Consider the following 72,089-nt stretch of genomic DNA (forward strand, 5'->3'; position numbering starts at 1 on the left):
TTGTGAGTTAAATATAGCCAGACCTACAATAGATCTGAACTGATGGAATTAACTGTAATCATGTATTCCTAACACTGCCGTAAGTGAGTTCATGAATGTAGTTTTTATCATCGGGGTTTCACACATTAAACTGAGGTCTAGGGGTAGAGGAAAGTATGAGCATCAAACACTTCATTTCCTGCACCATCCAGTGAATTTTTATTCACTCATTTGTGTCTTCCTCTCTCACTTAATGTCTTTATTTAGGTAAAGAAGGCTCCAATTTTTGGCCTCAAGTGAAATACAAGTTTTTAACATAGAGGTTTTCTTTCACGTTTTGAATTAAGGGATGAGGACAAATCCACATCTTCTAAATTCTGAGGAAATCCACACCTATGAGTAAGCTTGTTAGTTTTTTGTGCTTACAATGTTATTCTATTTTTTTAAAAAATTGCTATCAGTATTAGAGGAACCTCCTAAATCTGCAGTTGGAAACCATAATAATGCTAAAATCATCACAAAAGGCTTCAAAATCACAACAAAAAGATGTAAAACCAAAACAAAAATTGGCAAAATTACCACAAAAAGATGCAAATTTACCACAAGAAGATGCTAAACTACCACAAAACAAGTAAAATCACCACAAAAAGACACAAAACTATGCCAAAAAGATATAAAATCACAACAAATAGGCCAAATGTCCACAAAAACACAACAAAATCTGGAAAAGGCATCAAAAATAAACACAAAATTAACATAAAAGATTTAAAATCACTACAAAAAGATGTAAAATCCCAACAAAAACAGGCTAAATCACCACAAAAAGACACTAAATTACTGCTAAAAGATGCAAAATCACCACAAGGACATGCTAAACTACCACAAAAAGATGTAGAATGACAACAAAAAAAATGTAAAATTACCACAAAAAAACAAAAAATTATCACAAGAAGATGCAAAACTATGAAAAACAAAATGCTAAATGGCTACAAAAAGATGCAAAATCACCACAAGGAGATGCTAAACTACCACAAAGATACAAAATTACCACAAAAGATGCAAAATTACTCCAAGAAGATACTAACTAAAACAAAAAGATGGAAAATCACCACAAAAAGACACAAAACTAAAACAAATAGATGTAAAATCACAAAAAAGAGACCAAATGACCATAAAAAAATCATAACAAAATCTGGAAAAACCATCAAAAATACACACAAATTACCATAAGAGATGTAAAATCACCACAAGGAGATGCTAAACTACCACAAAAAGATGGATAATGAACACAAAAGGTAGAAAATTTCCATAAAAACATGCAAAAATGCGACAAAACGACACAAAACTGCCATAAAAAGATGCAAAATCACAACAAAGAGGAAAAATGACCACAAAAAATCACAACAAAATCTGAAAAAATCCTCAAAAACACCCAAAATTACAAAAAAGATGACAAATCACCACAAAAAGATGTAAAATCCCAACAAAAACAGGCTAAATAACAGAGACAAAAACTGTAAATGAAAACTGGTTCTCAATTGACATACCCAGATAAATAAAGGTTAAATATAAATAGAAGAAAAAAATGCAAAAAAACCCAACTAAAATCACCGCAAATAGATGCAAAAAAGAGGTCAAATAACCACAATAAATACAAAAGTTACAACAAAAACGCTAAATGACCACAAAAAGATGCAAAATCCATATAACAACAGGCAAAGTCACCACAAAAAGATGCAGAATTATCACACACAAACACACACATCTACAGACTGAGCTTTAACACCATCACAGCACACACTCGTGGATTTTAGCTGTTAAAATCTGAGGCACAACACACGCTGCACACACACACACACACACACACACACACACACACATAGAGAGAGAGAGACTAAGAGCGATCCAGTCATGCAGAAAAGCGCCTCTCTCTCTCTCTCTCTCTCTCTCTCTCTCTCTCTCTCTCTCTCTCTCTCTCTCTCTCAGCCTCAGTCTGCCGGCTGTTGTCGCTCTGCTCACACTGTTCTACGCTCCGACACTTTCTCTCTCTTTCACTCGTTTTTTTCACGGAGGTTCAATGAAATCTACTGACTTTTTTTTTCTTTTTTGCTCTGGATACGCATAAATCTGGGAAGTGAACGCAAGAATCCGGGATTCCGAATGTGAGTAAACTGTGTCTTTTACTACTGTTTCCTTTAACTGAGAGAGAAACTGTCACCTGCTGCTGCAGAAAACCAGAATGTAGATCTGCAGGCTGCATCTATCTATCTATCTATCTATCTATCTATCTATCTATCTATCTATCTATCTATCTATCTATCTATCTATCTATCTATCTATCTATCTATCTATCTATCTATCTATCTATCTATCATACTCATCACCTCCTAAAAACTCGAGGTATCAAGTTGTATAATTAAGAAAAACGAGAAAACCAGTGCGCTACAAACGTGCAATTAACTTGCTTTTTGAAGAAGTAAATTGTAAAAAAAAATGCTGATATTGACAATAAAGGTGCAACATTGCTGGGATATACAATAAAAATAGTATTAAAAAGTCTAAATGCACTACAAAAATCTATCTATCCACCTACTATCTAGATACTTTATTCATCACCTCTGAAAAATTCAAGATATCCAGTTGTATAATTAAGAAAAATAAGGAAGCCAGTGTGCAAAAGAATGGGCAAATTGTGCTTTTTGAAGAAATAAGTTGCAAAAATTGCTGATATTTACAATAAAGGTGCAACATTGCTGGAACATACAAATATATAAAAACAGAATTAAACAGTCTAAGTACACTATAAAAATCTATCTATCTATCTATCTATCTATCTATCTATCTATCTATCTATCTATCTATCTATCTAGCTATCTATCTATCTATCTATCTATCTATCTATCTATCTATCTATCTATCTATCTATCTATCTATCTAGCTATCTATCTATCTATCTATCTATCTATCTATCTATCTATCTATCTATCTATCTATCTATCATCTATCTACTTTATTCATCACCGCAGGGGAATGCAAGGTATCTGGTAGTATAATTGAGAAAAGAAAGGAAACAAATGTTCTAAAAACATGCAATTAACTTGCTTTTTGAAAAAATATGTTGTAGAAATTGTTAATATTTACAATAAAAGGTGCAAATTTGCTGGTATATACTATCAAAAACAGCATTAAATGGAGTAAATACACTATAAAATATCTATCTATCTATCTAATCTATCTATCTATATTCATCACCTCGGGAAAATTCAAGGTGTCTAGTAGTATGATTAAGAAAATATGTACAATTAACATGGAAATTGCGAAGAAATGTGAAGAAATAAGTTGCAGAAATTGCTGATATTAAGGTGCAAAATTGCTGGTATATACAATAAAAAATATTTTAAAGTGTAAATACACTCTATCTATCTATCTATCTATCTATGTAGTTACGTTGCTCATCACTCTGGGAAAATTTAAGGTATCAAGTAGTACATTTAAGGAAAATGACGAAACCACTGTGCCAAAAATGTGCAACTAGCTTGCTTTTCGAAGAAATAAGTTGCAAAATGTGCTGATAAATATAATTAAGGTGCAAAATTGCTGGTATGTACAATCAAAAACAGTATTTAAACATGTAAATACAGTATAAAAATCTATCTATCTATGGTGCAGTAGCTGGGATTTTTCCTGACGGTTAGATCATTAGGTCAGTATGTCAGTGTATTCACATCCCATAATACGCAGTGACACTCAGGCTCAGTGTTTGGACTGTGGATTAAACGCGCCACAGTAAGTGAGTCTAATGCTCTTACTGTACATAATAAACTGTCAGAGTGGGTTTTAGAGATCAAAGAATGAAAAAAATAAAGTCAGAACACGCTGTACACAAACATCTCCTCTGCTCTTTCCCCTCACTTTGAACTCCCTCTGACATCACTTCCACTCGTTTCTCGGCACTAGTTTATTTTTTATTTAGTTGTTTGTTTGTTTTTTTTAACTCCCATTAACTTGTTGCAAAAGCGAGTCAAACTGCATTAGCAAATGGGCCGAGCTGGCAAGCATCGACATTACAGTACAGCAGGTACTCGTCTCTCAGCTCCTGGGGTATTGGCTGCAGACAATTAATAAATAATGAGACTGAACAATTAAATCAGCCACTTGTGTCGCTGAATGGTTCAAGCTGCATGTTGGTCTGCGCTGCGTTTTTATTTAGACGCAACAGAAGCAGCTTCAAAGCTACGAAGAGTGTCTTTAAAGTGTTGTTGGAAAGATTCTGCTTTGAGTCTATGAACTTTACTGAGCCAGTTAGACTTGTAGCTCATTTTCCGCCTACGTCTAGTTGAAATTTTGCCATTTTGTCGTTCTGGCATGTAGTCTGTGAATCTCAAATCTCTGCTTCTGCCAATTTCCAACTTCAGTCCGTCAATCTGATTTCTCAAAACCAAACAGAACAGAAGATATTTTATCTACCTGAGCAAATAGTAGGTTGTAATTTGGTGGTCTACCATGTTGTGTGTGTGAATGTGTTTTCTCTACTTGTAATATGCAAAATCACAACAAAAAGACACAAAACTACCATAATAAGATGTAAAATGACAACAAAACAGGCTAAATCAACACAAAAAGGCACAAAATGACCACAAAAAGATGCAAAATAACAACAAAAAGAGGCTAAATGTCCACAAAAAAATTTGGAAAAATCATCAAAAATACACACAAAATAATCCTAAAAGTTGTTTAAAAAAAAAAACCACAAAAAGATATACGTAAAATCACAACAGGCTAAATCACCACAAAAAGACACAAAATTACCATAAAAGTTGTAAAAAAAAAAAAACAAACAAAAAACACACAAAAAGATGTATAATCCCAACACAACAGGCTAAATCATTGCAAAAGGACAAAAAATTCCCAAAAAAGACACAAAATGACAACAAAAAGAGGCTTAAAGACAACAAAAAATCTGGAAAAATCATCAAAAATACACACAAAATTACCTCAAAAGATGTAAAATCACCACAAAAAGATGTAAAATCCTAACAAAAACAGGCTAAGTCACCACAAAAAGACACAAAATTGCCAGAAATAGATGCAAAATTACAACAACCGGAGCAAATAGTAGGTTGTAATTTGGTGGTCTACCGTTTTGTGTGTGTGTGAATGGGTTTTTGCTACTTGGTTGTGGTCAGATTGAGGATAAATACTGAATGAATGTGTTTTTCTGTAGTCTAACAGTAAAGACACTGCACGTTTTGAAGATGATCAAGAGTTCAGGACTATATACAATAGTTTTGCCTTTGATTGTTGCGTGTCAGTCTGAAATTTAGTGTTCTTTGAATTTAAAGGTGTGGATTGGACAGGGATTTGCACATTTAAAGGATTATTTACTATCAATATACTAAGAATGTTAGAACAAAATGCAGCACAGATGTGAAACCAGACAGCTTTAAGGAGGACACATGGGGTTTAACCAAATCAAATTGTGGCCTCATGTTTTCCTGGTATGCATCTCCTCTTATGGAAGATGCTTTTCATGCTCTTAAGAATAAATGTAAGGCAGTAGTTTCTTCTGAAAGAAATGTTGGGAACAGTTAGGAACATCTCTGAAAGATGTGAACATTTCTAGGGTAAAAAAAAAGCTTTATGTACACATATATGTACACAAATTGACATACATGTTCTACAGTTTCATTAAAGTGTCATCACTGCTGCTGCTCAGTGTGTTTGGATGATGTTTTATCCGGTAGTACAACTCTAAATGTTAATTAAACACAGCTAGCAAATGCAAAATGGGCAAGCTGGCGGCGTGATTTTGTGAGCAGGTCTGTCTCTGCAGACGTCTCTATGATCCGTCGCTGTGGGATTCCCATATGGTGCAGAACTCAAGCCGTGAAATTGCTAAAACAGTTGGAAAAGATGCAAGGTTCTGCAGAAAACTGTGGAAAAACCGGCGTCGTGTTCGTGTTCGAATGTCCTCTCCTGCTGCAGTTTCAGAGGCGTAGGTTATGCAGCGACATCTATCATTTAGAAAAAGGCTGCAGCGAGTGAAACACGGCTCGAGCACCAACTGTTATGGATTCGTGTGGACGTCACAGTTGGCGTAAGCAATGACCGACGCATCGAGCAAAACAGCGGCTGCAGGCAGAAAGAGACACTGATCTCCAGGATGGCTTTGTGCTTCACCGAGCGTCGGGGAAACGTTTCAACAGACCTTAATGGTTCTTCTGAGTAAAAAGCCGACACAATGAATCCCCTGTTCCTCCTACAGAATTCCTCTTTTCTACTCTGACAGTTATAATATTAAAATCAATAGAATCTCCTTTTCTTCTCGGAGTCTTTGTGAGCGCCCCCCCACTCTATTTACACCCACTGTGAAGATGGATACAGACAGTTGGTCCCACTCTCTCTTTTATTTCATCTTTCCCTTGTTTTCTGTTGCTTGTTTTCAGCTTTGAACTTCTACTGAATCACTTAAAATATATTAAAAAGCAATGAATGGAAAGCACAATCTGGGAATGGCAGAATCTATGGCATCATTTATAACACTGCAAGTGAACCACCTTCTCCCCTTCCTCGACGCCCTCCTCCTCCTCCTCCTCCTTGTTCTCCGTCGCTTATTGAACTATTTCTGAACTTGTTGGAAAGATAATCTGTGCAGTTTTAGCTCTGACCTTGGAGGCAGGAGGATGACTGTGGTTAGCTAAGAAGCCCAGCTTTACTTCACCTGCCAGTTCCTTTTTCCACTCTTCAACCAATCTCACACACATACATCCACACCACCTTAGATCTGCCTCCTTCTTCACTGTCTTCCTCAGAAGTCGGAAAGTGGTGCAACCTTTGAAAGAGTGTGTTTGCCCTTGGGTGAAGTTTGTGAGGCAAACACACAATAGGCAGTGCACAAATCTGTCAGTTTACAGGGGGGGAAAAAAGCACTAAAAAGTTTGTTCATGTTCCAGTTTTTTAATAGTTGGCAGCAGATTTTGATCTGTTAGATGCATATACACTCACTGGTCACTTTTATTTGGTACACCTTGTTAGAAAAAGGTTGGATCCCCTTTTGCCTTCAGAAGTGCCTAAATTCTTAGGTGTTGGAAACATTTCTCAGAGATTTTGGTCCATATTGACATGATAGCATCACGCAGTTGCTGCAGATTTGTCTGCTGAACATGATGGTAATCTCCCGTTCCACAACATCTCAAAGGTTCTATTGGATTGAGATCTGGTGACTGTGGAGGCCGTTGGAGTACAGTGAACTCATTGTCATGTTCAAGAAACCAGTTAGAGATGATCTGAGCTTTGTGACATGGAGCATTATTATGCTGGAAGTAGCCATCAGAAGATGGTCCATTGTGGTCATAAAGGGATGGACATGGTTAGCAGCAACACTCAGGTGGGCTATGGAGTTTAAATGATTGGTACTAAGGGGCCCAAATTATGCCACGAAAAAAAAAACCCACACCATTACACCAGCAGCAGCCTGAACCGTTGATGCAAGGCAGGATGGATCCATGCTTTCATGTTGTTTATGCCAAATTCTGCCCCTAACATCTGAATATCACAGCTGAAATGGAGACTCATCAGACCAGGGAACGTTTTTCCAATCTTCTATTGTCCAATTTTGGTGAGTCTGTGCAAATTGTAGCCTCAGTTTCCTGTTCCTAGCTGACAGAAGTGGAACCCACTGTTGTCTTCTGCTGCTGTAGCCCATCCTTGTCAAGGTTGCATGTGTTGTGCGATCAGAGATGGTATGATGGTGTTCTACATTCCTTAGCAATATATTGGCTGATTAGCTATTTGTGTTACCAAGCAATTGAACGGGTGTACCTAATAAAGTGGCCAGTGAGTGTATATGGTGACTTTTTAAGTAGTACTACTAGCACGGTGAAGTTTATGAGTTATGTCACAATCTAATGTTGGATCTGAGTAACTGGATTAAAAAATGTGATTCAAGGATAGGAGATAATACAAGAAGAAAAAAGGACAATTAGACAGGAGACTGAGATTTTAAAGGACGGTAATAAAAGAGGTGAGAGTAAAGATGGGCAGCGGAGGAAACAGGAGAAGAACGGGATGATGGATGGAGGGATGAGGACAGCGGGACAAAAAAAGAGCTTCAGAGGAGGGTGAATGTGAAACAGATAGCATGATGGTGTAATTGCTCTCCAGAGGTTCTTCTGATAAGCAGCACTTAAGAGCCTGTGTGGTTAAGTAATCACTGTGATTAACGGCTACAGCGCAGAGAACGACAGTAACTGCTAGCCTGACCGAAGGATCGACACCCACTGCACTACAATACCGCATTATACTGTAACATAACACCGCTGTCATGTGAACCCCTCCCCAATTCTGTAAACAGGGTTTGCAATTTTTCCTTAATCTGCTTGAAATCACATCTTGGGATGCAGGTGCAGCTTGGGTGTTGCTTTGTTGTAGCAAAACTCCAATTTATCTTAGAAATTAGGAGTCAATGGCTTCCTAATTAATACAAAATAATGCTAAACTACTGGAACATGATTGGGAGGAATTCATAAAATGACCCACTTTGTCATCTGGAAACATCATAAAACACCTGCTGCATGTGTAAATTACACACCAGATGCTAAACATGGATTCATAATTAGATTAATGAGAGGTGAGAGAAACCCTGTCACTGTTGAATTCATGTGTTTAACTGCGACATTAGATTTCAGTCACAGTAAATTGACACAAAACTGCTGTAGTCTTGAGTTTTGTGTCGCTACTTCCTGCTTTATTTTGTAAAGATCCCCATCCTTGCGTGTCTACTTACTTTACTTCCTCCCTTTGTCTCCATTTCCCTCCTCTTTAACTGCCTTCATTAGTTTTACTTGTGTCTAACCTGTGTCTTGTCTCCCTAATTAGTTTTTTTTAAATAAATAGTCTTCGCTTGTGTTTTGTCTGTTCGTTCTGTTCACTACCCTCCTGTTTAGTCTCCTTAGTTCACCTTCCTCATTCTACTTGTCCGTTTCTGGTTTGTACATTTCGTTTCTGTACCGTTTTTCCTTCCCTGCTGTTAACTCACCCTTTGCCTGATTTGAGTTTCACTGAACTACTTTTTTTCTGTGTTGAAACTTTTTGTTTTCCCTAAATTCTCCAGAAATCTTGTGTTTGTTCCCCATCTTTTATTAAGTATCTTAAGCTTGATTCAAATTCAGTTTTTCGCCACAACCTGCCTGCCATTTGTGTCTGCACTTTGGTCCTATTTTCTGAATTCCTAGTGACACAAAACAATTCAATCCGAAGCTGCATTAATCAGTGTTTGACTATAATGTAACGGGACAAAAACAAAGCTTAATGAATGATTTGTGTATGTTGGCAAAAACAGACTATTTATGCAATTACTAGACAGAGCATCAATAACATTTACTTGGAACTGCGTTTTTGTCTATCTCATATGTCTAAAATTCACACATCCATAAAGTTGAGCTGAAAAGGGACAAAAAGCTACAAATAACGACCCATAAATAGACATAATAGAGGGGCATGATTCGCATTTCATAGAAAACTTATGAAGTTTTGTCGACACTTTACATGTAGCACCTTATTATTCTGGTTGTATCAAAAGAAAGCATTAGAAATCAGACAGTAATGTTAGTGAATCTCTAACTAACTGCATGACGGACGGACAAACAGATCTGGGGTGAGAAACGTCAGCCTGCAGACTCACAGCTCGCCTTTATTGGATAATTGTTCTGGAGATGTGAGGCGTCACAAATATGCTTTCTTAATGAGAGGAATGAGTCAGAGGCGAGTGAAGGTGGCAGCGGTTGGAGTCACACCTCCACATCCGCCCACTGAGAACAGTTCAGCGCCCTGTTTAACTGGAGGTCTGCTGTTTTTCAACCGGCGTGTTTTATTGCGGGTCACTGCTTTTGTTTTCCCAGAGCCAAGAGCTCATTTGCATCTGCAGCAACGCCTCCTGCCAACCTATACTTTGCTGGTTGTCATGGTGATGAGACAATTATTTGTGTTCTCCGAAAACCTGTTACTTTCTCAGTAGATCAGGAAAACCGGTTCCCTATCAGTTATTCTGCTCGGCTTTGAAACTCTGCCCCGTTTTTTTTAACGCACTGCCCTCATGCTGTATTCTGTTGTTCTATTCTTAGAAGCCATTTTCACAGTTAAGCGGCCTGACATTAGTGACGTTTTACTGTTCCCTCACTTCATTAATTGACTGCAATGAATTAGAAGCAGCCAATTATTTTCTTATTATGAATCAAACAGGGAGGGATTATCATCTCTTGAATTAGCATCATTACATCATAAATTCATGCGAGTATCAAGTTGTGAGGAAATGTCAGAGAATTTCACATTTGCAGAAGCTTATTCTGTGTTAAATCTTATTTAAGACGTACAGCATAGTGATTCAGATCTTTGATGTTCTGATAAACTTGTGTGCTTTCAGTGACTTTAAGGAGCTATTTTTTGCACATTTTTTTCAGTAACTGGAAGAAATTGTTTGCCAGAGAAATTGTTTTTGTATTCTTCTTTGAATATGATCTTTGAACATTGCAGTTCAAACCCTATTGAGAAGTTAGTTGTTGGGGCTTTTTCAAATTCCAAATGAATATTGTTTTCTTTGAATATATTTTAAAAAAAAACATACTAAGATTTGACATATCTGAGAAACTTTTAGGTAAAGCTCAGGTTTCCAGTGACCAAAATACTTAAAGATACAGATATATTATTCAACAGGGAAATAGGATATGTATTTGCCAATCTAATGAGCTTAAGGCCAATTAATGTCTTCTGTGTGACCAAAATGGACTTTGAAAGCAGCCAGCGGAGGCTCTATTCATTGTACAGTAGGTATACATTGGCCTTCTACACAGATGGTCACATTGTCCCTCCTATCAAACACATACAGAAAAACACACAGAGCTGTGACTGTGCACTTTGCAGCAGTTGTATGTAGTTAATGTAGCAGTTAGTTACACACTGGACTGTGATTATTCCTGACGTGTGCTGCTGGACACAGCTGGTAGGTAATGCACAGGATTTCTAGGAAATTCAGAACTTTCTACTGTGTTTGGGCAGCGTCAGTTGAAGGCAGGCACAAATAAAACCTCCTGCAGCAGCTACTGCATGTGTGGATGATAGAGAATCTCTTCAGATTAGCATTTATTTTAAGCACCATTTGTTTTCTAGTTTGCAGACAGCATGTTTGCAGTGCAGTTGCAATTTTTGGGCTGCATGCAGAAGTTCACAGAAGATCCACATTGGTGCAGAAAGCACGAATTTCTACACTAAATCTTTCACATCCCTGTTTCTGTACTGCAGAGGTGCCAGTGTAGAAGGTTCTAGTGAAACAATGCAGTAATACTGAGCAAAGAAGATGAGCTAAATTCAACTTTTGAACCAGCAGGGGGATGTTTTGGCCGATCAGATATGTGCAAGCATGCATTTCTGAAGGATATGATGTGAACAGACTATTTCTAATGTTTACCTAATGGAAGGTCTGGCAATGTAATGTAATGTCATTGAGCAAAAAAGATGAACTAAATTCAACTTTTGCACCAGCAGGGGGATGTTTTGGCCGATCAGATACGTGCAAGAACAATCCTGATGGATGTAATGTGAATAGACTATTTCTACTGTTTACTCAAGACTGCTGCTATGAAAGGTCTGGTGAAGCAACGCAGTGTCATCGAGCAAAAAAGATGAACCAGATTCATTAGATCACATGCAAGATGATGATGATCAGATACATAAAAGCACACATTACTGATGGATGTCGAGTGAACTGACTATTTCTATTGTTTACCTCAAGACTGCTGCAAGTCTTGATAACTTTCCAGAAATGAAAGGTCTCCTCAGTGAGTTCTATTTTTCCATATGATAAACATTTAAATGTTCAAACTTGTTCCTCAAACTGGACTTCCTGGTTTGTACTTCATTGTTTACCAGTCCCTTCAACAAGAGGCCACCACTAGTGCAGCCCCCCATGCTGTTTAAACACAGTTGTTTTCCGTCCCCACTTAGTGAGGACATTCCAGATTTGTTGTCACACGGTGAAAGATCAGGTTTGTTGGTGCATTTCGGCAGACTTTGAGGCCTTTCAAGAACATTGCAGCGCGAGTCCAGTAACATAGTGCAGCAGAGCACATCTGTGTGTCGATGAAATGATGATGATGAGATTTAAACAAAAGAAAGAGACAGAAAAAAAGGGGGGAGAACACAGATAGAGACACGTTCGAGTCCGTGCATGTGTGTCTGACGCTGTGGCTAAATGCACCCAGAGTGTCATGAGGTCACTGCTGTCTGTCTGTAAACACTGTTAGCCCTGTTACACACACACACACACACACACACACACACACACACACTCAGATGTCTCCAGTGTGGAGACAGCAGCACCTGTGACCAGCATTAGAGCAGTTTCAGATGGTCGATAACCATCTAACTCTCTCTCTGTTTGTCCTCCTTCTTCTTTCCCATTAAACCTCTGTCTCTCCATCCTCTTCTCTCCTCCATTTTTCTATCACCCCTGTATCTTTTTCACTATCGATGACTTTCTCTTTTAACTCTTCTTTTCCTCCTTCCACCTCGTCTTCTCTTCCATCTTCATCTCTTTACCCCTCTGCTCTCTCTATCTCTTTTTTGCCAGGATAAAGTTACCCTCTCTTTCTCTCTATCCATTTAACTCAACCCCTTTTCCATCTCTCACACAATCTCCATCTCTTCCCACTTCTCTCACCTCTTGCTTCCCAGCTCTGGCACCCGCCTCTTATTTGCTCCCCACTGATCGATAATTTGCTTCTTGTTGCCTCACTTATCGACAAATCAAAGTTGAAGTCTTTCCATTTTCAGTGTGTTTCTTTTTTTATTCTCCTTGTCTTCGTTCTTCTCAGGCTTGCATTGCTGCACTGACAAATTTTGCATATCTGCTATTTATCGTTACAACTTTAGGTGAAAAAATCAGGAGGATTCATTTAGAAAGAAGTTAAAGATGCTGAAAGTGAATCTGTGTGAAATCTGAAACCGCTGATTTGATAAATAAATTCAAAGTGTGAGCTCAGGGAAAGGAGAAGAAAGGAGAAGATATCTTTCTCTCTCAGTCGCTTTGCATCTCTCTCCTGCTTTCCTCTCTCCTCCCACAGTCTCTCATCTGCTATTGACTGATTTAATAATAGAATACTGAGGATAATCAGATGAAACTTTAATGATACCGGGTAAAAAATGAGATTGTAACCACTATCTATCATCGCTATTTGCAGATACAGAACAGGAGCCTGAGATAAAAATATAAGAGATAATCAACACTTAGACCACTTATGATATACAGTATAAAATTTTTAAAACTCACTCAGCAAAGTGCAAACTTTGCATACTGTTATTGTGTTGAATAGGAATGCTAGACTTCTGGAGGAGGCTTGAAACTTGGAAACTTTGTTGTGTTGGAACTATTTGAAGGTGTTCTTGTATGAAATGCTGTATATAGCAGCACAGACAGAGTGACCCACCTCAGTGAAACCTTCTCTGGACCTACATTTGCTATGTGATAATTTGTTAAATATGATTTAGGGACTTGCATCATATATGTGTAAAACTGAAATAAGCTACATTTTCAGACAATAACCTTTTTCAGCACTCTGACGTTCATGTTATAAAGCAGGACCACCTGAAATAATCGTTAAAAAGTCCATTAAATCAGATCCTAATTTGATATCTGTTTGTATTTTGTCTATAATAGCCGTAGAATATGCTTACATGTGATTAACTTTCTCTATATTAGTCTGTATAGTAACAGAGTTCACCATTGCTGTGATACAGTCTGACTGCCTTCCTGTGCACACAAATTTCACAGGAAAATGATGCATACAGGTGATTCAGTGTAATTTTATCCCACTGATGACAGCCTCACTGTTCACAGCTTGATCTCTTCACAAGCTTCCAGTTTTTAGTTACTGCTAATGCCAGCAGGACATTTGTTGCTGCCAATGCTTCACAGTAAATGTTTTTAGTCTGCAAAACCAGGATCGTCTTCTACTCTAATAAGAACACTGCACGGCTTACTTGGTGACCAGCTACACTGGGCGCTGTTGTTGTGTGAAAAACTGTTTGCACTCGACAAACCAGTTGCTGTTCTGTTGTGTTTTTAACAAAGTAGTTGCAAAAGTAGCGTAGTATCAAACTGCAGTCGCTGTTACCATAGCAGCCATGATTGTCAACAAATCAACCAGGACTGAAAACCCAAGGATTACATTTTAAGGTTCCTACTGTGCCAGTTGATGAGTTGTACTTTAATGACTCATATTCCTAAGGAAAATTTAAATTAAAATTACAAGACAGCAGATGACAAATTCTTCAGTTCAGGATGAATTTCCTACTTTGTGTTTTTTTGTGCCCTGAGCACCAGTAGTTATACTTTATGGCAGCGTCCTGCAGACAGAACAGCAAAAGATGAAAACTTAAACTGCAATCAAGGAAAAGATGATAACACTGAAAATGTACATGTGCTCTGTTTCCTCCTGTATAACTGTGTCCCTTCTTAACCTGCTCCCTAAAACATAAGCCATGCTCTGAATGAACCATCTCGCATTTAACTTGCAGCAACTTATGTTTTCCTCAATGGCAGCAGGCAGATTTATGAAAATTCATGACTTAACTGTTATTACTCTGACTGTCTGCCAGTAATTGAATCCTCTGTGTTTCCAATGAAATTGAAAATGTACTAAATCATACTGAGATGCATTTTAGTTTACTGAAGCTATTCAGATTTCTAATCCACAGAGACAAGAGTCGGTTTTCTTCTTACTGGTGCAAGATTTATGTTTCTTGCCTCAATTTTTGCCTCAGTGACCAACTGCATAAATAAGTTACAGACAACTTACATCATACTGTATTCGGTGTGTATAAATGTACAGTGGCAACGAAAAGGAAGTGAACCTCTTGGAATTAGTTTTATTAATGTGTGAATTTGTCATAAAACAGGGTAAAATCTTGATCTAAATTACAATTACAAACAGTCAATTTAACTAACAACACCCGAAATTGCATTGGATCATTCATAGTGTAGATTGGAAAAAATATGTGAACCCCTAGACTGTAAACCTGAAGTCCAAACAATGCAGTAACACCACAGATGTGGGTTTGAGCTATTTAGACCTCTAAAAAAACACTCTAACACAGGAGTTTCCTATTTACAAGAAGCCTCTGCTGATCCAAGCCTTGCAAGAAAAAGATCTCAGAACTGTTTATTTGCATAACGCTGGAAATATTTACAAAGTCATCTCAAAGATTTTAGATATTTGTCAGTCCACAGTTGGAGAAACTATCTATAAATGGAAATGATTTAGTTTTGTGGCTTACTCTGCCTTCAAGTGGGCGCCCAGCCAGGACGACTCCAAAAGCACAATGCAGATACTAACGCCAAAGACTTAAAGGACTCACTGGAGCTGGTTAACATCTCACACAACAGGAGTTTACCACACAAATTGAGATGCAGGGTTTTGTGGAACATGGTGTCCATGGCAGGATACCGAGGGTAGAGCTTCTACTCTTTATAAATACACTCTGCTGTCAACCAGAATTTTGCCAAAAACACCAAATGTGAACTGAAGAAACTGTACGGTTAAACTGTTTGGGAAGAACATACATGTATGGCATTACAATGACGCTGCATATCAACATGAAAGCACCATCCTAGAGGTGTAGTATGGCTGTGGAGGCATTTGCATTACCCAGTTTCTACTGAGCAACACTTGGTGGACTTGGTCTCCTGACTAGATCCTTGCTTGTGTTGTATCTACTCTCAGATGTACGTTGCTTTGGATAAAAGTGTGGATGAAATTGTAGAAACTGAAGTAGTCTCCCTGACATTATACTGTAAGATACCTTGAAAAACTTTGGAATTCATTTTCCCCTCAGTAATAACGAGCTGCCCAGGTGGAGTCATAATGCCCCCAAAATAATGACCCTAAACAGCCAGAATGGCCTGAAACAAGGAAACATCCAGAGCCCAGACCTTAACCTAATGGTGATACTGTGGAATGACCTCATGAGAGATGTTCACAACAGACATTCTGACAATATGGCTGAACTGAAGCAGCTCTGAAGGAGGAGTGGTCCTAAATTCTACTTATATAACCTTCCAGCCAATATCTAGTTGTTGATTTAACCTCTAAAAACTCATCTCTGTGTGACAGTTACATATTTAGAAGCTTTTTTCCATGAAAATAATCCCTTCCTGCCTCAAAATGGCTTCGCTGTAACTCGATACGGTTGCTTCTTCTAGAATGTGTAGATCCAGGAAGTATTTATCTCTTTCTCTACCCATCCCTCCCAGCTTACTGCAACTGGAGCACACCAGCTCATCTAAATCTTAAGCTCAAACACTGTTAAACATCACAATGGCAATATTGGAGTAACTCAGCTATACATGTTTGAGCTGGAAGCCAATTGTGAAGAAGAGGAACACAGAACTCCCCACCCTGCAAGTTGGCAGTAGTGGTTTATTATGTTTGTTCTGTATGAAACTATATGGTTAAAGACTTGATTTTCACCAGAGGAGGCCTCTAAACACAATGCGTTTATCTGTCCTTGTGGCTCAGAGGAAGTTGAAATCGCATTTTGTGACCAAGATATCGGCTAATTAGCGAATCTAATCTAGCTAATGTAACTAAACTAATTCAAATGAATAAACCCACTTGAGCTGGAGATCAAAAAGAGAAAAGTTTGCCAAGACTTCAACCGGCTGTGACCACATGTCACTCGACACCATTAACCAGAACAGAACCGACCAATCAGAGGAGAAGAGACAAAACAGGAAGTGGCACAGGAAGCAGCCACATCCTGGCCATGGACCAGTTCTGGCGAACTCAAACAGACACACACGCTTTTGTATTTAAACTAATGTGGAGAGTCACCAATAAAATACGCTCCTTTATAACAAACCTTAAACTCAGCTATTAGTAATTGTTTTACAACAGCAGACAAAATCCCTTCACTTTCCAAAAATGTCCTGTCTCACTCCACAGATTGACAATTTAAGTCCCAGTGCCAGTTCACTAATATGCAAATACATCCTTGTGGTGATACATTAGTTCCATTAAAACCTAAACTAGTCAATTAAACACCTTCTTCTGAATCACATCACCTGTTTTATGCCTCTTCCTTCTAAATTTTACAATTAAAGTGGTTTGTTAACATTTTAACACACCTTCCTGTGCCTCCACTTGTGTTTACACTTCTATACATAAAACCCCAAGTTAGGAATGTGATCATTAACTTGATTAATATATCTTTAGCTGTTAATTTTTTGCAATTTTTGTCTTTTGCCATTAGATATTTGCAGCTTTCCGTTTCACACCACATTTTCTGAGTGTGTCTCCACCGAGGTCCCTCTGCTGTGTGAGTTTTTGTGTTGGGCGGCCATTCGATGAGTTAACTCCTATCTGTCAACACCGAGTCTCACACACTCGCCCATTTACACGGCCACACATACCCTGGACTCAACAGAAATCCAGACAATCACGGGTGTGTGTTTGTGTGCCTGTGACACACACACAGAGGCCTGGTGGGATTAGTCTGGCAGGCTGCCCTCAGAAATGAGTGGAGGTTTTCTGCAGGCCGTCATTAAAACTGCTGACACCTCCACATCCAGACCTCCACTGGAATATCATTTGTCTGAGGTGCAGTGAGCAGTCGAGGACAAATCACTGTCGGCACTGTGAAAAACACTGCCGACACTCACTGCACAAGTAAGACGCCGTGTACAAGGGTGGTGTTACTCTATAGGAAAGCCGTAGTGAGTTGAAAAGAATATGAATAGCAGTGTCATCTTTGGGAAAAGACCACAGAGCTGTGCAAGAAATGTTTTAATCTCAGAGAATCTGGAAATATTTTTGGTCTAAAGTCAAACATAAATCATTTCACTGATCTGAATAACTGACACAAGTGACCCTGGTTGCATTATGGGGAGCTGTTTTTGATGAAAAAAAACAAAGTATAACAGTGCATGCAAGATGAGGCAATAAAAAGCAATAGGCCGAAATGTTGATCCTGCACAAACCAGTAAATCAAAAACCAAACAAGCCAAAACAGCATGTGGTCTGAATTTAGTTGTTGAGGATGGACTGGTTGGGGACACTATGGATCAAATGACACAATCTTTCTTTGTAAGGAAAAAGGCTCAAACAACACTTAGCAGTTTAAATAAGTTTGCATTATTCAGAGTGTGCTGCAAATGCTTTACTTCAGAGCAAATATGGGCAAATAATCCCACAAAAAATTGGACAGAGTGGACAAAATCGACCGTCAAGACAAATATTTTGAGACAGATTAGATGAATTTAGTGGTTGTAGTTGGAGTTGTTGGGGACAATTCGGGTAAAATGACAATCCTACTTTGTAAGGCAGAAGGTTCAAACAAAACTTAGCACTCTAAATTGAGTTTGCATTACTCAGGTTGTGCTGTAAATGCTTTATTTCAGAGTTTAATGGAAAAAAAATAGATGAATAATCCCCAAAAAATGGCAGTAAAAATTGGATCAAATGGACAAAAATGACCCTCAAGACAGATCTTTTCAGACAGATTACTTAAATTTAGTGATTGAAGATGAACTTGTTGGGGACAATTTGGGTAAAATGACACAATTCAACTTAGTTCCAGCCATAGAAACAAATTTCAAACAAAATTTAGCCCTTAAAATTAAGTTTGTATTTGAGGATGTGTGCTGCGAATGTTTTTTCTTCAGAGTTTAGTAAAAAAAAATGGACAAATAATCCCCAAAAATGGCAGTAAAAATGGAATCAAATGGACAAAAATCTTCTTTTCAGACAGACTAGTTGACTTAAGTGGTTGGAGATGGACTTGTTGGGAACAGTAAAGGTGACATGACACAATCCTAGTTTGTAAGGAAAAAAGTTAAAACAAACTTTAGCAACTTAAATTGAGTTTGCATTGTTCAGTGTGTGTTGCAAATGCTTTATTTCAGAGTTTAGTGAACAAATAGGATGACTAATCGTGAAAAATGGCAGTAAAAATTTGATCAAGTGAACAAAAATGACCCTCAAGATGCATCTTTTCAGATAGAATCCAACAGCACAGGTGCTCAGGTGAACAGACACGACTATCATACCTCATATCCCACTGCCTGCAGCAGTAACTAACATGTTAATCATCCCTGCACACACACACACACACACACACACACACACACACACACACACACATACACAGAACACCTGATTCATTTCTCTCCAGACGTACAGTAACAAGCTCCGGTGATTTGATCAGAGCCAAATCCGTCCAATAAAGCTCGATGCAGGAAGCATCATGGGAAAATGTGGCACTTTTATTGAAGTCATTAATTTTCCCTGCAGGGTGTCGGGTCGAGCCTACGAGGCCTCTGAAACGTGGACGTCTGCACGGCCACCCAAGCATAAAATGAACAGCCAGGATTTATAACTACCTGCAGCCTTCAACTTTCGCTCCATCTCTCTGCTTCAGGCACCGTGTTGCCTTCATCTTTTGTTGTTGAGTTTTTCTACTCACACTTTCTTTTTTCTACTATTTTTCTAATAAGCTAACTTTTGTAACATACCACCATTTTGTTTAGGGTATTCATCTTTCATTTTGTTACAAATAGCTTATTAAAACACAGCTGTCCGTGTTATCTGTGTTGATGTTCTGCACTACGGGGATTTGGAGCAAACCAGACAGCATCTATAACTTCCACTGTTAAAGTAGGCCATGCTGCGATCATGCATATGGCATCAATCTCATGGGTAAACCGAACATGTTCATATAGAAACATGAATCAAACCTGGAGCATGACGGTGTTTTATTGGACAAAGTGAGTTTCTGCAGGAAATTTTTAGGCTTTAAATCTATTTTTTTTAAATTTTACATTCATTATTGGGCTCTGAGCATCTCCAAAATGCACCTTAACACTGTTCGTCAACGCCTCATATTTGCTGCTACTAAATTTGCTGCTCTTTCTGTGTCAACACAGTGTAAATGTTAAATAAAAAATGTAAATGCTGCAGCTGTTGTAGGCCAGATTGACAGCGAGTATGTGTGAGTAGTAGAATAGAGACATTTGATTCCCTCTGTGGGACAACAAATCATCCTGACACAGCTTTGCATTTCTGATCTATCAGAATTTGCATCACATTCGCCCTCTAGTGATTATGTTACTTGCGTGCTCGCAGACTTTGAGCATTAAATTTCTCTATCTGTATTTTAAAAGAGTGAGTTCCAGTTTGTGGATTAGATTTTTGCGTTTTAGTTTTCTTCTTTTGTTACAAAGACAGAATCAACAGAGAGAGAAAAAGCCATGATGAATGAAGCACTGGTTCTAACCACCACAGTAATCCTAGAAAAAAAGGTCAAATACTCGGAGACTATGGAAGCCAAAAGAGGAAATAAGGAAAAGAAAAAGGAAAAGATTCCTAGAGAACTGTTGGCTAATTCATTAACAAAACACTTAAACTACACAAAGGATCAAAGCTCCTGTTATTGTGTCCTGGTCACCTTCGATTAATATCCTCGCCGGTTTCTCTTTGTTTCATTTTATGACTTTGTGCTGCAGTAAACAGGCATGTCGATGTAAATGGAGCTTTTTGGTTGAGTTTAGGCTTCCTGGGGCTTTATATAGAAACAGGAAGCGAGACACATGAAAGTGGGGCTAACCGCTGAGTGCCTGCATTGTATAAGAAATGAGTTACCCAATCTGGCACTGTGCATTAAATTCCTTAAATATTTCTCAGTAAATCATGTGACAAAGCAGGAAGAAAGAATTTTTAGGCTCTGAAACAGTTTCATGGGTTCAGTCAGCACTCAGTCAGCTTGAACCTGTTCAACTATGTGCTGGTGTTGAAAACTTAGCAGATACTCAGCTCTCTCTAGTGTCTCTCAGTTTTCTCCTCATCTGTACATTTAGCAGGTCAAACACTTTTGGATTTTTTGTGTTTTTTCGCTTGATCATCCTGCATCACATCGCTACAGTGCTGCCTTTGTCTCAGATATTCAACCTTAAAAACATTTTTTTAGGTTCCGTGGTTTACCTACATTACCTACATTACCTACATGCGGCTACATAAAAGTGTTTTATATTAATACTGGATATTTTTAGAGCACTTCTAAGTGAAATTATCAGCTGGACACAGTACAATTCAGTAGATTCAGTTGATGCAATAGCGACAGTTGTCAGTTTTTGGATTTTTTTTTGCAGTATATCTTAGCTTCTGACAGATATGATGCATATTCATCAAAAATATCTGTGCAATACCTCTGATATGTGCATTAATGTTATTTTTTTGAACGAATACTTTGTTATATTTTGGTGTATTTTTATTTTATACTTCATTCCTTAAATGTTTTGTTAAATGTGCACTATCTTTGCTGTTGTAACACCGCAAATGTCCCCACTGTGGGATTAATAAAGGGTCATCTTATCCTATTCTAAGGATTCTTCCTCAGCTTTGACAGTATACCATTTTAGATTATTTTTTCCTACATGTTTTTCAAACCTTCTGTCCATTGAGCTTTTTTTTACATTCTCTGCCTCCTTAATTTCAGTACATCTGTTATTTTTGTTGTTTTTATGTTGCAACATATATAGGGATGTTTGTTTTAGTGTTAATTTCATCCAATGAGACGATGTTTTCACTGTTAAGCTCTTATTTTAAAATTTCAGCCTAAAAACTATGGAAAAACCAAAACAAACATCCTCCAGCTCTGTGCATCAGAGACACTTGGGAGCGATTTAAAGTGCAATAAACCTCCTCGTCCCCATCACTAGGCCAAAGTGAGATTTGAAAAGCTGCAGCTAAAACCGATGATACTTTGGAATGAAAACTGTAAATCTGAGGAAGCTTCCCACCATTATAACACAAAGACAGTGAACACCTGAAACCGAACTTGCTCTACAAATTCTCAGCTGCAAATATAATAATTTTTAATGAAAAAAAAACAATGCTGCATCAATTGTGATCATAGTCGCACCATGAGGCCACTTCACTGAACTGCAATGCAAGTGGAGTGCATTTTTTAACGACATGCACCTTCAGAGTGGAAAGGTGTTGTAAAAATCAACAGATGAAACTTGCTGTACTTTGTCTCTCTGCCACACAAACATGGCCAGGTGAGTGCTTCACTCCGCTTCACTCTCATGACTCAGCTGAGCAGCTGATGACGGGCTGGAAGCTGTTATCATGCGGTCGCTCTCCGTTGTTGTTCTCTGCTGCTCTCAGCAGCTCTGTCATCTTGTCTAACATGCGTTGCGGTGATCGACGCCATGTTCGGCCATAACAGCAACACATCCTGTCCCGATTATTATTTTCACCGATACTGCACTTGTGTTTACGTATATGCAGTTGATAAGACTCTCATTAGCTGTGGAAAAACTGACACACTAAGAGAGTTTAATTTGTTGTTGAGCTAATATATGGGATTGTCATCATTTCTTCTCGACTCTCGTGTTTCCACTTTACATGTATTACTTCTTACTTTGCTTTTCTGTTGATGAACGTCTTTGTAAGAAGAGATTTTTCCTGCGGTTCTCGCTTCCCATGCTAACAGTGCAGTTTTGCTTCTGTTTATTCAAATTTGATGCATCTCTTCCTGTGAACCAGATATTTTTCTCCCTAAAAACAGCTGTGACACTTTGTCAGGTCAGCAAATGTAGAAGCTTTAAGAAGTGGATACAGTTCGAACTACTTCATGCAGTGTTTGATTGTAGCAGTTACTGGCACCTGCATGGCTGTTGTGATGTTTTCTCATCTTTGTTTTGGCTGTGTGACACTTTATGGATAATATGCCTAACATTCAAGAACTACTAATGGCTCCTGCATTTGACTTACGGGAAAAATTCACACATACTTTGTTCGTTATGTACAGATAGTCTCTATATATACAATGCAAGTGCCCATCGGTGTTGGCGAAACTGCTATAGCACATTCTATAGCTATTTTTAATATGTTTTCATGTTTTTCGACTATTCATTATGTGTAAACACAGCCTGCAGTTCAACTCTGTTGAGCCAAAAAGTCCTAGAATTATTGTCATGTGACTGCTGTAGTCATTAATGGCTTCACTGTTGCGATGAGATATGGAGAGTTTTAGGTTTTTACATAATCTAGTTACTGTGCATGGTTTACTTTGGGAGAATTTTCAACTAAGACATGTAGAATAAAGTGATTTTGATGAAATGTCACAATTTTAAGCTTTGGTTTGGTTAAATTTGTTGATGGCATGCCTGAAAATCCAACAACCCCTGTGGTTTTTACAGTTTCTGGCTCTGACAAATGATGGAATTTTACTGATTTTTAAAAAAGATAACAAACTTTTCAAACCCACTGGCAGGTTTTTGGGTTCAGAGCGTTAAGAAGGTTAAAGAACAACTAAAGTAAAAATGAATGACAAACAAAAATACTAGCACTACTAGTAATAACAAAATTTATAGACAAACGTAATACTGTTTACCATGTCCATCATCATTATTGCCAAAGAGGCCTAATGACATAATACATTTTCTACTTTTTTGATTTAATGGCAAGTTTTTGAGGTACAGTTCAATAATAGACATTAGAAGAAATTCCCAAATGTTCTCTTCAGCGTCTCTTAGAGTCTTTGTTAAGTTTGCTGTCCAGTATCATCCTCCATTATAACACCTGACAGTAACATCACCACAGTTTAGGCTAATCTTCTCTCAGCCAGTATCTGTGTGTCCTGTAGCTTCCACCATCTAAGGCACCAACCATTTAAAGAGTCTAATAAACTACATAAAAAGTATTAGCTTTCTCTGGTCGCACTTCGCTGGCAGTCATTTTAATGTTTTTTAATAGTTTTGGCTGCCCTATTATGATTAGTGACGGTGATAAAGTACTTTTGTTTTTATCTGCTGACTTCAAACAGCTGGACTCAGAGCTCCATGGTGTGAAATTCCTCTTTTTGCAACAGTTTATATGACACCTCCTCCTCAACAAGTGATATTCTTCAGGTTAAAATGCCAAATTTACAAGTTTGTGCAGTTATGAGCATCTACTGAGTCTGATTCTGAAGAAGAATAAAAAAGAAAACAAGTATGTTCTTTAAAGAGCCCTGCTGTCTTTAAAACTGGAAGTATGTTGAGAGTCTCTAGAAACTGCAATTTCTTGTATTCTAATAAGCAATGAAATGATTCTGTTCTGCATTTTGATTTTAAATGCTCATTTGATACACCAAAATGCAGTGGACAAACTGCAAACAATGGAAAACAGAGATATGAGGCTCTGAACCGGCTCTATTACTCACATGTTCCAGTCACCTTGCTGGGACCAGTGCAGGTCAATATGACGCACAGCGAGCAGCACTTTCCTGCTGAGCTTTACAAATTCGCCACATGTGAGACTGAATAACAGACATGTTCAGGTCTGGGCTGATGACATACTCGGACTGCTGCGCTGCGCTGACTCACAGCCTGCAGGGACATTGAGGTCAGATGCCATAGTAGTGCATTTTACTCCAAAGATATAACAAAAACTGATTACCTTGCTGGAGACTGAGCCTTTCTAATAATACAGTCTGGTTTGTTTGGTCCAGATATACCCAATCATCTTTGCCGTAATCTCATCTGAAGTCAACGTCTGTTGTGACTCACCTGTAAAAGGATTAGGCCTTTGATGGATCGCTGTAATAACTGACTCTGGGCGGCTGCCACAGTGCTGGTGACAACTGTCTGTCAGCACTTCCTGTAACAGAGGATTTAAGCGTGGTGATGGAAAGATTGCAGAAACTGTAGCAAATAAGGTTATCAGCAGGATTTTTTATGGATAACAGCAGGTGGTCAAAATGTCATCACAAAAAGAATCTTCAACAAACTTCTTCAAGAAGACTCAAGTAGAATGAACATTAATGACCTCTCACTCTTCTGCTTATGATATTGCAGCCCGATGAAGAACTTCCACTAACTTTTAGATGTGATTATCAACTTTTATTACAAAATCTTCACTCTCTTGTCCAAATTTAGTGGCAGACTGAACCTCTGGAACTTGCTCATTAAAGCAAAGCAGTCAAGCAGTACAATGTTATGATCAATGAATGCTTTTTACTGTCAAAGTCAGACAGGATTGGAGGGAATAGAACAGAAATGGAGGCTGTGAATTTTGGCCCCAGGAAAGAATGAAAATTTATCCCAGTTCACGAAATCTAAATCTAGAGAACAGATTACCATCATCTCCAGTTGTAATTTAGGGTTAGCAACAATGTACCATGTAAAATTTAATGAATGTAAGCATTGTATATCATGCAAATACACTTTAAACCATGCTTAATGATTTATTTATGCATTTAGATATGTTAAAAAGACTGATTTTAAATACTGGTATATGCAGCCTCAGTTGTAGAAGCAGACGAGCTCGTGGTACTGCAGTAATTCTTAACAAATGCAGGTATAAATAGGAACATTCCCCACAAAATGCACAGCTTAATGTCATGCTGTCTTTACCTTAAGCTAAGTACAGTTCAGCAATTTGCATTTCAAATGACTTACTGTGTTGTTCTGCTTTTGTGTTCAGTGGGGACTCAAGGAAAAACAGGAAGCTGCATTATTCTTGTTATTATAGTGTTTACTGCGTTTGTGGAAGTGGTGTTTAAGCTTTGTTTGGACCAATGTTAGTGGTTTCAGTAGTAGCATGATGCTGTGTTTTACTGCATCTTGTGAGAGAACAGTTTACTGCATAGCTGCAGCCTTTGCTATAGTGCAAATCCTCCACTGCTCCCCTCTTCTAAGGTGTTTCCCAAGGTTCAGTTCCGGACCACCTCTTCATCCTCTACATGGCCACTTAATCCGCCATCATGGACTCCAGTTTCACTGTTTTGCTGATGACATCCAACTCTTTACCTCCACCAAAACAATCACCACTGTCGCCCATTCAACCCTCACCAACTGCATCACAGAAATAAAGTCATGGCTCTGAATATGATCCACATGAACGTAGTAGTGTCAGGTTTAGACTCAAATACAACTTGGCTTAGTTTGGGGAAAGATCGCTCCTTGGGTTACAATAGAAGATCTTTGTATTCATGGTTACACTAATAAATATTGTCAAGATTATGTAACAGTGCTTACAAGAAATGCTGACTTTCAGGTTGAAACTTGAAAAGAACAGCTGGCATTTTTCGTCTTGGTGATAAGAATCGACACATGGTTGAGATTATGAAACAGTCTTCCACAAAAGTAGCTTTGGATATCAGATTGAAACTGAACAGCGGTTTATCACATTAAAGTTCAATGTTTTATCAACCCTTCCATCCACCCCGCCCTCCTCCCTATGCAGACTTAATAGCTCTATAATTTCATCACCGTGATAATTACAATAAAACATAACTATGAATTGTAAAAAGCTGCTTGCACAAATGGCCTAGGGGGTATTTTTCTATGGGTGGACAGTTTTTGTAACTGACTTAATTTAATTACTTCATTAGCATCCTGACGTGTCTGTAAATGTCTAAGATTTCTGCAATGCTCAACAGTGAGTGTAAGACTGCAGCTGGGTGCATCAGCATCATCATCATCAGCAGCAGCATCATCATCATCAGCAGCAGCAGCATCATCATCAGCAGCAGCAGCAGCAGCAGCCTTGTGCAGCTCTGCACCACCGTTTGTCTTTGTGTAACATGAGTGCTGATGTTACAGCTGCTGGACTGCTTCAATGTGACACAGCAGATATGTGCGAACACGCCGCAGATGTTGTGTTTACGCTTGCGAGCCAAACGGGCGAACGCTGTGACTATCGCAGGAGCATCTCTTTATCGGGCCTCAAGCTGTGACGGGCAGCAAACAGAACCCACACAAACCCACACTGGATGTGTTTGGGGAACTATGATGCATGAAATCCTGTTTGAACAGAAGGATACACTGTGCAGGTTGGTGACAATGATGTTGCAAATTTGATTAATAAAGAAGTTCAAGGTTAATGTTTTTAGCCTACATGACTTTTGGAGGTTCATGAATTGACACTGCAGATGTTCGTTTTTGCAGCTTAATTTAAATCGAATCCCTTTTTGTAAGCTCACTTTTCCTACAGATAGAGTCCTAAAACTGTCATGTAATGGGTTTAGCAGGATTCCACGTCTTACATGAGCTGGAACATTATGTGAACTCTCACCTGCAGTGAATCTGCACCATCACTGGAACGCTGCCAGCTAATATCTCTTTCACAGCACAATTTCTCTCACATTTGCAAATTTAATGTGACAAGTCAAGGCTGTTACAGTTCCACATAAGGGTTCATGTGCTTTTTGGTGCGTAAAGCGTTTGTTTTTTTTGTTTTTTTCTTTCTGCATTAAGAGTGCTTAGGGGAATTACAGTAAGAACTGTCTGTCTAGGCAGTGCAGTGTCCCTGAAGCCCTGCAGGAAGAAAATAAAATACTGTATCAGCCATCTGGAGGCTGCTGAGCATGAACCAACACTTTGGTTTCACTACTGAGGTAGGACTCAGCCAGTAACATTATTTCTTATTAGTGATCTTTCTTCATGTTGTGTCTCTTTTTTGTAGTTTTGATTATCATTTGTGATTTGTGACTTCACTAGAATACCAAAAGAAGCAAGAAAAATGAGGTGTCAGGTGATGAGAGAGCTTGAAAATGAACAACTAAGTCAGATTAGCAAAAGGCAGGAAGAAAAATGAAACATGAGTACACTTGAAATATCAATAATAACGCTTTGCTGCACACCTGTGGTACAACCTGAACATCTGTCAGCTGCCACAGCTTGAGTAGCAATTTTACTGCTTACTTTTGTTTTCCTTTCCAAGTGAAAGCAGTTTGTTTTCAACCTGTCTGAGTGTTTGCATTTCTTTGTGGTTCCTTCTGCCGAAACTTAATACCGAGATGCATATAAGTGGTTTTGAATGATGAGATTCAAATCATCAGGGTGGGGCAGGTTTCTTGTTCATCACTGAACACTCATTTGCATGTAATGTATGTGACAAACAGACATTCAGTTTGATTGTGTCTGTGCAAATACTTTCCCTTTTGCTTGCCCTTTGTGAGTCTTCTCAAATGCAAACAAAACCCGGATTACCTTTATGTTTGCTGACTGTACAGGAGGCTAAATTCATCTTCGTCTGTCCCTTTTCTCATTATTCCTTCCACTATTTTATCATCTTTTTATCCTTCCCTTCTTCTACCTCTTCCTCGTCTGTCTTAGTGTCTCTCTTAATACGAATTTCTTCTATCTTCACTCATCACTCCTCAGCTGTCGGGTCCTTCTGCTCAGAATAATGAAAATGGAATAAATTCTCTTTTTGCCCTTTGACTGTGTTCCTTCCTCTTTTTATTTTAGGACAGGTATCCTTTTAGTTCCTCGTAGCACTGTTTTATTATGTGGTTTGTTCACTTTTGGCTTGTATCATTTTGAATTTCGTACAGTTCACGTTAAATCTTTCACTTTAAACCCTATACTGTTGGCTTTGGAAGCCATAGATTATAAAGATTATACTGTGAAGAATGTCCTGGCAGTTTCCTGCAGCTGGATAAATAGACATCAGTCAGGGGATGTGGAAGGAAGCGAATGGTGATTAGAAGACCTGCTGTGGTTCTCTCATGCCCTTTATATAGCCTGTTTACAGCGTATGTATAATCACATTTGTACGGCTACAACAAACGAGGACCTTCATTGAAATAATGTCTTTAACAACCCAAAGAGCTCCACACTAGGACCAGAGATCCCTCCCTAGAGGTATGAGAGGTATTTATCTTCTCAAGGAGTAAGCAAGTAAAGGTGTTTCCTAAAATCTCAAACTTCAGTCCTAAAGCCATCCAATTCAACAGTTATCAGCCGATTGGTCGTTATCACAGTTGCATTTGGCCCAGAGGGGATCAGCTTTACCTTCTAGCAGGCATGTTGTCATCTATTCTGATCTTTACCACCATGATCAAACTAAAGTAGCAGTGTTGGTGTCTAAACTTAACTAATCACAAACTAAAAACATAAGTAAGCAAACAGTATAAAACTATAAAAGTGTAACTATAATCATGATTAAGACTCGACTCTCAAGTCTTCTGGTGTAAGTTTGTTGACTTACGCCTCCATCAATCCTTCCAGCCTCTAAATGTGGACTTCTGGTCTTCTGTGTAGGTGCTAAATTGCGGCTTCACCACCGTTAAATAAGGCAATAACAGTCTACCGAGTCTACTCAAAGATGAATGAGGTCCCTACTGGTCCAGAAGTACAAGGGAGCTTCAAAAGGTTCTTATTCTCACCTGGAAACCCAGGTCCTAATTAACATTCTGGGGCATAACTGTATACTATACAGCCTTATATCACTGTCCACAAAAACACAAATGTTTGAAACAATCGAAGAACAATCGAAAGGACAATGCGTCCATCCAAGGAGCAGAGGTGGCAGAAGCAGCCAGATGTGACTTTCAGTTGTTGCCCCATGAACTCACCCACCTGGCTCCATCTGAATTCTGTTTCCCAAACTGAAATCACACTTTTATGGTCATTGTTTTTAGAGTGATGATGAAGTTATGTGTGCTGTTGGGGTGTATCTTGAGGCTCAAAATGTGACATTGATCTCCAGCATGGGTGGACCAAGTGCACTGAAGTTAAAGGAGACTATGCAAAAACAGTCTGTCTCCTGTGAAGTTTTCTGGAGAGACCACGAACTTTTTGAAGTACTCTTGTATGTTTGATCTGCATAAAACTGATTGATGACGTCCAACCCTGGTGTTACAACAGAGACTTATCTCCCCACCCCTTCCAGGAAGTGACTACGCCCTCTCTCTGAAGGTCTGAAACTCAAATTTGCCCTCACAGAGACAGAAGACAACAAATGCATTCAAACACAAAGGGTCGATACTCAGCTCAGCTCGACCCAGTCACTGTGTCTGCATCAGATGTTGTGGCGCTGATAAGGCAAGATCGTCTCAACAAACCTCTCTCTTCCTACTTTCTTGTGTTTATTGTTGCGTGGTTCATCTGGATGATGCCGGGGCTTTTCCCACCACACTTCTGGGAGCTGACACTGAACTGTCCTCCCTCCTGTTTACAACTCATTTTGACAGTAAGGACCCTCTGGGACACTGATCTCAAACACAGAAGAACCCAAGTGTTGTCTCTGAAGCTGTCAGCAATAATGAGTGTTGTTTGTTATGTGGTCTTTAATAACATGAGACTAGGCCAGTGCGGTCAACTCATTTTTTGGTAAAAGTGCAAACCTGTAGCTTGACATTGAATAGAAAAGTGTCACCATTTATGCATTAAAACTTGGTGGATAAAATATTACACGTCCTCTTAAAACAGCATAATTGAACCATATCATGAACTTCAACCTCCAAAATGACGAACAACAGCAAAAATTGAACATCATAACCATCAAGAAGGCAGCATTTCAGGATTGCTGTACCAACCTGCCTTTGTTTTGCTGTATCTGAGTGTATATCATTCATTACTTTATTTCATTGCTCTTTATAAAAGCATCTGTTTCTGTAACAACTCAAGATTTCCACAGGGATCATTAGTATCTCATCTGAACTACTCTCATCTCCAATCTTTACTGCCATATCAGGGTCTGTTGTAAAGCTATTAAACATTTTTTTTATTTCCTTTAAGGATGTCAGGTACAGTGAAAACCTTGTTTCGCTGTTAAAAAGACGGACCAGAGTCACATTTTAAAGACACCATTAAAGATGTGGTGGGTTACAAACATGTAGTTAATCTGGATTTTTCACATGAACCACAGCTAGTGTAGCTGTGTTCTGTTGGTTTTCTGCTCTAAAGCAGTGTTGCAGATCTTGTTGCAAATACAGGAGGTGAAATAGTGGTTCTGTATGCCTCAACTGGCTCACAAGGACAGATTGTTTAGATGTTGCAGACAATTACAGGATCTCTTTTCTGGTAAAGCTGCTCTTTCACTGGTCATACAGCCTTTTATTTTGTCTCCTTAACCTCTGTGATAGTTGCTGTGAGTTAAACTGCAAGTAAAAGGCTCAATTTAGGACATTTCAAAACCGGAAATATCCGATTCCCAAGACATAACTACAAACTTGATAGAGGAGCCACTGGAGTTTGGGCAGTCCATGCAAAAGTAGAAAAACATGGTGAAATCTTAGATCATCCATCTAATTAATGGCACTACACAGTATGTGGGGGACGTCCATGAACACATACATGCAATTATATAAACTAATACAAATAGCACTAATTTCTTTAATGTGACTGAGACTATAAAACAATGTCTATTTACCAACCACAGGGAGGTGGATTACTGCATGCAGTGACACATGGAATACATTAATTAGCTCAGTTTTGTAGGAAACACAAAAATGATTTGTGTTTTGTTGCAGTTTAACTTGAGTGTTCCTGATGGATGCCATGACTAAGATATAATAGGTCCAACAAACTTGTAGCATCAGTATTGTCATTGTTTACCTCCAGTGTTCAGGGCTCTTCAGGACACTGGGCAGTGCATTAATATGCGCTCCGTTGTAAGCCGAAACTTGACATCAATCATTCCTTATTTAATTGAGATTATTTACCCGAGTAAATACAGCAGCAGATAAAACTCTGAGCAACACTAGTTACTGGTGACAGCAGCTGATCAAATTTCATTGGTGGCCAGACTGACAATTGGGAAGGCATCAGGTTGCAAAATATATTAGGTAAAGTCTGGACGAACTACTTGTTAATGAAAACTGACTGCATAGATGATGCTACAGCAGCAGCAGCAGCATCAGTGTTTACATTGGTGCTGCTCTGCCATGTGTTTACACTCATGCAGTCCAATGCAAAAACTTACAAAATGCTTTGATTTGGAGTTAAAGATGGAAAACAAACAAAGAACATACTTCAAATGCGCTTTATCCACAAAAAAGTGAACAATCTGATCAGTTCTGTTGTGGCATAAATAGACACCATTCAACTGCGAACTTTATTGGTGAGATGTCATATTTTACCAGTAAGAAAAAACCTACTAATCCAATATTTCCCATTCTAACTGTGTTTACGGTGCATGTGACTGTTGTGAAAATGATTATCCTCCAGCCTGAGGCTTGATAAACAGAACACTGAAAAAAAACGACCCTCCAAACCATCCAGGTTTTCAGTGAGAACTGTGTAGGCAGTTGCATCCTTCTGTCAGTGTCTGGCTGCTGAAGCAAACCCTGATCTCCTGCTGTTCACTGTCAACTTATCTGTGAAGCACAAGCAGCAGAACACCACGCTGTCCACTCAGAACCTAATTTAATACAATCTTTGTGCCATCTTCAGAGGCATGTAGCTTTTGCACAATGGTATCTGTTCAGTTTCATTACATAATTGCGAGTTCCCCTCAGAACTGAACGCTTATCTTTTAGAAGCACTAAACATGTGACACGAGGGCTAAACATGGCCTCTGATTTATGGAAAGCGAAATATGTTTAAAATGTAGGTCAGTGCTCACTCAAGAATACAAATGCAGGAAGTACATTTTTGCATGTTTCTTTTAATTTTTCAGTTAAAGCACAATGCATTGATAATTTGATCTAAAGTATGAAGCTTCATTTAGTTTGAGGTGCAAATGGACACCAACATAACTTTAGCCAAACACAATTTAAAGTATACACCAGTGAGAAGCTAGTGACATCAGATTGTTGTTGCTTGGTGCTAAAGTGTAATACTGGATAGCGGTTGGTTTGTTTAGAGCAGAGCTGGTGGCTGCACAAAATGGGATAATTGATAGAAAATGTAGTAGAAAGACTATCTCATTACTGTCAATACATGTAATTTTAATGAGTATCCAACGATGAAAGTTTGAAACCACTTTAGTTTAAGCTGAAACACTTTACACTCATGTGGCACATTCAAAAACAAATAATTACCATAATTTCTCATTTCAAACAACACACTGAAGTACTTAATTTTTATGTGTGCACATTCAGTTAACTTTTGTATGTTCAACATTGTTTATTTAAGCTGTATGAATGTTTTCTTTTTACCTGTGTTTGGGTGTTTGGTCGTCTGCAGTTGTGGTCATCTGGCTGGTTTCAGGCAAAAGATGAGCATCAGGCTTTAATACCAGAGCTGCCAATCACACCATTCCAAATGTCTGCTACTTCAAGGGGTGGAACAGGTTTATTTGATTTAAATATGACTTTATTCATTTGACTTGTGTTGGATATTTACATATATTTTGGGGTTGTTTGTTATTATTATTTTTGATTAAACAGACCATTTGCACTGTTTTGTGCTTCTTGTTCTTAGGTTAGCTCTAAGTATTTTATTATTGGGTGTAACTGGTCTGATCAGCCAGTGTATGTTCCCTGTTGTTCAGTCTTTGGCAGGTCTCTTCAGAGTTTATTTGAACAATTCAGTTGGTTTGTGCTGTTCATTTCTTGCTTGTGGCCAAAATTAAGTTCTATTCTTTTGAACTCTTAATTGGGCCTGAATTTAGTATTGGTTTTGTAATGTTCTTTGTCATTTTGGGGCAAAATATAAACCCTCACAGAGTCCATTTGTGGAAAAACATGTCTGGTCATTCCACCAGTTGTCACCCAGGTGATAAAGCTGCAGTCTGTGTTGCATTAAAAGACTTGCATCCAGTTTACACATCATAAACCTGAGCTACCAGCCTAAAGTTACAAAAATAGGTTGGACTGTACAAAAAAGTTCATTTTAAATGTCTAATGTCTGCATTATTTTAGAACACACAGACTTAAACAGTGCAAATCACTTTAAATTCTGAGATTTTAGTCATCGCTGTCATCCCTGTGCTGCTTTACCAAATGTTTCTGTGTAGGTTGAAAAAGTGGTGCTTTAAGAATAACTCTTGCTTTTTGTTTTAGTACAAAACTTCTTTCAGTCCCTTCCGAAACCTTCAAACTCCTCCTCACATGTCCACATGTCCCCTAGTACATTTTGTTCTTTAATCTTTTTGCCCAAATGTAAGCTCAAATGCAAGGTTTGATTATGAGTAGAGGATTTTAGTTTGAGTCTCCAAAGTTACTGAAACCACTGAAATAGCACTTTTCAATAATATAATGTATATAGAATATAATTTTCTGCTTTCATGGAAATATTGATTTTTTTTCTGAGAACACAGGATCCAAAACCGAATAGAAGCCGGAACAGTAGCCACAACTTGAAATTTTGCAAGCGGTTACCCTCACAGCGTATTTAAAGACGCAGCTGAAAGTAAGTTGTTGGATATAGAACTCATTGGTATAAAAAAAGCAATCTGAAAAGGAAAATAAAACTCAAAGAATCTGTTTAACATACTAAATGGAAAAGCTCAACATTTAACCTAAAGAGGAAAAACATTTAATAGGGAAAAGGAGGATCTCCCTGGTGTCTCTAATGGGCCTCTTTGGTTCGGACAGTTGAATGGACTGAAACTGGAACTCTGCTGTTCAGCTTTTAGTACATTTCTGTATATTGCTGGTAGAGGAAGTTGTCGTGATGACGGACATTAAACTGCATCCCAGCGGTGGTGGGAATGTAGCAGCGCTTGGGTCTCTGGTGTGCAGTATATATTTTAACAGTTGATGTCAGGGTTAAAGCCAGTGGCCTCTTAATTAATTTAAACCAGGAAGTGGATTTTCTTCAAATCTGATAAACCGGGAAGCCACAAAACCTCCACGAATTAATGTTCACTAAGTCCCTAGAAGACCTTAAAGCGTCATTTTATCTGGTGCTGACTCAAATAAAGCAGATTAATTTGTAATAATCTCTAGTAAACACAATTATAAGATACTGAAATGCTTTAGTTTATTGTTTGTGGGTGATAGCATGTTACCGGTTGCAGAACTAAGAGAATGCTGCAAATGTGATGCTTGATTTTTCCAATGGAGCCACTCAGACTATAAATAAATGCTCTCAAGGTGATGCAGGGAATGCTCTGGATCATAAAGACAGTTTGACGTCATCTAGTTTTCCAGAAATCCCCAGAGCCGTCCCACAGACACGTCATCATCATCATCATCATCAGCAGCAGCAGCAGCAGCAGCAGCAGCATCCTGTACTGCAGAGCTGCTGATAGAAAGCCGGGTACAGAGGGCTCCTTTAGACAGTCAAGGTTGAGCCTTGAGTGCACTGAAGACCATAATGAAGTAACTGAGCGTCTGCATGAGCTGGAGACTGCTGATGGAAATATTAAAGGTATCAAGAACATAATAAGTGTTTGAAATTAAGGTCAGGACTAAAGGAGAACGGATGGACTGACTTCCATGATGACCCTGCTGAGTCAGCGACCACTGGACAGCAGCTCAGGTCCTGATTGTTTCTCAGAGAGTCTTAAAGCGACTTTGAAATGGACAATAGGCTGTATATAAACACAGTGAGGTTATTATGAGGAGGGGAAGCCGTTGTCCAGTGAGGTCAAGGCTCACAGATCAGACTGCATACAGTAGAAATGGGCAGTTTCTTCATTAGAAAGTAGTTCTTGGTGAAACTGTTCTCATTGTGTTCTGTAGATGTGGAATTTCCAGATTAAGTGTTTCTGTTGCAGCTGAATTTTCTGAATGTTAGTTTATAATTTTGTCCCGTAAACTAGATTCCATTTACCTCCATTGTATTGATGGTATTTTAGAGTTAGATTTCAAGTCTAAATAGCAAGACTCTACAACACAGAAGCCACAGTATTCTCATTTTTATTTCATTTAATGTTTACTTTATGTAACTTGTGGAAAGTGCAATAATACACTTCAGTTGTACCCAAATACATTTAAGTGGCAGATCATTTTGTTGAGGTGGTGGTAGTAGTAGTAGTGGTGGTAGTGGTGGTAATATTAGTAGTAGTAGTAGTGGTAGTAGAAGAAGATTGATGGTTCAAGAAACACTGACTCGCCTGTCATTCATAAAAACAGACACATCTTTGCATTGACCGAACTAAACTATCTACAGGAACTTATGGGATGACTATAAATTATAAAAGTAAATTAGATTTCAATGTACTTCAAGTGATTAAATCAGTTCTGTGCATGCAGTAGTGCCATGTCAGCAATTATTATTGTATTTTGGCAGCAAACCTGGAAACTCTGTGAGATGATGCCCTTATACAGTAAACAAATGTTGCTGAAAAGTATATCCACAACTTTTATACTGCTGCACTCATCCTGAGTACCCAGCGTAGAAAAAATGAATCTGTGCAGCAGCTCAGTTGTTTACTGGACAGGAAAACTGTTTAGATCAATAACTGATGTTTGATAAAGTCAAAGAGAAGGAGACAACATTTTACATTTGTTTGGTTAGCAGTATCTGAAATCAAATGGCAAGAGATTTATGATGCTGAGGAGCAACTTGGATAGCAGAAGGTGGAACTCAGCTTTGATGGGCTCCAGGTCAATTTAAAACTTTGTAATGTCACCCACTGGTTTGTAGATGACTGTTTTGAAGTCTTGCATTTGGAATTTTAGTTGTCATCATTTTGGTCTTTGAAAGCAGAAGTAATGAGCAAAAGTTTTGATCTGACTGAGAACTTGAGAACACTCCAAGATGGTGGTGAATTTATTTGGGAAAATGTTTATTGAGGCGATAAATCAAGTGAGAAATAGGGTAATTTTCTAGAGACTTCTATACATTCCAACTTCTTTTGTCAACCAGAAGAGTCGCCCCCTACTGACTGTTAGAAAGAATACAGGTTTCAGGAACTTTTGCAACCTGCGGGCTATGTCTATCTGTAATATACAAAACTATGAATTAACTAGAAGGTGAAGTTGTACGGAATGGCATCAGATTTGTCTTTTACTAGTTTTTGCTAAAGCTTCACAGGCCTCTGAAACTCCACCAAACAAGTTAGTTGCAACTTGTGTCTGATTTATTCATAATGAGTGTAGACTTAAACAACCCAGAAATAGAGTACAGGAAATGTTTCCATCCTGCAGTTTCACCCAAAGGAAATGAAGATGAGATGACATGCTGGGCTTGACCCTCAAATGTCACTGACACTTGTAATAAGGCTAAAAAAGTTACATCAATCACCCAAGCAGCGGCTTTCAAATATCAAACATCCTCTGAACTGAGAGTTTCAGGTTCGTTAAGGGTGGCAGGACTTGTAATGAGAAAACAGATGTGGTGCCAATAATGGCTTTAACATCCCTTTAAACTCCTCAGTGTCCAAACATCTAGACAGGAATCACAGCAGGAGACCAGATGCTGTAAGGATCGTACCTGCTGAAGATCTGATCATTTTCTCCACAGTTCTGAGGTTTGAAGGAGATCAGTGGCGTTACTGGTGTGTTTGTGTGTCCTGGAAGTGACCGAATTGTTGAGTGAAGTGTGAGGGGTGTGTGGACATGTTTGATAGTGCAGTGTTACCGTCTTCCTGCTTCCACTGTTTGACTGTCAACAGGAATGTTTGGCAAACAGCCACAAAGTTACTGACAAGACACAAATACACACACAGGTTTTTACACTTTTGAATCATTTTATTTTTCATAGTGCATTATTTTTGCCTCTAACCTGAGCTTTGCCAGAACTCAATGTGACCTCTAATACCTTAAAGCAAATAAAAAAACAAGAAAAGCACTCAGAGAGCGCAGTACTCCGCCAAGGCTGTTCATTCCCCCATATGGCATTGTCAGAAATGCAGCATTTTTGTTCTTTTGTTTTCAGAAATGCAGCATTTGTGATTATTGTTGTTATTAGTTATTGACGATCAGAAATCACGGCAATATAGAATGTGGCCATTTAATATAGATGTACCCACAAACAAAATGACGGTTACCGAATCGTGTGACCTAAATATGTAGCGGGCGGCAGGAATTGATGGGACTCAGAAACACCCCCACAATTTATTCAATTGTTACTTATATCATTTCTGATGGATAAGTCCCGATAAGTCTGCAGTGGTCAATTTGCTGTAGGATCACAATCATATGATCCTACTACAGTGTTCACTGCAGTGTGATGTAGTGTTCACTTGTTGTCATAGTTACAGTGCTGCTATCTCGCGATGATACAGAAATCTTTAACAAATCCAAGGATCCAGACTATAAGCTGCATCACTGCCAAAGTCTAATCAGTTGGTTCTTGTGTCATTTCTGACCTTCCCTGAAAATGTCATCCAAATCCGTTAGTCCGTTTTTGAGTGATGTTCCTAACAGACGGACAAACAGACAAACGTACACCAATTGTCACATAACTCCACCAAGGGTCTGCCTCCTTGGTGGAGTAATAACTACAAATTATTGGAAAACATGATGTTTTTGTATAGTAGAAAAATAGAAAAATGGTGACATTGGAAACAGAAGCCAGACGGGAACAAACATGAGGAGGTAAATGAAGAAACAAAACAAACCTGTACAATAGACGAACATATCGTGAAGAGAAAACAAAGGTGAAAGGTAAAATTATGACCCAAACTATCCATCGTAAACATCCGTCAGAGTTCACAGGTCGACATCCTGCCTCAGCTTTGACCTACAATACTCACTGTTATTGTTTGCACACATTTCTTTTGCAAAGTGAGATTATCTTTTTATATTTAGTTGTTCTCGCAGTTGTTCTCTAAACTTTGTTCTCGTTCACTGCTTATTTTGCCGTCTGGCTTTGTTTTATTGATGTTTCCAGATCTTTGCGAGTACTCTGATTATTATAATATTGTCATAGCAGATGGAAACGATAGCCAAAACAATGAAAGTCTGGAATAAACCAGAATTACCTGATAACCTTCAAACAGCCCTTTTAACAAATCACAGACAGAGCTGAAATTCCACAAACGTCTTTGTTCTCAGTGTATGAATTAGACTTCGGACACAGAAGTACAACACAAACACAGAATCTACTTTCTCCTCCGATGTAACTGCCTTACCTGACCCTGATGTTTCCGTGTTCGAGGATACAGGTCAGCGTCTTATTTGTCTGGTCTTCCTTCCTGGCTCCATAGTCTCAAGTGTTCCTGCACAGATACAGAACAATTTATTAATAACAACGACTTTCTACCAAGTGACCTGTTATCTACTTATCATAAAACATGAATACATTACATCATTATTTTATGCTTATCCCAAAGACACATGTTGTGCCCAATCGAGCACATTGCAAATTCACTGTCAAACTAGATTTAAAGTTGTGAAGTTGTTAATATTTCACCATGTAGCAGAGCCACAAACTGTGAAAACAGAAGAATAATCATATTTTCAACTTTCTGACAGCCCTTGAACTGCTCTGTGACATGCGGTCTTGCCAGACAAACTTCTGATATTTCAAAAAAATAACTTTATTCTACGTCTCATTTTTTTTTTTTAAAAATTGCCATACAAATGAAAAAAGGTAAGCAGAAAAATATCTATTGCATGCAAAGTCACATTTTTTTCCAGTATTGGTAACACATGTAGGCACTTGAATTTGTTGATTCAATTTTTTTCACATTTAAAAATATAAATAATCAAAGAAATACAGCTTTTTTCCTTTTATTGTTTGTTATTTATGGCATTTTAGCTTTGCTGCATCAGACAAAAACATCCTCTCCTACTTCTAGTCATGGTTGTTACTGTTTAGAGGTGCAAGATTTTTGTCGTGTGATAAAAAATAAGCCCAGAGTGAGTAAAAATGTGCCAGGAGCAAATGAAAAACGCCCAGAAACTGCTTGGAAATCAGAGACTTAACCACAATGTACAACAAAATCCTTGATAGTATTATTTTTCCTTTTCATTTTAAGGTTTTGAGCTGTAAGGATGGATTTGCTGATGCAGTTATATAAGGATTAGTTATACAGAGGAACTCCAAAGCAGACTAGTTGGTTCAAGAAAAGTTCCATACGGTCAATCAAAGGTCGAATCTTTGCGGCTTCAGTAGTAATATCTCTGATTATGGGACTTCCTGCATTTACATAAAAGTTTATTGAAAATCTGTTATGTCACACTGTGGAGTCTGGGTGATATCTAACATTCTAGCTTTGGATCAAACTACTGAATGCAAGTGAAACAGAATTGGTCGAAGTGTCACAAAAATAAAGCAAAGATAAGGTTTTGCAGAGGGTTTCAAATCGTAGCTTAATTAGACTCCTTGCACAAGAACTCAACGGGTAGAGCATTGCACTGAAATGCCACTTAGATTGGTTCTCACTGGACCCTGAAGCAGACACTGAGGCAGGAGTTAGGTGAAAAGGTTTACTAGAGGAAACATGGAATTGGCAGGCAGAAGGAGAGTGTTTGTGTAGGTGGGGAAGGTGAAAAGGGCTTGAACAGGGGGAGGCAGTTTTGCAAGACATAATCCTTTTCAGAGATGTGGCACAAAGAAACAGCAAACAGGGCTCAGGAAAAACCAAACATGACAAGCACCGTGACTCTAGAACCGGTTGATCTACTACCAGCCAGAGATCACTGACAATCTGGCAAAGAGCAGCTGGACAACCAGTGTCTTATATAACAGCAGGTGATTAGAGAACCAGGATCAGGTGAGCTGGACCAGTCAGCCAAAAGAGGGGACACACCCACAACACAAAACAGAGTATTTTAAATGTTTTCTAGGGCCTCAATATGCCCCTCGCTTGAAAATGTTGCACTTTTTTCCATTTTAAAGAACCGATAATCACAATTTTGGCCTGTGCTAGAGCTATTAAATCATTTGAATCACCTGGAAACAACTGTATCTGTGTCCTCACCAAGTTTGATGGCCATGGGAGTTATATTTCTAGAGATACTGGCCCCTTAAAATGGCCTCCCAGGTAAGATATTTCATTTTTTGAGGGTAAAAATACAAAAATGTGCAAGTAGGGTCAGCTCAGACTTTGAGACGGTGCAGGAACATACTGTATTTCCTACATCCTGTCTAAATTAACACACACTTAGCCTAATGTAAGTCAGTTTAATGCCCCCTGAATGATGGAAACATGACTGTGTGTCGCTGCCAGTTCGCTCGGCTTTCTTGATCTAATCTCCTCTGGCAGCAGATCAGTCGCTGCTGTGCTGCAGCCGACTTCAAGCCTTCATTGTACAACACACACACACCCACACACACACACACACTCCCAGCTCCTAATTACTAATAAACCTCTTGAACCTCCTTCCAGCTGTGAACTGTGGCCTCAAACTTTTGGTCACATTACATCTCTGCACAACTGTACTTTATGTAATACGGACCAGTTGCACATTTTTTCCACTGGAATACTGCTCTGCAAGTAAGCTCTTTAATACATGCAAGACTGCACAGTGAGAGTTATGGAAAGAAAGAAATAAAAGAGAAGGGAAATAAGAGAAGCTGCCTATATGAAGTCTAGTTTACAAATCCACATGTATTGACAAAAACTGAACTAAAGATTTACTAAAAACTACTAAAGTTTTTTTGCTAATTTTAAGAGCTGGAAGTCCACTGATATCTGAGTGACACATTACACACTGTCCATTGAAACAAGCAACTAAAGCACTGAGCACTATTCTTGTGGCATTTCAATAACACATATTATTATAAGTAACAAACTGCTCAGCCCCTCTGGCCCTGACAACAACTCTTATGCCTTCAAATAATTTGTGAAATAAGGAATCCTTTTTAATCAGTCATTTGTCAGCAGTTAAAGTATCTTTTAATGCATCTTTATGAAACTGTTGCACTAAGATGATCTCCAAGATGAATTGACGAAACAAACAGTCACACTGAGGTGAAGCTTCATCCTCATCTGCATTTTTTTTTTCATATTTTAAAAGAATAATTCAAATTTGAGCTGCTTACATAAGGAACAGTGTCGGGAATTTAGTTACTGGTGAACAGCGTTGGCATCACCTTTCAAAGCACAAACAGTGGTGCAGCAGGACACATTATATCTATGTATGTAGGTTTAAACTGACTAAGCCATGACAAGTCACAGTCCTGCAGTGAGGTTCTGAATGCATCCACTGCAACTACTGCAATGATGATCCATGCATTTAGTGTGGCTCTAAGTAAAGAAGAGATAAGACGAGGTATTTAAAGTGATAATAAAGCAGAAAAAAAGACATCTTAATGGGCAGCAGCACCTGAAATCCTTTTAAACTTAGTCTTCAGTGATGCAGTTCAGGTGTTTTTGTCATTTTGTGTATTGTGATGACTTCTGAAAAAGGATCTGTGGAGTTTATTTCCTACAAAAATGAAACTTTTCTTTACATTCTGGGTTACTCACCAAAATATCCTGCTGGTATGTGTTCTTGAGGTTTTTACATATGTGTTGAAGGATTTGTCTTCTTCACAAAACAGTTTGAGAACTGACCCAATTCAAAAAATGTGTTTAATGTAAGTTATTTTGAATTGAAGCCGATTTATTAGCATTGATATCCATGTTTTCTGTCAGTGGAATGGTGTGAAACCACTGGCTGGATATTAAATGTGCCACATGCATCCTTTTACAAGACAAACAAATCACATCACATCATTCATCATGAGAAAAATTTCCCCAGAAATGCTGCCGATGGTCAAAACTCGGAGCCAGTGGAGCCAACTCAGTTGGCTCCACAGGTTGAAAATCCTTCACAGTTATTCCTGAAACAAAAATTGTGTTGACGCTGAAGATTTTTTGACATTATCTCAAAAAATCATGAAAAGAGCAGCAGCAACCACAATAAAGATGCTAATTAACAACTTTTACTCATTTATTTCAAGCAAAAAAGCCGCTCTAGTCCAAGAAAGCAAGGCTGTGCAGTCTGCAGCTGTGTGGATAACAGTCCACTGTGACGGTGATTGAGTGTCATGACAGCTTCATGTGAGAAACGTGGCGATTGTTTGACTGCTGAGGAGCCTGTCAGCTGCTGCTAACTGACCTGACAGCACAAAGAGAAAACCTCCCACAGAGACACAACAGCAGCACAGTTGTGTGTGTGTGTGTGTGTGTGTGTGTGTGTGTGTGTGTGTGTGTGTGTGTGTGTGTGTGTGTGTGTGTGTGTGTGTGTGTTGCCATCGCATGCAAACACAGCATGATAAATATCTGTAATTCACAGAGCAAAACCACATTTCTAGATAAAGGTAACACAGGTGATGCTTGCTACATGCAGGTCAGTCACATCACTTGAGGAGATAAAGATCAGACGCGATGCCCCAGACTTCTCCACTGTAGCTGCTGGACAAAGAATAGTTCTAGTTTAGTCTGATCTGCTTTTACCTTACAGTCATTTAGTCTGTATTTAATCAGAATTTTCCATAGTTTGATGCGAGCACAAAGCCAGAATCACACCCGCTGGGAGCAGCCTTTCAGCAGCGATAAGGTCGGCTGGCAGTGGTTTGTCAGTGGCATGTGGTCCTGCTGTTTTATCTAATGAGGAAGCGGAGTCTCTCTGTGGTGCTCAGTGCTGACAGATGTGATCGCAGCTCTTTGATTGTCGAAGGCTGTGACTGCAGGGTGAAGGAGAGATATTTCCAGACGAGTCCCCACCAGGATCTGTGTCCGAGGTGTCGTTTATGTAATAAACCTTCAACCTCGGGAAGTTGTTGTGGTGAAAAACATTAAATTGAAGATGTAAAGTCACTTTGTACATTTAGGAATGTAGATACAACACTACATCATACAATATGTGTACGCTACCGTTCAAAAGTTTGGGGTCACACAGACGATTTCATATTTTCCAAGAAAACTCACACTTTTATCCATGTGCTAACATAACTGCACAAGGGTTTTCTAATCATCAATGAGCCTTTCAACACCATTAGCTAACACAATGTAGCATTAGAACACAGGAGTGATGGTTGCTGGAAATGTTCCTCTGTACCTCTATGGAGATATTCCATTAAAAATCAGCTGTTTCCTGCTAGAATAATCATTTACCACGTCTACAGTGAAATGAACTTTATATTTTGACTTTTGGCAGTAAAGATGCATCTTGAAGGTGAATATAAGATTCTCTCATTGTATCTAAATTGTCCTGAATCATAGAAAGTAAGCCAGAGAAGTTAGACCTATTTACACCAGGGCAAAATAGAAATAATGGTCTTTTTACAGTTCGGAGAACGAGTGAAGGTTCACTAAAAGATTAAAAACAAAAAGCCTTTTCAGCGTTCATCAGTCAGCTGAGACGCCGTTGGCTTGTCATGTTTTGCTGTTTTGGAATTAAAATAGTGCAAACAAAAGCTTGAGGGGATTTAGAGGAAAAACAAGCCAGTTTACCTCCAATGTGACCTGCACATATGAAGGCAGTTAACCAAATAATCCTCACTCTGCTGTGTGTGTGTCGAGAGATTACAGTAGATTCGTGGTTCAGCTTATCAGAACGCATGTTTCCCCAACAAAGATTTATTTCTGACAAGGTCACCGCTGAAATTTTGTCATTCAGGATCCTCATGTGTAGTGATCATCATTTTGAGTCACTGACGGTGTCTTCTTTAAACTGTTTAAACCTCGGAAGCCTCATCCTGCACTTTTAACCAGGAAAATTCAACCTTTCTGCCTTGTCGCTTTGGAAAGAGGCTTCACATGTGGGAGATGCCCGGTACAATCACAGCCTCCTCTGAAAGCCTTGATCATGAACAGCGACGTCATAAAGCTCATTGCCGTTGCAGACTCCTTCCTCAGTCAGGCTGAGTGAGTCTTTGGTCTGATATCTGCATGTCTTCACAACAAGATTTCCATTTAAACTTAGGCGTATGTCCACTTTTTGAAGGAATAGATTGTTTTTGGCCTGCCTGATTGTTGCATTAGCGCCAGATTCACATCACAAAAGAGTCATTCCAACTCAGTTTATGGAATGCCACACTCATGATGGTCTTTAATTTGATGGGTTTTTACTCGGCCAAGGAACGATCGGCATACGTTTGTCTGTCTGCAGACATTTGAATGAAATTTTCAGGGAAGGTCAGAAATGATACAAGACCAACTGATTATATTTTGGCAGTGATGCAGCTTATAGTCTGGATCCACAGATTTGTTTAAGATTTTTATATCATTGTGAGATAGCAGCACAGCGTCACTGTAACCATGACAACAAGTGAACACTACATCAGCTGCCTGCTGACGATCACATGATTGTGATCCTACTACAAATCCACCACTGCAGACTTATCAGGACTTATCCATCAGAAATGATACAAGGAACAGCTGATTAAATTGTGGGGGTGTTTTAGAGTCTCATAAATTCCCACCACCTGCTACATATTTAGGTCACGCGATTTGATATCCATACATAACATACACATGCATAACAGACGCATGCTCAGGTTAATTGGTAACTCTAAATTGTCTGTAGGTGTGATGTGACCATGATTGTTTGTCTGTATTTGTATCCCTGTGATAGACTGATAGACTCCAGCCCCACTCGACCCTAATGAGGATTAAGTGGTATATAGATAATGGATGGATAAATGAATATTGATCGAGTGAAAATCTGTGGCCATAGGTAACATTAGTGTTTTTTATTTAAAAATGCTTTAAAAAACTAGACAAATATGAGATGGTCAGGTGTGAACCTCTTTTGAAATTTGTTGAATTGAAATGGAATGAGCTAAAAGCAGCACTTTGCCATCAAATTTCTACAAAATATGGACTTTTTCCATTTTCCACGAACTATTCATATGCACCAACCATCTGAATAATGAACCTCAGACAATAAAATCTACTCAACAGTTTCAGGTTTTCCAGACAATCTGTGTTTATTTCATTTAATTTACATCAAATGATCAAACTGGACACAAAACACATGCTAAATACTTACTCTGAAATGCTTCAAGCTCTCCACCCATATAAGGAGTTCTGATTATTGTTTTAAGATAGTTTACAAAAATGCATTTTCTGGTGGGTTCTAGCAAGAATAACTTGATATAATTATATTTTTAACTCAATTTCATGCCTTTTTATCATAAACACTCCACTGACCACTCAGTTGGCTCCACAGGTTGATAATCCTTCACAGTTATTCCTGAAATCCATCAGTCTAAGAGGTGTGGAGAGAAGCTGAAATGTACATAAACTGTGGAGGGAGGTGGTCAGCAGCGCTTAAGAACGTATTTAGGCAAAGCGATTGAAAGCACATGTGGACTGACATCGACTGCATGCAACATCACCGAAGCGATCCAAGGTGTAAAAACAGAGGCTGAGACAAATCCAGAAACTCTCTGTCACTGCTGTTAACGCACATTCAGGTCATGTTTATATTAGGGCTTACATAATGGTTATCATATGTCCTGGACTCTGTGTTTCCGCACTGTACAAGGTCTTTCTCTGGCTGTACAGTCTGTCAGCATGTTCTGTGGTATTGTACCAGATGTTAGAGAGTCTCTGAGCAAATGTCACCCAGATGAAGTCCTGCTGTCTCACTGTACCGGCTGCAATAAGTGTCCCTCTATCAGGCTTTGTCTTGTCTCTCACACAATACTCCTGAATGTTCAGCCAGCAGAATCCAGAATATTAGAAGACAAGGGCTGGACTGTGTGTGTAGAGGGTATGCTCATTCCACTCAATTCTTAGTGGTTTGTTTTTACCGCGAGAAGGATGAAATTCACTTCAAATAACCAAACCAAACCCCTGAAATCTGCAGGTCTGAGTGTTGTAAGACTGTGCAAATGTAGAGCACAGCAAATAAATACAGCAAATGAGCCTGAAAGACAACGCTTTATGATGTAAGGAGAAGGATGCTGACACATGAAATAGAAAAATGGAGTGCATTCCTGACCAGTATGAGCGCTGGAGAATGTAAATTACTGGACAAAGAACATAATGTTTAATTGAAGTTTTAGCTGCAGCCATTACTAAGTCATGCTGTGTAGACAAACTCTGTGCAAACTCTAAAACTGTCAGCAAAATGTGCAGAAAACGATGCAGGAGATCTATAATTAGAGCAGTTTCCATTTACTGAAATGGTCTTGGGTTTTAAATATTCTGCTTTAATAAGGTGAGACCAAATCTAAGGTTCTAAAGACGTGTAATTGTAGATTGATTTGCAAGAAATGACCCTGGTTTCTATTTTGCACTCCTTGTGTTACAGGTTTTCCAGTTTGAAGCTGCCCTCTTTATCGTATTAATGTTGCACTTTTATTGCTTTTATGACACAAATATGCAACAAATCAGAGCACACTTATTATAATTTAATGGCCTCTCTGCTCTTCTCTCTCGCAGATCTGCAGGAGTTCACAGTAAATGGATGGCCTGTCAGCTCCGGAGTGCTGAAGCTCTGTAAAGTCATTCCTGTGTTTTAATGCGAGTATCCCTGAGGAGTTTAGTGTGTCATCGGGACCTTGAGACGCTGCCACACACACACACACACACACACACACACACACACACATGCACTGATGTTCAGCCTCATAGCTCTCACAGTAGACCTGGCAGACCTCTAATCTCTGAAAGATTGATGAGGTCTTGTCCAAGCGCAGGAGGCCTGGCACGGTGTCGATAAGGCGGCTTTCATTTCACCACGTTTTACTCCTCGCCCCTGCCTTTCTTCTCCTCTTTTACTCCACACTGAAGGACATGGGGGCCGGCTTTGAAGCGTGAGAGAGGATTATGACATGCCGAGGCCTCTGGGCGAGAAGGGGTCAGTGTTTTAAGAAACAGGAACCATGAAATGCCCTGAAAATAACAGTTCCGACTGCTGCATGGATGCCAGAGTCGACATGTCGCTGTCAAACTGCTGGAGCTGGAATATAGTGAAACTACAGAGAGGAAAAACGCAGAGCTGAGAGTAGCTGAAAGCACAAAAAGCACACAATCAGAGAGTCTCACACAGGACAATGTGCAACATCTCCTTCTGTGATGTGGACAGTAAGGTGGACCAGTTCTTCCAGCCGACGCTCTACATCATAGTCATCGTTCTGGGGCTGCCCACTAACTGCATGGCGCTGTGGGCCGCCTACATGCAGGTAGAGTGGACACACACACACACACACACACACACACACACACACACACACACACACACACACTGGCTCACACTCCACCTGTCACCACCACTGGTCACTAATGTGTTACACTAAGCAGTGGTTGAAACCGACTGGTGGGAGCTGCCACTTAAAAGGTCACAGGCTTCATTGGATTCTAATAGCAGGATTTATTTTGGACTGTTTTTCCATCTTGGTTAAATAACCAGTTTCTAGAGAAACCCTCAACAAATCTACTTGCAAATAACAATGTGAACACAATTAAGGTACTTAGAATCTTCATCTTTTCATTTGAATGTCAATCTTGTAAGTTTTAGGTCTAAAATTTGTGTTTAAAAGCCAAAAATAAATGAAATGATCCAACAACCAAGTGTTTATAGATGCAAATGTCTTCAAGCTGTGAGGCCCTGGTTTGGTTCCTGGCTGTCCCCTGTCTTCCTACATGGTCAATATCTGAAAAAAGAGAAGATAAAATCTAATTTTATTAATTCGGAAGAAAATTCTTATGGCAGATATTGTTCAGAGAGAAAAAAAAGTGACATATTGTACAAAATGCAGTGCCTAAAAAGTAGAAAAGCAATAAGATGTGAGTATGATACATTACTGAAATGAAATAAGTAAGATAAAATAAGGCTAGACTAGAAAAGCAAAAAGGAATGCTGGCAATTACACTGAGATAATAAGTCAGTTCATACATGATAATGAAATACTGCACCTGAAAAATGATATGAAATGAGATATTGCACATTACATTGACAATGTTGTACATGAAAGTGAAATATTGCACATTTAAGCAAAATGTTGCACATGAAAATGAAATGTTCTACATGAAATTCAAATATTGCACCTGAGAAATAAAACATGAAATATTGCACATGCACAGGAAAATGAAGCCTTACATTATCATACAACTAGTACTGCACAAACAATAAAGGTAAAAATGTCAAAAATTATGTTTCAAAAACCTGCAAAACTTAAATGCACACTGAAGTTGGGATACAAATGCAGAGTTGATTTAAATGCAGCTGCTTTCTGGGGTTCACCTTGTAGATATTTATACCTGCCACACAAGGATGTCTGGACTGAAAACAGCAAGCAGTTCAAAAAAGCAACAGACAGAGTTTACTTAGCGAATGATGCCTCTAATTTACATGACATTTTCCAAGTTACATGTCCAAGCCTGCCTGCTAGATTAGGTCCTCAGAGGCGTTGAGATATTTTCCCAGACAGCATCAAACATTGCCAGTGTTTCCCACAGAACGTCCGTTTGCTTTGGCAGCAGAGGGATGGATTCTTATTGACTTTTCATTCAAGCGAGTCCAGTAACTCGAATCTTTCGAGGACAAACTTCATTAAAAATGAGCAATATTTCAGTGTGATATTGTTGTTTGTGTTCCATCGCGGCGTCAGGGCCACGTTTCAAACTTCGGACAATTGATTTTTTTTGCTGGCGAGAGTACACAAAGACTCAGATAAGCATCAGTGTGCTGTGTCACCTAGGTACATTAAAGGTACAGCCATTGTAGTGACCAAATGACCAAGTGACAGTATCTGAACTGAATCCTAAACATGAGCTTACTTGGTTTATTTAACAGGGTGGATCTGCCTAAATAATAACTGTAATATCAATACTGCAAGGGGAAACAGAGCTATCCCTTATAAGCTGAATTTCAATCCAAATGCTGGCAAATCACATTAGACAAACACAGTTACCTCATATGTTCTTTAGCTGCAGCATATAAAGACAACAAAACACATATATTTATCTCATAAGGCATGAAATATGTTTATCTGTGAGAGAATATACTGACCAAACCCAACCAGTCGATCAAAATTTTTGCATATCTTCTATTCAGGAAACCAAAGGATTTGCAACTAATGCAAATGAACACCTTGTTTGCATGTTTTTTGTTTTTGTTTTTACGTTTGTATAAAAACGATACATTGCACCTTGTTTGAGCTGTAAGAATATGACATGACCATACATTTACTCCTCTCCTCCCCTTCTTCACACTCCCTCCAGGTTCGCCAACGCAACGAGCTTGGCGTCTACTTAATCAACCTCTCGGTGGCCGACCTCCTCTACATCACCACTCTTCCTCTGTGGATCGACTACTTCCTGCAGCACGATGACTGGATCCACGGTCAGGAGAGCTGCAAGCTGTTTGGATTTATCTTCTACACTAATATCTATGTCAGCATTGCCTTCCTCTGCTGTATATCACTGGACAGGTACCTGGCTGTGGCATATCCTCTGCGCTTTGCGAAGGTTCGACGGATCAAAACAGGTACGTCTTTAAAGCAGCATAACTTGTGCAACTTCATCACCTCTGATAAAGCAATTTTATTAAAGTACTTTCAGATCTGACACATTGTCTGCTGCACCCCATCCTGTTTTTCCACCATTAAGATTAAGAGACTTAAGGGCATGTGCATCTACAGGAAATTCAGCTTGTGCAGAGATAAGATCACTTCCATGTAAGACAGAATACAAATAACTACCTTACCCAGGAAATCTGCAAAAGACATTACACTGAATACTTTTTAATGACACCTACCTTGAACCCAGTTTTGAAACGAGGCCCCAGACAAGCAGTACAACATCTAAATTTTGGATGGAAGCTCTTCATTTAGACAACAGTAAGACCTTGAAACACCATTTTTGTGCAAACAAAGATGGTATTAGTTTTACTGTTTGGCAAATGGCTACTTAGATTGGTACATTTTGGCCACGTTTTTATGTCTGTATTACCAAAAACATCCTGTTTTCCTTCATTGTCATACAGTATGAACACAAGCCAGAGAAATAAAAATGACCTGAATGTCTAATGTTTCTTTCCCATCTTCTTGCAGCCATCCTGGTCAGCGCCATGGTCTGGATCATCGAGATCGTCGCCAACTCCGCTCCTCTCTTCCACGATGAGCTCTTCCAGGACCGCTTCAACCACACCTTCTGCTTTGAGAAATATCCCATGCAGGACTGGGTGGCAGGGATGAACCTCTACAGGACATTTCTTGGCTTTCTGGCTCCGTGGACAGCCATGCTCATCGCCTACCGAGGGATCCTCGCAGCGGTGCGATGCAACGTCTCGACAGAGCGTCAGGAAAAGGCCAAAATTCAGCGTCTGGCTTTGAGTTTGATTCTCATTGTTCTGCTGTGCTTTGGACCGTACCACATCCTGCTCCTGGTGCGGAGTGCCATGTTTCTGAGGAAGCCATGTGACTGCAGCTCAGAGGAGACCCTGTTTGCGGCGTATCATGTATCTTTAGCGCTGACCAGCCTGAACTGTGTGGCTGATCCCATTTTGTACTGTTTCGTCAATGAGGGGGCGAGGCACGACGTCGGCCGAGCGCTCTCAGCTTTACTGTCCGCTGCCTGCCACCGGCGCTCCTCCTCCTCGCCATCGCACGCCGACATACTCAACGCTGGTTCGGTAACCATGGAAACGCCGCTGTCGGCAAAGAAGCAGCCCTGTGTGTACGCTGACGGAGGCAAGACGAGCAGCTACAAGACCGAACTGGTGGCTCTGAAGGAGGAGTGTTTACAGATGACCATCCTCAGTGTTAAGAAGTGAACGTACCGTAACAGATCCAAACCGTTCAGAGGAAACTCCTATCACTCCCAGGGTCTGGTTTCTTCAGGATGAAATCAGATGCAAGCAGTGGCTGTAGACGTGTGAGGTTAAAGCTTCCACTAGGTGGCACATTAAGAAGCCAACGATGTCAACGAAATACACAGTCTGTAGTCTCGGTAACAGACGGATGTGAGGTGGAAATGAACAGAAAACAGTTGAATGTTGACAGAGAAGCTACTTCGTTGTTGTTAGATCTTCACCACATGTAGGGGGGAAAATTCTGCAAACAAATTAGGTTTGATTTTGTAATGTGGTTTGTAAAATAACATTACAAATATGGAGTTTCTTGCATTCCAATTACCTGTTCACACATTAAGGTTGTCAATTGTATGTTGCTGATTCTGTTCAACTTTCAGCTGTACAGCTGCGCTGCATGCTACACTTAGCATGTCAGCATGATTTGTGGTTGGAGCAGAAGAAACTTTGATCTGGCGGTGGCGCTGTATGAAAAGTCAGGGGATCACCAACATCCTTAGGATTCAAATTCACCCATGAATCTCTGTACCGAATTTCACATCAATCAGTCCAGAAAATGTTGAGATATTTCAGTCTGGATCAAAGTCTTGAACAAATCGACAGACCCGCCAACAATGTGACTAATAAGGATCTTAACAAGACAGTTTGGATATTTGAACTATTTCCGTCTGTGCCAGGAGTCGTTTATGATGCCGAAGAAGACACTCTTGAATATTTAAATATTAAAACAGGCCAGTCTGTGCATGGCTGAGTGCTGCAGGTGATCCGAGAGGAGACTCACTGTCACATCGACGCCCAACCGGACAAAAGGCAGACTCTGCTTTGGAATATGAATAAAGAGCAGTAGGAGGTTAATACAAAAGATTGAGGATTAAACATTTGTAATGCAGTTTGGAAATGTCTTTATTGTTACAGCAGTTTTTTTTTTTTGTTGAAGGAAATAATGAAGCCTTTTTGAAGTACCTCAGCTTGTAAACTGTGACAGCATGAAGGCTTAGAGTCAAAGTGTCTTTCTTTTGTAATGTGAACCATGTTTTATCTCTTATTTTTACCACATACAGCAAAAAATAGATATATCTCACGTCACTGAGATATAAAACAGCCTTTTACTGCATTCTGGTTAGTCTGAAAGTTTCACATTTAACTATATTAGCGGTATGTTGTGGAGCTGAAAATCAGTGTCATAGTTGTAAAACAGAGATTTTTTTTTACAGTGTGAGTGCATGCATTTGCCAGTAATCATAGAAATATGGGAACGTACATGCTGGAGGTATAAAATCTAAGTTTTATTGCTTTAAAGTTCTGACAACATTGAGTCTGCTGCGGATAATCACATCTAACCTGCCTGGATTCAAACTACATGCGTGAGCTATGGCCCAGCTGACCCAGTAACATTTACATTCCTATTACAGACAAAAGCCTTTTAATTAAGTCCTGAACTTTCAAAATGATATGTAGAACATTGTTGTTTTCAGTTTCATTTGTCCTCGCTTAACATGTTGCACAACAGTCTTCAGATCTATTCTAGTTTCTCTAAATTGACAGGATTTATACATTCCTCCATGAGTCACATGGCTGCTAACATGGTTTGTCATAATAGGGAAGGAAATTAGGAAGTATTAATCTATGCATTTTTTTAAAGTGTATTGAGGAAAAGATTTATTGGAATAAACATAAAACCATCTCCGACCCTGGAGGATATGGCTTAATTAAAATGAGCAATGCAGCATTGATTGTTTTTAATGACTCTTTCCAAAATCAGCAGTTAAAAATTTATAGCATTTATAGCTTTTCTACATGAAGGTTGACTGATTTTAATGTAAACATAATTGACAGTTTTAATAAGCCAGTTCTAGAATAGCTGCCATATTTTATTTCTAGAATCAAGTGAGAGCTGTCAAAAAATGACATTGATTGACTGATGTTATTTTTCCATTTTTGGAGCTTTTTTTTATACAGTAAACCCAACACAAAGTGACCAAATAATGCAAATTTAGTTCTCAGCATTTGCAAACCCAAAAATGAGCATTTTAAATAAAAAATACAGTAAATTTGATTCCAAAAAACTAAATCAACTCTCAGCCTGATCTTTAAACTTTTTTTTCAGTTTGCTTTTCTGTGCAGTCGTATGCTTTTGTACCTTTGGATTAATGGTAATAACATTTCATCAATGCATCTGTTTACACTGTAGGATTCTCTGCTGTATGCTCAGAAATATAGCATGAATGATCTTCCTTGTGTGCAGTATTATGGCTCATTAATCTCCAGTTCAAGGCAGTGATTTAGCGGAGATAAATAAGTGCCCACATTGCGGTTACACCTGCATCCCAGCAGCGGTGGTTTTTTAAAAAGATGTTTTCTCGGCATGGAAGCACTGCTCAGCTCAGTGCGGTGATGTAAAGTCAAGTCTGTGGAAACTTTCAGCTTGTTAGCGTCGCTGCTCTACCTGCCGCTGGTTTTGTCGTGCATCTGTGTGTCGGTTCTGAGAGGAGAGGAGGTGCCGGGCTTCATATTGTGTATTTGTTCATCAACAGTGTCAGTGAGAAATAAATTATGCATATGAACCTTTGCTTCTACCAGTGTTTGTTTGTTTAAGCTGCATGGAGGCAGCAGCTGGATGGTGGCAGCTTTTTTAAGAAGGAAATAAACTGAAGGAAAACAAATTTGACTGTTTATCATCATATTCTGTTTTCTTTACTCCTTTTCTTTTTGTTTGTCTTGTTGCCATCAAGTGTGATAACTGCAGGACACTGATGATTAAACTTGTTTTGAGCAAACTCAAAGCTAATCTGAAATTCTTTAGATGAGAAAACAAAGGAAAAGGTAAATTTATTATCTAAAGACCAGTTCCTGACTGTCTTCCTGGTGCATTTTTGACCTGCTTTGTTTACCAGAGTTGCACATGCACAGAAGGATCACTGTCAATATTTTGCATGTGCTTCATACAAATGGCTAAACTAAACTGGCTAAATTACAGCACACAGACTACTGATTTTATTCATTTTCTTTGAGTTTTATTTCTCCGTCTGATCTGGTCTCCTGAGTAATTCCGAGCGGGACTTTCCTTCAAATTTGGAGCAATGTTCACTCAGACTGAAGGATGAACTGATTAGATTTTGTTGTTTAAGATCAAATGTCACTGAAGTCTCACCAGACATTTTTTGTTGGCCATAACTCAAGATTTCCTTTGCTATTATGACAAAATTTCCCACAAATATCTAATAATGTAAAAAGATGAAGTGCTAATATTTAAAAGGGTGAAATGGCTGTTTGACTGTTATTCAGCACCAGAACTCAGAAGGAGCAGAAGGAGTAATTTTGACCATATTTCATGTTTTCCTTTATGTGCTTTCAGGCTGACTGTTGAAGTGAAGCCTCCACATTTTAATATATACATACGCTACTGTTCAAAAGTTTGGGGTCACTTTAACATTAAATGAATCAGAAATGCAGTGTAGACATTGTTAATGTGGTAAATGACTATTGTAGCTGGAAACAGCTGATTTTTAATGGAATATCTCCATAGAGGTACAGAGGAACATTTCCAGCAACCATCACTCCTGTGTTCTAATGCTACATTGTGTTAGCTAATGGTGTTGAAAGGCTCATTGATGATTAGAAAACCCTTGTGCAGTTATGTTAGCACATGGAGGAAAGTGTGAGTTTTCATGGAAAACATGAAACTGTCTGGATGACTCCAAACTTTTGAACAGTAGTGTACATGTTTCTTTTTAGTAATGTCCATTTATGAATCATTGTCTGCTGTCTTTGCTGCAAGTTTGCGTATGTATGAGTATGAGTCTGGACAGACATGAATGTAAACTAGTAATTCTATATACATCACATACATTTACTGGCATTTGTTGTGAGTGAAATCTCACTTTGTATAGAGATTTGTTTAACTCTGTTTTATGTAGAATCTGTTTTTAACTCTGTCAGCAAATTAATAGTGATTAAAGACAAACTCATAGAGTTAATCAACTGCTAATCGGGAGTGTTAATTGGTTGGCTTCACCGTCTGTATACAACAAAGCATGTAAAGTATCTTCTTACCTACATTTCCGTTATATACCAGTAAATAAGGTGCTTTCTGGGTATTAATGTCACATTTGAATGCTAATTCTCATCTTAACTTTGCATATTGTGATTTATCACTATTGTTCACTGTCACATGGAGTTAAATTTACCCTCTTGTGTGGACAGAGATACAGCAAACACTTGACAGTGATGAGTAGTTTACTTTTACTCCAGGGGAAAGAGTGTGGACATGTATCCCCATTAAAGTGCACAGCAGTCGTAGGCTTCTCCTTTGCCCTGAGGTGTGGCCGTTCAGAACAGTTCTATACACTTTCAGTTGGCCGACATGTTTTATGACCTGCTTTGAGGCTTTAACATACACAAACGTATATCAGAGTGGCTGCAGATCAGGAAACACTTGTGTTTTCTCTAACTCAAAGTCTGCAGCTCCTCCCTGCAGGGCTTAAAAAATGCAGGCCAGGATCATGTGTGCGGACATGGAGGTGAAACTACCAGATTCACATATTTTCAGTCCGTCTTGTGTGAAATCACCGCAGAGAGACGAGGACTGGGGCGCTGCCAACACAAAGTCACCTTCTTCACTCTTCACTTCCACTTGTTCTCGACTCCCAGAGCTGCACGGCTAATGAACCACACCAAGGACAAAGTGTACAAGCTGAACATGTGGGTCTGGACCTTTCTGTGTGTATTTTAATGAATGCTCTGTGCATCCTTTCCATTGTACATCAGTGGGAATCCAATATTTACGACCTGTCCTCAGGATGATGGACGCATTCAGTCTGTGTTGTACAAGACAGGACAGTCTGTACATGTGGGTGAGACAAGGGAGGAGGAAGAGGATGGTTTTGTGTAATATACAGGAGTGAGCACATGTAAACGTGTACTGTGCACTTGTATTTTTAAATGTTAGTCTTACAGCATGTTTGTGGAATAAAAACCAAGCTTTCATACATGCCTTCATGTTCTTAAGAGCAGAGAAAGGATGTAAGTCGCTGTGTCTCTGATTGTCTCCCGCCCTCTATGCTTCACTGGTCACCTCTGCTATAGGACTATATATAGAAACCCACCAGAGGCCACGCTGTCATTAGCAACAGCTCACCTTATTATGATAGTGATTTATCATCAGGTAAGTGTACAGAAACACCCGCAGGACACAAACAGTGGTGGTGCTGGCTTTTTTTCTTTTATTCCATTTGATATTGTGATTTCTTTCTGGTCTGAGTTCAGCTACAGAGGTAAAGGTGCAGCAAACAGTTCAGGCATATGAAGCTTATAGCAACTAAATGGGATTTTCACAAGTTAAAGTGATGCACTTCCCTTTTATACATCTTTTCTCACATTTACATTAGCATATTAGTTTGATATCTACTCACATCATCATTTAACAAATCGATACAACAAAACCCAATACAAATAAATTGGATTCATCTCTGTGTCCACCTGATGAATTCACTATGTACTGTCCTCGAAGCTTTCTATCAACTCAAAAGAGAAATATCTTAGCAGGTAATGGTTTACCAGCAACTTGCAGAGTTTGTCTTTATGCAGTTTTCTGCTGGACACTTTACAGTAGAGCTTCTATCTGATTTTGGCAAAAATGTAACTGATGAGTGATGAATGTAAAACCGAAACAGTGAGTCGAAAGACACTAAAATGCCTCATTGAGTGGATAAGGATAATAATTTGCCTGCAAGCATCCTCTTTTCACCCATCAGTTTACATCATTTTAGCTTTTTATACGTTTTTAACCTCGAACACTACTACAAACCAGTCGTCCCAATGGTGTCAAACTGTTCCACTGAATGTGCACAGATGGTGAAAACACAACAAGAAATGGGATGATGTGTCTGCAAAATCATAAAAGAAGAAGATGTGCAAGTAAACACGGGTGTAAACAGTGCAGATTGAAATTGGCTTTGCAAATTTGCAGATATAACTTTTCCACAGTGCACATTTTAGTGCCACAATTATTTATTATAGCAGCAGCATTAAAGAGAGAGAACAGATGCTCAGTTATCCATCGACTTGGTTGATTGTGACCTGAAATGAAAACTCAATAAGATGTTTCCCTCCTTTTTTTCTCGTTTTTGTTGCACCCAGATGATTATTATTGTAAATGCATTAAACCAATAAACACCAGTTAGTTTCTTTACAGAAATGTACTGAAACTGCACAAAACAGTAAAAAATCAGTCCTTCCAAATGATATTTGCCCTCCAAAGGGTTAGAATTTTGCAATATTTGCATTATTTGTGGGAAATTACGGTTGTTTGTATCTGTTTGAATGAGTGTGCAGTGTTTTATATATTTTGCTTTAGTTTCCATGTCCATTTTCTTTAAAATATAACCATTTCATATTTAGCTTTTATTTGTTTATTTGCACAGCCTATTCTGACCAAAATCAATAACAAGAACTATACTTAGCACTTAGCGAGCTGTTTATTCCTCCTACAACTGTAACCAATGTGACCCAGAATCCATTTTTAAGACGCGCGTTCTAATCTAATTAGTAACTCATTCATTGTGTTTCCATCCTGGCAGAGGAAGAAGCAGGTCACCAGCCGCTGAACAGCCCAAACAAACACACAACACCGTAAAAAGAAAACACACTCACGCTGCTCTTGGATGCCATCCGTATATTCAGAACAAAAGCCTTAATTCCTGATTGACAGGCGTGTGTGTTTTTAAATGTCGTTTGGAGGAGCATTCAGGATCCTCGTGGGTTTATCAGAGTCTTTGTAGCTGTAAAAAAAACATGCAAACCTTCAGTACATGTGAAATCACAATGTGGAGGATAATAATTATGTTTTAGGTGGGAAACAGATGCCTTCACTTATGATCATTTATTCCTTTTTTCTGTCTTTTTTTAAACAGTTGCAGCATTTCTGGCTTTAATTTTCACTCAAATTCCCTTAAATTTTCCATTTTGAACTGCTATTATAGCATGTATATCAGCACTTTTAATTGTCTGATTGTGTTTTTATCTGCATGTATGTTTACTAATTTCACAAATGAACACTGCACTGAACTGCAGTCATGTGCTGGATTATGCATGTTGTTTTAACATAAATTCAGCATAGATACACACTGTATTTTGCAAGGATACCTGACTTTTAATGCTATGATTTTAACAGTTGACCTGTGTTCACATGTCTAATGTTAAATTTAGTTATGCAAGATTTATTAATGTTGTGATTGGGGAAAGAATATCATACATTTTGCAGATTTTCTTTTTTTCTTTACTGTTGCAGCATTTCTGACTTTAATATTCACCTGAATCCAGTCAAATTTTCCATTCTGAACTGCTTTTATAGCATGTATATCAGCATTTTTAACAGTTTTATCATGCATGTATGTTCAATGATTTCACAAATGAGCAATACACTGAACTGTGCAATCATATGCTGTGTTATGCATGTTGTTTTAATGCATATCAGCGTAGATACACACTGTATGTGGCATGGTTATCTGCATTATGATGCTATGATTTTGTTCAGCTGTCTAATGTTAATCTTCAAGTGCAATATTTGTTCATGTTGTGATTGGAAAAAGAATATCATAAATGTAGCAGATTTTCTAAATGTAGACAGAGATGAGACGGAGGTGTGAGGCAGGACGTCTTGTGTTTTTGCAGAAGTTTTGGTGAAATCTATAACAATGCACTAAGCTGTTTTTTTCCCATTTGAATTAGGTGACCCATCTGCACAGGAGCTTCTCAATAACCTGCATCACATTTATTAAAATAATCCACTGCCTTATTATTCATATCCTGAGCCGCGGCTCATTTGAAATACAAATTCATGGCAAGTGAATCACACAGAGCCTTTAGCTTCTGGACTGGTAGTAAACTGAAAGAGGTCAAAGAGAGAATTGCAAATGGCCATCCATAATTCATGTGTTCTGAGACCTGGTTGTTGCTCCTCAACTTTTAAGGTCAAGACATTTGCATGCAGGTTTATTCAACACTCAGCTAACACACTGACCCAGAACTTAAAGCAGAGACTTCTTTCAAACTTTCCTCCAGTTTCTGTTTCTGCTTTAATTATTTCTGTCAAATAGGAACTCTGTTGCTGCTGGAGCTCACAAAGGAACTAAAACACAGAGCAGGAAACAGCTGGCGCCCCCTGATGGTTCACTGGCTGTGGAAAAGCAAGGCCAAGACCTCCTCAGCAGATGTGGACTTTTTTCTTTAAAGTGGGGAAGATTTAAGATGCTTGGAAAAACAAATATAATTGTTCGACTGCCGGATTTATTATTAACCACATTAAATGACATTATTTCCTTGAGTTGAGCTAAAATAATGCTGTCAATGTCGTTTTTGTGATGATTTAGTAGCCCAGAAACACAGTGTTACCAGCAGCTGTAGGATGCGTTCGTTTTGTGTTTGATGCAGTCCAGCACCCACACAACAGCAACAACAAAACAGATCTGTGTTTAAATAGAAGCAGCAGCAACACAAAGCCTGGATGTATCCCTGCTAAGAACCGTGTCCACAGAAAGGTGAAATTGCTTCAGTGATTTACAGTTTTCTCTCCCAGTATTGAGCGGTGAGTCATAATGATTCACAGGAGCCACTGTGTGAGTTTCGGCTTCTATCTTTGCGAAGACGGAGAGTTTCGAAGACGATCTGAGTCAGACTCCAGGTTTAGGGTGAAATCTAGAGCTTGAACTGAGCGGTAAGAGACGATATCACTGATAAAAATGTTTTTATCAGATTTCAGGACCTTGGATGAAAAAGTATTTGTTCATTCATGTGTCTGGAAACCAACCCATGTTCATGCCTACATGTCTGCGCAGGTTATTGTGTGCTGGTTTTTCATAAGAAGAGAAGCGATGGGAAATGAAACAATGGCTGTTTATGTTTTCGCTTCACGAAATCCGAACGTTCTGAAGTCTGACTCACGTCTGGTATTGAACCTCAGTCATCGACTCGTCCAACGCCTCGCTGCCACTTCAACAATAAACCTGAGGAAAGAAACAGGGACGTGAACAGTCTGACCCAGAAATAGAAAGTACAAATCAGTTACTTTTTTATTATCAACTGGAAAAATGTATTGTTCTCATTCCAGTCTGTCACTTTTAATGAAACCAAACTGAGAGATTTGATTTAGACAAAGAAAAAATTTGAAGGTCATTTGTTAGAATTCATTAATTTGCAGTTTAATGATGCTGCTCTTGACAGCATTTGATCAAAGTAAATCGCTTTTTTTTATTTTTAATGAACAACATGAAAATGATAAATCATCTATACTGGTTTATCTTGTCCTAGTATGTTATATATTGTTTTTTGGCATTATAATGTATGTTTGAAACCTTGATTTTACCTTTTTACATTTTATTTAAGGCTAAATTTATCAAAGAGTTAACAGGTAAGTATTTTTGCTGTGGTTAGCTGCCGTTTATTGGAGATTTTTGTGTTCTTTCTGTCTATAATTCACTGATTTTGTGCGCATCCTCAAAAAGATTACTGTCTTTTTAAGTTTCTGCATTGAACACCTTCTTTTTCTTCTTTTTACTTTTGTATTTGAAGATTATACTAATACTATATCACTCTCTTTTGGCTGAAAGATAACCTGACATGTGATTTTCTACAGACATTGCAGCCAGTCTGAATTTACTATGTTTTTCTGACTATGTTATGAGATTATCATTGCAGCTCTGTGACTCAAAATAGCCCAAATATCTTGGACATGCTGTAAAACTATTGTTGAAATTCCCTTCAAAAATGTCAGTTTTAGAGTAATTATTGTTATTGTTAGCTTCCATAAGAGCAATGAGACACTCCAAACCTTTAAATAGTGTTCAGTAGTGTTTTGAATCTGATTTATAACTGCTACAACTAATTTTAACAAAGCATTTCCCTGCAAATGCTTCATATTTCTGGTGAAACCGAAGAGGAGGAAAATCATCTCTGCTGTATATGAGTGAGAATGAACTCATTGTCTCTTATTGTTTGTGCTTCTCGTGACATTGTTGTGTTGTTATCTTGTGGCCCTGTGACCTGGAAAACATATTTGAACATCACATGATTCTCCAAGACACCAACACTGTTCCTCTGTTCAATGTGAGAATGAGAGTAAATGACTCATAAAGAAGGTGTTTGTTGAGAATCTGATCTCGTTACTGTGTTAAGGGCGGCCTCTTAATACAGCTATAATTACATGAATTATTAATCCCAGAGCATTACAGCAGCAAAGAGTTTATTGCAAACAAACAAGCAAAAAAAACATATAATCAAATATTGCACAGATATATTTGAAAATGGAATATCAACATTAATGCAGAATATTATTTTGTATGTACAGTACTTCTGGTACTGCACAGAGTCTTCCACAAATAGAAAATACATCATTTATCATGATGCACTTTGAGAGATTAAGTTGTTTACTTTGTTTATTCGTTTTCATAATGATTAGATTTTCTAAATGATTTATAAACACACATTTTTAGCTAATTCATATAAAAGTTTCATATAACTTGTTGTTTGTTTTTAAATTTAGTCCATCCGTGGTAGGAACTTAGAAAATACATCACTTTAATGACACACTTAAGCCCCGCCCACTTCTCCACATCTACGTAGGTGTTATCAAAGCCCAGATCTCGCGTGATCTCGCGTGTTCACCTGGCAGGTATCGTCCTTCAGCCTTCCACAGGCCCAAAAATATCTTCATTTCCAGCCACATCTTCCTCTACACTCGCAGCAGATCTTCATTCAACATGTTTACAAGGTAACAGTCAGTCAAAGCTGCTTTATTAATGAGAAGAGTCTCACTCCTGCTTATTGTCTGGGTGTTGCACTGAACTGGATGGTTTGTTTTTGCACCAACTGAGCAGAAGAGTCATCATATGAAAAGATTTTCCTGTTTGTCTGTGTAGATTCTAAGTCATCCAGGTCATTCAGGAGCTTCAGTAGAAAACAACTGGACTCTTTTAGGTTCTTGAAGATGTTTCACCTTCATCCAAGTGGCTTCTTCACTTCTGACTGATGTGGAGTGTTAGATATATATAGTTTGTAGTTTTCCACCTGAGATGAGTTACATGCTTGGTAAACTTTTAAAACTACAATATGCCTTTTCTTTAGTGTCATTAAGGTTGTTTGGCTTCTTACTGGTTGGTGCTTTTTGTTTATTGTTGGGTTTTACTTCCTATCTTATGGATCTTATGGATTCTTTCCATCTTATGGACCCTATGTATGCAGCATGTTTCTAAAACAAGGTTTCAAGGTGTGGATATTAAAATACAGGAGACAAAATCGCTAAATATGTTGCATAATAAGAACAAAATGAGATAACACAATGCGAAGAGTAAAATAACAGGCAGGCAAATATAGAAAATATGTAAAGAACAAAGTAAAATATAAAATAACTGAACAATTAAGAGAAGAACGTATGATGAAAGAAAGTTTTCAATCGTGTTTTATAAGAAGAAGCCAATCTGTGATCCTTCAGGTGAAACAAACTGCAAATATAACCATCTTATCTTATCTCAGACTGCATTCAGACTCATAATTAGTTAAAAGATCACAAATATAGGTAGGCAGCTGGTCCTGTAAGGCTTTACAAAGCAATAAAATGAATAAATAATAGAATAAAATCTTAAAATAAACTATAAAACTACCTGATAACCACTGAAGACCAGCAGGAATGGAGGTACCATGGTCACTTCTACTAGAATTAGATCAAACAGCAGCAGTGTTCTGGACTAACTGAAGCCTATAAATGTATTTATTCCTCATACTGAAGCAAAGTGTGTTACAGTAATCAAGGTGATGCATGAATTAACTTATCTACATCTGCAAAAAATACTTATTTTTGTAGTTTTTGGTCATTTTATTAGGTCTACCCCTGTGTTCTGGGGTCTCTGTAGTTAACTTGATCAATAAAATGCAGATTTTCATTAACAGAAATGGACAAAACAGAAAAAATCCAGCACTTTCTGCTCATTTTAGTGGCAGCTCATCTGCCTTTTTGAGTAAATGCTGCTATTTTTTGTATTTAGTTCGTCTTTGCAGAATAAGTGTCCTGTTTTATGCTGCAGTCTGCTGGGGAGGCAGTATAAAAAACAAGGATGCAAGGCGTCTGAACAAACTGATTAAAAAGCTGGCTCTGTGGTTGGAATCAGATTGAACTCATTGGAGGATGAGGTGGAGAGATGAGCACTTAGAGAGATGGAGGCCATTCTGACAAACATGGATCATCCACTTCATATCTGCCTCAGTGAACAACGAAACGTCGGTGGTGGACGGCTGTTATCCCTGCTGCAGGACAGAAAGATTCAGAAAATCTTTCTTACCATCAGCAGTTAGATTATTTAATTCTAAAGTAAACAGATGAGACCCCAGACAATTGAATTTCCCTTCAGGGATTAATAAAGTTATTGTATTGTATTGTATTGTAAACCAGCTATTTCAAAGTAATCAAGGTCATTTATCTCGCATTTTTACTCCAAATTGTGTTTATTCTGCCAGACTTGCCAAAAAACACATTTGTTTTTTAATATTAGAGCAGTAATCTGTCATAATTATACAACATAAGCAGTGGGGCCAAATGTCAAGGGCTCAGTCATACATTTGGTTGTGTTGATATTTGACATGAGCCAACACACTTGAGTAACAGCTGAAGTATTTCTCCAGAGTAAACATCAGCCATATTTTAAGAATTCCTCCTCTGTCACAGCGTCGGCAGTCATGACCCAGTAGCTTCACTCATCTCTGGTTTACTTACAACGTGGTCGACATTCTCCTTAACCTCAGCAGATGTTTCCCGAAGGTCTGCCGAGCTTTGGGGGTCTGTTTTCGCATCTACAGGAAGTAAGAAAATGAGCCTCGATGACAGACTCCAGCTGTGTCAGAGTTTAGCTCGGTGCATTCTGGGAGAGCGATGCTGACGTTAAAGACATGAATCTGCACCAAAATACTGTCCAGGCTTTTAGTTCTAATCACCTACACAGTACGTCTGTGTTTGGTGATGCATGCTGGGTAATTGAAGGTGGAACTTTGACTAATAATTACAGAAATAGCAGATTTGCAGGGGATTAAGATCACTGATGAACCTCAGGTCCTCAGGTGAAACTACGATTGGCATTTTTAGATCATTTACAGTAGAAATGGGTTTAAATATTGTGGACAGACTGGGAGTGGAACTGAGATTAAGATTGGGAGTGGAGCTTTTTTAATTTTTACTCTTTTTTACATTGTGTGGATTTCATTTTTTGTTTTATTATCGTTTATTCTTTATTAACTTTCTTCTTCTATTTTATTCATTTATTTAATGTCATGTGTTCGTTTTATTCTCATTTAATTTTCATTTAATTTTAATAATTGTTAAGGTTGTTTTATGCTCTTTTACTCTTATTCATTTTCTTTTTTCTTCTATTTTATTTATTTAATTTTATTTGTGCGTTTTTTTCTCATTTACCCTTTATTAACCTATTTATTTACTTGCATCTTATATTTTTAAGACTTTTTAAGGTTGGTTTTGTGCTCTTTTACCCTTTATTCATTTTCTTTTTTCTTTAGTTTTTCAATTTAAATTTATTTGTTTCTTTTCTCATTTACCATTTATTTATTTATTTGCTTGTTTCTTCTATTGTATTTGTTTTATTCTCTTTTGCCTTTATTTACCTATTTGTGTATTTGTTTTATTTATTTACTCTTACTATTATTATTAATACCACCGTTAGCCTTGCGTTTACGGTTTTACTCTATTTCCTTTTTTGCTTCTGTTCTTTTTCTTTAATTGGATATACCATTGTTTTGGTGCTATTATTATTTTGTCTAGTGTTGTTATATTGATTTATTTTGAAAAGCATTTGTCATGTTTAACTCTATTTCTCCACTTTTGCCTTTTTGGCCTTTGGACTAACAACAGAAATTCAGATGGGAAGTGGGTTTAGTTTGGATCCAGTTAAAAAACTGATATTGTAGATGAGTGGACAAGAACCACCTAATACATAATTTCACAGAGAAGAAAACAAAAAATGTTGCATTAATATCAAAAAAAAGATAATTTGTAAATAAGCATTACCTTGCTACACGGCAAAGTAGTGATGTGCCACTTTTTAAAGGTAGTTTATGTAATAACACTCAAAATAATTTAAAGATTGAGTGATTTAGTGTGGAATATCACATTTTGAATTCATTACATTTATATTATCAGCAGTGGCACATAGTCAGATTACAGGATAATATTCTATTTTCTTTCTGTATCAGTGTGATATGAGAAAAGAATCGGTATAAATCGCACGTATTCGCATTAATTTCAGAGCTGGACTCAGGATGTGATTCACCCAGCTGAACACAGAGGATTAGGAGGGAAGGGAAATTCATATCCAGGTTTTGTCCTGATCTGAGTATCATATTTAGAGCAAATCCTGTCTGAGTAACGTCTATTTTAAAATGATTCATTTATACTCATAAACATAAGTTTCAGTAGGTTTTACGTGGATTTGTTTCAGTTCCAGTTTGAAATTTGGGACTTTTGAAGACCTCTGGCTTTGGAATTCAAATAATTCTTAGATTTTCTTGAAGATATAGAATAAAACAAAAACTCAGATAACATGAAAATACATGCAGTGCCTATCATATTACTTTTTACTAAGCACTGCATATATTCTCGTAATTTTTTCCGGAACAATACCTATTTCCTACTTCCTTCATAAAGTCTTAAATAGCTCAACATTTTTGAAAGTTTTTTTTTTGCTTTTTTACATGAGTGAGACAAGAAAATCTGTATCAAAAATATAATGCACAGAAAATGTCTTCTTATTCTGTCAAGGAACAGCGGAGTTATGTGACGATTGACGTACGTTTGTCTGTCTGTTAGCAACATCACTCAAATACGGACTAACGGATTTGCATGGAATTTTCAGGGAAGGTCAGAAATTTTGGCAGTGATGCAGCTTATAGTCTGTATCCATGGATTTGTTAAAGATTTCTGTATCATTGCCAGATAGCAGCACAATGTCACTGTAACCATGACAACAAGTGAACACTACATCAGCTGCCTGCAGACGATCACATGATTGTGATCCTACTACAAATCCACCACTGTGGACTTATCAGGACTTATCTGTTGGAAATGATACAAGGAACAATTGATTAAATTGTGGGGTGTTTGTGAGTCCCATCAATTCCTGCTGCCTGCTACATCTTTAGGTCACGTGATTCGGTATCTGTACATAACGTACACATGCATAACACACGCCTGTGTTCAGTGCAACGTCATTTTGTTTGTGGGTACATCTATATTAAATGTATACATTCTATAGTGCAGTGATTTTTTGCCACAATTTTTTTTCAAGATTTCAGCCATTAGAAATAATACAACAACTGAACAGCCTTGGTGGAGTACTGCGCTCTGTGATTGCTTTTCTTGTTTGTTTAAGGTGATACTTGTAAACTCCACATTCAGTGTTTTTGCTGAGAGACAAACCTGTGGAAAACCTATCAGGTGATCAGATCTGGTTTGATTAAACCTGTGATTTGGATCTCAGGTACATTTGAGCAGCACTTTCTTTTTTCAGGATTTGAACTCGTGATACTTCCAGGCAATCGGGCAGAGATTCTCCCATGTTTCACCTCTTGCAGTGCTGCAGTCTTTGTTTAGGAGCTGCAGATTCAGAATGGAGAAGTTGAAACCAGTGGGCACAGAGGAAAATGTCCACATAAACAGCATCGGCCTGAGAAAACAAACAGCCCCCATCATGCAAGTGAGAAAGGCAGAAACTTCATCCAACTGGCTGTTTACTAACAGAAATATTCTGCTTTCTGCAGTTATTTCTGTTCAGACGGGGCTCCGGCTATTTACTGACCACCGGTTTATTTTCAATTCAAAATGATCTAATCACTAAACCAATAACCAGGAATATTTTCAGCAGATGATATAATTGTATTGTTTGTGCAGTCGTGTTTTACAGTCTCATGTTACTGGATGTGATAGCAGTAGATTATTAGAATATTGGGAACAACACATTTCTCCAACTCTTATTCTGAGAAGTTCATTTATACACTTCCTGTCAGTATTTTTATTTTTAATTCTCAGAGTTCAGGCTGAAGTAATTCTTTAAATATTTTTATTAAGTTCCTGTAATTTGTGAGGTAAAAATTGTGACACATGATCTTGCATCCTGGAAAAAAAAACCCAAAATGCTGATTAAATATATAGAAAAGGGGCATTCTTACATTTTTACAAAATCCCAAAATGCCTTTTCTTTCTTATTCTTCTTGCTATTAATGAAAACAAAATGAGGAGAAAGAAGAGATAAAGACTGATAAATAATGCAAACAAGCATGTTGACAACAATACACCATCTTGCTTTTCTCGACTAATGCACCTAAATTACTGAATATTATGAATTATTTGAGTGTGGAGCTTCATTTTTGACTTTGGCTGATAGTGTAAATGTAATTCACATGATATTATTGTTAGAAATGGATATTAGAATGTAACCTATCCATGAAATCATCATCAGGTCTTTATCGCACTGCGTCCTCTGAGCAGGCAGGAGATTTTCAGCTCCATATAGAACAAATATGAGTTTAGTGTTTGTTTCTGCGCTCAGATAATAAGAAGGAACTTTCTCACGGTACCCAGAGTGGACGGATGCTGAACAAACAAACTGGTGCAGTAAAAGAATATCATCTACGTGACTGTGGTGTTTACCTTCCCTCCCAAGATGGCCAACGAGCTTTATCATCCCACTGCACAGAAACGTTATATAAGAGCATCATGGGGGTAAGATTTCAGCAGACTAGGGATTATAGTTTCATTTCTGACAGATTACACATTTAATTGAACAAAGTCTCCCACTGATTTAGAAATACATATTGAAAAAGAAGTGAAATTATCTGATTGTATATCAAAAAGCAATATGATCACCTCAAATAGATGATTAATCTGGCTGTAAAAATTGATGCTAAAAGTTAAGTTACAGTTAGAAGACACACTGCTTTATGAAACTGTTATTCAAATTAAACTGAGGAAAGACTAACCTCTTAAATAAAGCAAATTTTACACGTGTGAAAGTATATATACCGAATTTAGCAACAAAATGTTGCTAAATATTAAATACTGTGTGAATTACAAAAGCAGAAAGTAGCTAGATGGCAGTGAATTTTACAAAAATTATGCTCAGACTTTAGTGTTTTTCTATTAAACATAATGACTTTTTTACCATTAAACATGTGCAACCAATCAGAATGAGAAAATGTATTGAATTTATGACTGACAAAGATACATGGTCTGTTAAAAGTCAATACTGCAGCAAGTTTAATAGACACTTGAAGTGAATTTTCATTCTTACAAGCCACCAGGAGCTTTCATTGATAGGATTTTAAGAAAAACTTTACTCATTGTTGCATATTGAACACTCCATGGGTTGATGCACTTGCAGGAAATCATGCACTGAAACTTGGACAATAGCACCACCCAGTGTAAGCCGAGTACAATGACCTCAATGCACGAAACTGAAAATTCACACTGAACGCTGTTTTCAAATTCACTTGTATTCAATTTTATTTGAAATGTCAGCATTCAGACAGGATAAACAGTTAAATCAGTAGCAGAAATACTGGAGGAAGCAGCTGTTTTGTAGTGATACCAGTGTCAATAGTGAACAGTAACAATAACACATGTAGCTGTTCATGTTTATAGCAGTTTCTATTGCAAAAACAATAATCCAAATGAAATATTATTTTTTTTGCAGTCTTCATAAAGGTTTTCTCCTGCTTCCAAATGCTACAATTCCACCAGGCGGAGACAAACTAAATACAAACCAGATCAAGTATTGCTCTAGCATGGGAAAACATCCAGGTATTATTGCGTATGCGTAGACTGGTGACAAATTAAAGGGAAAAAAACCTGAATAAATGAACAAAGCTAATGCAGTTTGCAGTTAAGTTACAGTCACAGTCTGAGCAGCTTCAGTTTATTTTAAATTTTGTATCAAGATGGAGACTGAATAGTGACTTTTACTTAATTGTTGGGGAACGGATGGCAGGAGCTTCAGTCACAGAAAGTGCTCAGCTGGTTTCACCAGGACCATAATATCATATGCATTCAGATCTACTGGAAAGAGGTGGTTATTTACGGCGTAGATATAACTTGTATGATATGTAGGAAAAACAGAAGAGCAACTGTTTGAGAAAATGACGGACATCGTCAGACTGTCAGCAAGAACAGTCTGTCTGTAGTTACATAACAAAGTGACTTTAAAGTAGGTCTGCAGTGCATAAAACACTCAGTACTGTGATGAATGTGAGAGTTGAGTGGTGCAGCAACCTTCGACACAGGTCTATAGAGATGTGGGGGAAAAAATAACATGGTTAGATGAGTCCTTCTTCATCCTTCATGCTTTGGAGGCATTTTATTGGCAGGGTTTGGTTCCATTGTCCCCTCAGAGGGACGGGTCACTGAAAATCAATGCAAGGTTGTTCTGAGTGATCGGCTTTGTACTGTGATGAACTATTGCCATCCTGATGAGAGCGGTCTCTTCCAGGATGACAGGTCTTCCATCCACAGGGCACCAGGGGTGACTGGATGGTTTGATGAAAAGGATGTGACTCAGATAATGTAGCCTTCACATCTCACATTAATTGAAGAGATTTTACACAGGCCACCGTCACCAATCACCAAATGATGGGAAATCTTTTGAAAGAACAATGTTTCGTCCCTGCTCTAGAGTACCACAGACTTGATGCTGTAATGCCAGGTTTTTCTTTTAATCTGTCACGAGTGTGTGTGTGTGTGTTTACATATAAATATATCCATGAAACTACAGAACATTTAGAAAATATTACTAATTGACTTGTGACGTGTTTTTTCTAAATGTGAGCTCAAAGATGTTACTTTTCATGGCGGCTTCAACTTTTTTTCACATTTCTTATTCACCCACAATCAGAGACTATTTGAGCTACTTGTTCAATATTCCATCTGTGGTTTTATGGGAAATTTCAGGCTTTTATCTTTAATAGTTCCTGAGATGTTGCTGTTCAAACAGCCTCAAGCTTCAAAAAAATGCAAAAAAAAAACGTTCTGAATGTGGGTCGATGGGCAGAAAGTATGTGATATATCAGTCTAAAATCTCACAGATACCATTTTAAATATCCACAGTGAAATGGAATAACCCAAACATACCGTCTTTTCAAACGCCACTAACTTATTGCAATAACTCTGTCTTTAAAGCTACTTATGTGAATCAGATTTGTTAATGATATCTATTAGGATCTTAAGAAAAAAACTGTGACTTAACACTGCAGCTAATAAACAAGACTGTTTTACAAGACATTAAAATAAAATTCAAAGTTCTGCAACTACAGACTGTAACTCAGTCCTGGAAACTTACAAATCAGGGGCTTTCCAGTGAAATAGTCTGTACAAAATCTGCTGTTGTCTCAGAACTGACAGGTAGTTTGTGGATATTATTAACACTAGCAGTAAAAAGCACATGCAGACGAAGTTGCTGTATTAAATTAGTGTGTAAAAGGATCCTAAAGCTTCATGTTAGATGCTGGAAATTGTTTGCTATATGAAGACGTTTCTGTTTTTGCCTGATGCTGCACGGCTGTAACTGTGAAGCTTCTATCTAAATGAGATCATGAGAGCTGCTCTGATATCAGCAGCTAATAGAACAGACCTCATTTCAGCTCCTCTGAACAAAGGGAATAATATGAGAGGCGCTCTTGACCAGATGTGTCGGTCCATGTGCACATCAGTCCGCTGCAGCAGAACAATGGCTGAGGTGGCAGCTGGCCAGATGCACCAGTTTCCCCCCACTTTTTCTTTCTTCCATCAGCTGCGCTCAGGAGGAGACATGGAAAAGTCATTTTTAAGATGGAAATGTGTCAGATTTTTTCCAGTCATGCAGTGAAATAATGTCTGTTCTACCTGTGTCTTGGCTTCTTGACATAATTAATCAAGAGAAACGATCTGAATCCTTTCCTGCCACAGTTCACCTCCCTGTTCATTCATATCGGTGGCGACAAGGAGAAAGAAATTCATATTTTAGAGATTGAGAGCTCAAATGAATTAGACGCAGGGCTTCATTTTTTCCTGCTTCTACCAACTCTCTCTCTAGTTTCCACTTTCACATAAAGTTAAACACTGCAATTAGGATTTAGACAACAAGCTGGCTGGTTTCCAAAGTGGATAAAAATGAGATCAGTAGCAGCAGCAAGCTTCAATTAACTGATGATGAAGCCACAATTTAAAAAGCTCAATTAGTCAAAGATCAACAGATCTGTTGGAATCTTGAACATGATCATGTATGGTCACATAAAAATGGAAAATTCCGCTTCCAGATATGTGAATGTGCAACCTCACAGCAGTGTTTTGAAACACAGTGTGCTCAGAACGGCGCAGATTTATGTGAAAGCTCATAAACCTCCTCCAGACGTGGTGGAATGATGGGTGTTCACCCAGCCGACCCCCCACCATCTGTCCAAAATTACCATAATGCACACACCTCCAAATGTCGTCCTTTTCAGTGTTCGGAGTCTTGGGTGTTATCCGGAGGTACGGAGGTGCTGTTCAGGCAGAGAGCTGTTGCTGTTGAATGTTTTAAATGTTGATTTTTGAGTGAATTTCATGACAAAAATCTCGAGAAAGAAGCTCTATAATCCAGAACACGGAAAACCGACTTTATTTGTAAAGTTGTATACTTGCAAGATTTTTGTAATTATTTGACCTTTTAATTAACTAGTTACATTTTATTAGAATTTGAGTGAACTCTGCCTTAAAAGTATAGGTTGAAATGTCTGTCAACACTGAAAAA

The 72,089-nt window shown here is 38.4% G+C and overlaps 1 protein-coding gene across 1 annotated transcript; it reads left to right on the forward strand.

Moving 5' to 3' along the window:
* Positions 1 to 1,983: 1,983 nt before the first annotated feature.
* Positions 1,984 to 56,268, forward strand: gpr4 (G protein-coupled receptor 4). Its single transcript, XM_023292211.3, has 4 exons — positions 1,984 to 2,141; positions 46,911 to 47,653; positions 49,695 to 49,959; positions 50,525 to 56,268. Exons 2-4 carry the CDS (start codon positions 47,525 to 47,527, stop codon positions 51,244 to 51,246), a joined length of 1,116 nt encoding a protein of 371 aa, XP_023147979.1. The 5' UTR covers positions 1,984 to 2,141; positions 46,911 to 47,524; the 3' UTR covers positions 51,247 to 56,268.
* The last annotated feature ends 15,821 nt before the right edge of the window (positions 56,269 to 72,089 follow it).

The sequence above is a fragment of the Amphiprion ocellaris genome, chromosome 7, assembly GCF_022539595.1.
Source record: "Amphiprion ocellaris isolate individual 3 ecotype Okinawa chromosome 7, ASM2253959v1, whole genome shotgun sequence".
Lineage (NCBI taxonomy): Eukaryota > Metazoa > Chordata > Actinopteri > Pomacentridae > Amphiprion > Amphiprion ocellaris.

Excerpts from the sequence above, each read along its gene's own strand:
- gpr4 (XM_023292211.3), top strand. The coding sequence starts at position 47,525 with ATGTGCAACATCTCCTTCTGTGATGTGGACAGTAAGGTGGACCAGTTC. Across the intron at positions 47,654-49,694 it reads TGTGGGCCGCCTACATGCAG|GTTCGCCAACGCAACGAGCT; the intron begins GTAGAGTGGACA and ends CACTCCCTCCAG. Across the intron at positions 49,960-50,524 it reads GGTTCGACGGATCAAAACAG|CCATCCTGGTCAGCGCCATG; the intron begins GTACGTCTTTAA and ends ATCTTCTTGCAG.